Source organism: Pan paniscus, chromosome X (assembly GCF_029289425.2).
Source record: "Pan paniscus chromosome X, NHGRI_mPanPan1-v2.0_pri, whole genome shotgun sequence".
Classification (NCBI taxonomy): domain Eukaryota; kingdom Metazoa; phylum Chordata; class Mammalia; order Primates; family Hominidae; genus Pan; species Pan paniscus.
Window position 1 is genome coordinate 73,841,046 of NC_073272.2, and position 72,089 is coordinate 73,913,134.

A 72,089-nucleotide genomic window follows, 5' to 3' on the forward strand; every position below is an offset into this window, starting at 1 on the left:
TTTATTAACCCATTAAGTAGATAGAACAAAACTTTCATTAATTGAAACCCAACCAAATTGAACCCATTTTTTTTTGTGCTGCATTTTACTTTCAATGAAAAAAAAAAAAAGACTCAAAGGCAAGAAAACAAGATGTTGTCAGGAACTTATCCTAAAATCAACTTTTAATGTGGTAGGTATTTAGGGTCCATTAGATATGTAAACATAAAATAATTTATACCTAGGTGAGTTGAAGAAAAAATAAAATAATAAAATAAACTGAGACAATATGACTAGGGAATATCATCATCAACAATAAAACATACATGGAAGCCTCTATAATTAAAAGAGCGACATACTGGTAGATGGAAGCGCAAATAGATAAGTATAACAGAATAGAAAGTCCAAAAACAGGTCTAAGTAGATGTGAATATTTAGTAGATAATAACAGTCACATATCAAATCACTAAAGAAAATCAAATCACTAGAAAAAAATGGATTTTTATTGTTTCACTGGGACAACTGCATAGAAACTTGGAAAAAGAAAAAATAGTTCTATATCTTATAATATAAACAACACTTTATGCCAAATGATTTAGAGGTCTAACTGAAAAAAAATGACAACATACTAAAAGAAAACATAGGTCATATCCTCTTTAAGTTTCATGTACACAAAGACATTCTAAATATGAATGAAAATTTGGAGGTCATAGCAGAAAATATTGATAAAATTGAGTAAATAAAAGAGAAACTGTTTGTATGAAAATGAAGATAAGTCAAAGGAAAACTGATAATGGAGAAAACATATTTGTAACATATCCCAAAGACAAAGGGCTAATATACATTTTATATATATATATATGTGTATACATATGTGTGACTATACATACATATGTATATATATGTGTGTGACTATACATATATACACACACACATATACTTACATATGTACATACACACACACACAAACACACAATTGAGGGGCAAAGTACCAAATACTTGAGAGAAAAATAGGGGAAAGTTTATAGATAATTCACATAAATATGTAAAAATTGACCTACAACATACAAAAAATATTCAAACTTTCTTCATTCCTCACCTATCAAGCTGGAAAAATTTTAAAATACAAAAAGACATTCTGTTGGTGAGGCCAGGGGAGAAAGCCACTCTTACCCTTTGCTAGCAGGAATGCAAATTGTCAAAATTTTTCTAGAGATAAATTTAACAATAATACCTAATGAAGCTACATATACCCTTACATTTTAAACTAAAAATTTCATTTTAGAAATCTATCCAGAAATTAAATTTCCAACAATGTAAAAATGCAAATGATCAAGGTTATTCACTGTGGAATAGTTTCAATTGCAAAGCATTAGAAACAACCTAAATGCACACATAGGAAAGTGATTAGACATAGATTATACATATATACAGTGGAATACTATGTGGTCATAAAAGAGAATGGGTAATTTCCAGCTTCTGTTTGGCATGTAAGGAGCTTGGAGGTTGTCACTTCACCTTAACAACAAGTTACAGGCTGATCAAACTGAAAAGTAAGCAACTCTTTTTAACTGTCAGAAAAGTGAAATCAAAGGGAAAATTACTGTCCCCCAAATCAGAGAGACAGACAGATGAATACAGAGAATCATAATTTACTGGAGCAAAAACCTCAAAGCAGAACCTCAACATGTACCAGTACCAGGGTAGAAAAACCTGAACTGTAATTGACAAATTACTGGAGGCTTCGAGTGGACAAGTCTGGGAGTAAAAAACTCTGGAGATACGTCTAATAATGGGGAAACACAGTTACGAGTTTTACCTGACAGATTCTCACAGTGAATATTGGGAAAAAATCATCCCATGCTTCTGAAAAGGAGAGGAAAAAGGAAACCATTTTTTAATATGCCAGAGCATTTTATTTTTCTTAATAAGGCCTGCCCTAAAGAGAAACTATCTTACCAGAGCCTAAACTTTTAGCATTTTATCAGAGTCTAACTGACCTGGGAGAAGAAAATACCCAAATCTAGCCCCTTGGAGGCTTCCACATAAGGAAAGAAAAAAAATCGAACTCAGTATTACTCTAGCCATCCTATCTCAGGGGAGAAAGGATTGAGAAGCATTGGTGAGGTTCACATTTTAGAAGCACAGGCTAAGACCTAATTTATAGAACCATGGACCACTTCCCTTCCCCCCACGCTTTACCATCAAATCACTGAAAAAACACTTACCAGGGTTCTTTTTATCTAGTACCTTCTGTCTAGCTGTTAAAAAAAGTTACATGGTATAATAAAGGTCAAAATACATAATTTAAAGAGACAGAGCAAGCATCAAAACCACACTCAGATATGGAAGTGATGTCGGAATTGTATGATCAGAAATTTAAAACAATTATTATTAATAATCTATACACCAACAATCTCCAAGCTGAGAGCCATATCAAGAAAACAATCCCATTCACAACAGCTACAAAAGAATAAAATGGCTAGGAATACAGCTAACCAGGGAGGTTAAAGATCTCTACAGGGAGAACTACAAAATACTGCTGAAGCAAATAAGAGATGACACAAAGAAATGGTAAAACATTCCATGCTTGGGATATGAAATGGTAAAACATTCCACGTTTGACACCCGTCAGAAGGGCTATTAAAAAAAAACACAGATGCTTGTGAGGTTGCAGAGAAATGAGGATGCTTATACACTGCTGGTGGGAATGTAAATTAGTTCAGTTATTGTAGAAAGCAGTCTAGAAATTTATCAAATACCTTAAAATGGAACTATCATTTGGCCCAGCAATCCCATTATTGGGCATATACACAAAGGAATATAAACTGTTCTACCATAAAGACACATGAATGTGTATGTTCCTCATAGCACTATTCACAACCACAAAGACATGAATTCAACCTAGATGCCTAACAATGTTGACAGGATAAAAAAAATGTGGTACATATACACCATGGCATACCACACAGCCATAAAAAAGAACAAGAGCATGCCCTTTGCAGCAACATGAATGGAACTGGAGCTCATTATCCTAAGCAAACTAATGCAGGAGCAAAAAATCAAATAGCACATGTTCTCAATTATAAGTGGGAGCTAAACATTGAGTACATACGAATACAAAGAAGAGAACAAGAGACACCAGCACCTACTTGAGAGTGGAGGGTGGGAGAAGGCTGTGGATTAAAAACTGCCTATCAGGTACTATGCGTATTACTTGGGTAATGAAACAATGTGTACTCTCAACCTCCATGATGTGCAATTTACCTATATAACAATCCTGCACATGTATCCCTGTACCTAAAATACAATTTTTTTAGAAAAGCCTTTGAGAAATATGGGATTATGCAGGGTGATCTAACCTTCAATTCATTAGCATTCCTGAGAGAGAAGAGGAGAAAGTAAACAACTTGGAAAACATATTTGAGAATATAACCCAGGAAAATTTCCCCAGTCTTACTAGAGAGGTCCACATGCAGATAAAAGAAACACAGAGAACTCCTGCGAGATACTATACAAGATGACTATCCCTAAGGCACATAGTCATCAGTTTCCAAGGTCAGCACAAAATAAAAAATCTTAAAGGCAGCTAAAGAGTCATATTACCTGTAAAGGGAATCCCAACAGACTAACAGTGGACTTCTCAGCAGAAACCATATAAGCCAGAAGAGATTAGGGGCCTGTTTTCAACTTTCTTGAAGAAAAGAAATTCCAGCCAAGAATTTCATACCCTGCTAAACTAAGCTTCATAAACAAAGGAGAAATAAAATCTTTGCCAGATGAGCAATCACTAAGAGAATTCATCACAACAAGACTGGCCCTACAAGAGATGCTTAAGGGAATTCTAAACATGGTAACAAAAGAATAATACTTGTTACCACAAAAGCACACATAAGAACATAGCCCACAAACCCCATAAAGCAACTACACAATCAAGACCACAAAGCAACTAGCTAAGAATACCACAACAGGAAAAAAACCTTACATATCAATATGAAGCTTGAGTGTAAATGACCTAAATCCTCCACTTAAAAGTCATAAAGTGGCAAATTAGATAAGAAAACAAGACTCAAACTTCTGCTGTGTTCAAGAGACATATGTCACATGTAATGACACCTAGAGGCACAGTTTAAAGGGATAGAGAAAGATCTATCATGCAAATAGAAATTAAAAAAACAGCAGGGGTTATTATTTTTGTATCACATAAAACAGACTTTAAATCAACAACAGTAAAAAAGGACAAAGAACAGCATTACATAATGATAAAGTGTGTGATTCAAGATTTAACTTCCTGAGACCAGCTCAGTTGGGGAGACCCTAACCCAGCAGCGCTAGAGGAATTAAAGCACACACACAGAAATATAGAAGTTGGAGTGGGAAATCAGGGGTCTCACAGCCTTCAGAGCTGAGAGCCTCAAACAGAGATTTACCCATGTATTTATTAACAGTAAGCCAGTGATAAGCATTGTTTCTATAGATTATAGATTAACTAAAAGTATTTCTTATGGGAAACAATGGGATGAGCCAAAATAAAGGGATGGGTCTGGCTAGTTACCTGCAGCAGGAGCATGTCCTTAAAGCACAGATCGCTCATGCTATTGTTTGTGGTTTAAGAACACCTTTAAGCGGTTTTCCACCCTGGGTGGGCCAGGTGTTTCTCACCCTCATTCCGGTAAACCCACAACCTTCCAGCGTGGGCATCACGGCCATCATGAACATGTCACAGTGCTGCAGAGATTTTGTTTATGGCCAGTTTTGGGGCCAGTTTATGGCCAGATTTTGGGGGGCCTGTTCCCAACATAACTATCCTAAATATATACGCGCCCAACATTGGAGCACCCAGATTTATAAAACAATCACTACTAATCTTAGGAAAAGACTTAGACAGCCACACAGTAACAATGGGGGACTTCCATACCCCACCGAAAGCATTACAGAGATCATCAAGACAGAAAACTAACAAATTCTGGACTTAAATTTGACACTTGACCAGTTGGGCCTAATATACATTTACAGAATATTCCACCCAACAACCAGAGAATACACATTCTTCTCATTTCCACATGTAACATACTCTAAGACTGACCACATATGCAGTCAAAAGGCAAGTCTCAGCAAATTTAAAAATATCAAAATCATAGCAAGCATCTTCTCAGATCACAGTGGAATAAAAATATAAATCAATACTGACGGGAACTGTCAAAACCATACAGATACATGAAAACTAAATAACTTGCTCCTGAATGACTGTAGGATAAATAACAAAATTAAGGCAGAAATCAAAAAATATCTTTGAAACAAATGATAATAGAGACACAACACACCAAAACCCCAAGGATGTGGCAAAAGTATAGTGCTTACTGTCTACATCAAGAAGATAGAAAGATCTCAAATTAACAACCTAATGTAACACCTAAAGGGACGAGAAACTCAGAAAAGCACTAAACTCAAAGCTAGCAGGAGAAAAGAAATAACTAAAATCAGAGCAGAACTAAATAAAATGGATAGCAAAATAAATAAATAAATAAAATCAACAAAATAAAAATTTTGTTATTTGAAAGGATAGAAAAGATTAATAGGCTGCTAGCTAGATTTCTTTTTAATTGTTTCATTTGGGAAAAGCACTTCTTACAAAAGGGCAGCTCCAAAATACAGAGACCTCTGCAACAATTATTTGTTTTTCGTAAAGTGAAAGAATGGGTGGGATCCAAGGAATCAAAGCAGTAGATGGAGAAACCAGAAGCATCCCTGAATCATTTTCAGGAAACAGAGTGACAAAACATAGAAGTAAAATTTCCAATCAACGAATTACTCCAACAACTTAACTTTAGCTGGTCTTACGGATTCCCAAGTCCTCCCCTTCAATGGAAAAGTATGACTTATTACTGCAAACCCATTACTCCACTACAATAAACACCTTAGAACAGAGTTTAGAATCACATCTGTCTACCTGAAAGTTCAGGGGTGGAATAAGGCAAATACCCACAAAAGCAAACACAAAAATACGACAACCAAATGCCCCAAATGAGGACAAAGGTTTTTCAGAAAATGCCTGTACTGGAAAGGCTAGATCGTAAAACATTAAATACAACTGTGTATCCAAGACCCAGTTTTTGTTAATATATAGGATAAACAGGTAGTTTTAACCTTTATGGCTAACCCCATTTATCTATATGTAGACAGAGCTAGCACTGCTATACTGACAACTACCAATATACTGCTTTGTCCTTTAAGATCTATCTGCCACACAAGGCTTAAACCACTAAACCAAGTTTTTCTACTAAGGCTAAGAATACTGCATCTATGCAGGGATGAGAAGCTTATCACACACCCACACTCACACACACCGTGTCAGCCCTTGGGAGTCAACTTCCAACTTTCCATTGACATTATGCCTCTATACCTTATATATGTATTCTTTCTCAATTTTCCTATCATGCAAAACAGTAGAAATCTCAACACATTCACACCTGGTTCTGGTTACCCAGTAGTATTACTTGTGTGCAATTAAACAAGAGACCAAAACCACAGAACAAGTGCATGTGGTAGGGATTACAGGGTAGGGAACAGATACAAAAACACGGATGTGCAGATTTCACCAGAAACCTCAAGGATCTATGTCCCATGTCTGGAGCAAAAGGCTATTGGCCACTTAGGTCCCTTCACCCATCCCTCCTATTCTTGGATCCCAAAGTAGGGCCACTGCTTTTACTTTTGAACCTGGGGTCCTCAAAATGAGTGTGTGAAAAGTCCGTAAACACAATCTGGTTGAAAACATATGATGCAACACATCTACACTGTCTGACAGCTAAATTTGTGTTACAAAAAACTAAGAATTATTTTTGTAACTTTTTTTCAACAGGGAAAACAACACACTCCTCGGGGAAAGGTGAGGGGTTGAGAAGACAGACAGGCCCTGGGTAGAAATTCTTATGACAGCACCTGCAGTTGACAGGCTTGCCTCAGAGAGAAGACAGGCACTGCCACACCACCACAGGGGACAGCTGCTGTCTGGGGTTAGCAGACCAGATCACATGCCACACAAGGTTGCTATAGATTCAAGTTATAAAAAATCTTCCAGCTCATCATGAAACAATTCCCACTGATCTTCAGTCTGTCAGTTTGCCGTCCCCACCTGAAGCCAAAAGCATAAGCAACATCTTACCCAGCTCAAAGATGACAACCTCTTCTTTGCTGTCAAAGGGGTTGCTGTTCTCTCTTTCTTCAATTAGTTCCCAGAAGTGGTTCCTTTGTTGGGCCCCATATCTGCTTAATGTTCCCACTTTCTGTCTCCATGGCTCCTCTCTCCTCCTCTTTACGCATGCTTGTAAAAACAGTTCCCTCCAAATGGGCAGCTCCCATGTCCTTCATCAAAATACGTGCACGCCTTGTTGCTCATTGTCTCTTTTTTTTCTGAACGAGTTTCTGCTTCTCTTCTTTCTCCTCCACCCAGTACTCACTTGGAATGACTAAGTTAGATGTGATCTGGCATTCTGGGCAGGACTTTATGATCTTGCTCTCAAATTGCTTAGCCCTCCTCCACGTGCAAATGCACTTGAGACAGTAGGTGTGGTTGCAGATGAAGAAGACCACAAAGCAGCGCTAGCTGGGGTTGGCTTTCTCATAGACCACCTCCATGCAGATCCCACACACCATGTCCTTGCTGCGCTGCACAGCAAATGAGAGCTCTATGTCCTTCTCATGGGACTCAATGCACGATTTTATACGCTGTGATCTCTGGGCAGTATCCATCGGATGCAGGACCTGTGGCCCATACATGTCACATGAATCTCCGTGGAGATACACACAGTTCTCCCCATATCAGCACTCTCCCACTGCAGCAAAGGGGCACAGCTGCTTCTTTGTTTCCATGGCAATTTGCTTTTTCTCTGATTCTTCCTTGGTCACTGGGCCCTGCAAGGGTGCTTCAGTGAAGGAAGGTACCGTAGGACCACAGTAGGGCTGCCCAGGAACAAACTCAATAGCATTCACCCAGTCCCCTGAACCTGCTCCTACAGTTGCAAAGTTTGAATTTCTTGACTCAGCTTCGCTTGTATTCATTTCAACTATCGATGAGAGACTTGAGGAAGCAGCAATGGATGACTTTGTAGTTACCTCTGCAGCAGTTCCTTCTTCCTGGTTCAATGGCTTGCTATGTTCATATTTGCAGCGGTCACCATAAACACAGTACCCTTGCTGAAAATACTTGCACACTACACCATACGGACTGTCAGAGAGGTCATGCGAGAATCCACAGTTACCTCTGTCCTTACAAACCCCACGCATAAAATACCTGCAGGTGACCTGTTTAGTCCAGCTGCGCCGCCACTGCCATGGCTGCCCAGCCGTCACTGCCGTGGCTGCCGTGGCTGCCGTGGCTGCCGCTGCTGCCGTCGCTGCCGCTGCTGCCGTCGCTGCCACCGCCCCCTCCGTCTGCCCCAGGGGATGGGGTGGTGACTGTGGGGACCAGGGTTGGGGAGGCCGCTGCTGCTGCCGCCGCAACTGCCGCTCCTACTCCTAATGTTGTGGCTGTTGTTCCGGGAGCTGCAGCCTCGCCATTGCTGGTTATCCCACACAGCAAAGCCCCGGAACTTCCGGGATTATATAGTTCCTGTCTGGCTGCTGGGAGAAGACCACGAGGCCAGGCGAGGGGAGGGGAAGGAGACTGAGGCACCCGCTCGGTTCCTGCCACCTCCGCCCTAGCTAGAAGTTTTTGTTGTTGATGTTGTTTTGTTTTTTGGGGTTTTTTGTTTTTTGTTTGTTTGTTTTTGGTGCAGAGTCTCGCACTGTCGCCAAGTCTGGAGTACAGTGGTGCGATCTCGGCTCACTGCAACCTCCGCCTACAGAGTTCAAGCAGTTCTTCCTGCCTCAGCCTCCCGAGTAGCTGGGATTACAAGCGCCTGCCACCACACCCAGCTAATTTTTGTATTTTTTAGTAGAGACGGGTTTCGCCATGTTGGCCAGGCTGGTCTCGAACTCCTGACCTCGGGTGATCCACCAGCCTCCGCCTCCCAAAGTGCTGGGATTAAGGCGTGAGCCACTGTGCCTGGCCCACCCTAGTTAGATTTTCAAAAAAGAGAGAGAAGTTCTGGCATGGTGGCTCACGCCTGTAATCCCAACACTTTGGGAGGTCGAGGCTGGCGGATCACTTGAGGTCAGGAGTTCGAGACCAGCCTGGCCAACATGGTAAAACCCTGTCTCTACTAAAAATACAAAAATTAGCTGGGCATGGTAGCATGGGCCTGTAATCCTAGCTGCTCCGGAGGCTGAGGCAGGAGAATCACTTGAACCCAGGAGGTGGAGGTTGCAGTGAGCCGAGATCGCACCACTGCACTCCAGGCTGGGCAACAGAGTGAGACTCCGTCTCAAAAATGAAATAAAATAAGAGAAAAGATGCAAGTAAGTATAATCAGAAATGACAAAGGTGACATTACGACTAATCCTGCAGAAATACAGAAAAGCCTCAGAGACTACTGTGAATATTTCTATACACGCAAACTAGAAAATCTAAGGGAAATGCCAAAATTCCTAGAAAGACAAAACCTCCCAAGATTGAAGCAGGAAGAAATAGAATTCCTGAACAGACTAACAGTTACTTACAAAATTGAATCAGTAATAAAAAACCTACCATCAAAAAAAAAAAAAAAATCTCTGGACCAGATGCTTTCACAGCTGAGTTCTACCACATACAAAGAAGAGCTGGTACTAATCCTACTGAAACTGTTTTAAAAATTTGAGGAGGGATTCCTTCCTAACTCATTCTGTGAAACCAATATCATTCTGATAAGAAAATCTGACAAAGACATACACAAAAAGAAAATGATAGAACAATATCCCTGATGAAAAATCAAGAAGGGAAGCAGAAAGAAAGAAAAGGCATCCAAATAGGAAGAGATGAAGACAAATAATCTCTCTTCTCTGATGATATGTATCTATACCTAGAAAACCTTAAAGATTCCTCCAAGCCTCCTAGACTTGACAAACAATTAAGTTTCAGGATACAAAATAAATGTACAAATGTTAATAGCATTTCTATACAACAATAACATTCAAGCTGAAAACCAAATCAAAAATGCAAAAAGCCTCAGAAAATACTTACAAACTGAATTGAGCAGCACATCAAAGAGATAACCTGCCATAATCAAGTAGGATTTATTCCTGAGATGAAAAGATGGTTCAACATATGCAGATCAGTAAATATGATTCACCACAAAGAAAATTCAAAACAAAAACTAAATTATCATCTCAATAGATATAGGAAAAGCATTCAATGAAATCCAATTTTCTTTCATTTAAAAAAACAAAAAACAAAAAACTCTCAACAAGCTAGGCATCAAAGGAACATACCTCAAAACAATAAGAGCCATCTATGAAAAAGTCAAAGCCTACATCATACTGGATGGACAAAAGCTGGAATCATTCCCCTCAAGAGGTGAAACAATACAAGAATGTCTCACCACTCCTTTTCAACATAGTGCTGGAAGTCCTAGCCAGAGAAATCGGGCAAGAGAAAGACATAAAAAGCATCCAAAGAGGGAGTCAAATTTTCTCTCTTCACTGATGACATAATTTTATACCTAGAAAACCTTAAAGGTTTCTCCAAAGGACTCATATACCTGATAAACGACTTTAGCCAAGTTTAAGTGTATAAAATCAATGTACAAAAATTAGCAGCATTCCTACACACAATGACATTCAAGCTGAAAACCAAATAAAAATGCAATCCCATTTAAAACGGCCACAAAAATATCTAAACATATATCTAACCGATAAGATGAAAAATCTCTAAGGAGAACTACCAAATACTGCTGAATGAAATCAGAGATGATACAAATGGAAAAATATTCCATGCTCATGAATCGGAAGAATCAATATCATTAAAATGTCCATACTGACCAAAGCAATCTAGAGAGTCAATGCAAATCCTATCAAGCTACCAAGTCTTTTTTCACAGAATCAGAAAAAAAAGACTATTCTAAAACTCATACGAATTTAAAAAGAACCCAAATAACCAAAGCAGTCCTAAGCAAAAAGAACAAAGCTGGAGGCATCACATTACCTGACTTCAAACTATACTACAAGGCTACAGTAAGCAAAATATCATGGGACTGGTACAAAAATAGATGCATGGACCAATGGAATGAATAGAGAATGCAGAAATAAGGCCACACACATACAACCAAATGATGTTTGACAAAGCTGACAAAAACAAGCAATGGGGAAAGGACATCCTGTTTAATAAATGGTGCTGGGAAACATAACTAGTCATATGCAGAAGAATGAAAGTTGATTCCTACTTCTCACCATATACAAAAATTAACTCAACATGGATTAAAGACTTGAATGTAAGACCTCAAACTAAGACAGTTCTAGAATAAAACTTAGGAAATACTCTTCCAGATATTGACGTAGGCAAAGAATTTATTACTAAGTCCTCAAAAGCAAATGTAACACAAACAAAAACTGACAATTAAGACCAAATTAAACTAGAGAGCTTCTGCAAAGCAAGAGAAACTCTCAACAGAGTAAACAAACACCCTACTGAATGGGAAGAAAATGTTTGAAAACTTTGTAATTGACAAAGGACTGAAACCCAGAACCTATAAGAAACAGAAACAAGTCAACAAGCAAAAACAACCCCATTAAAAAGTAGGCAAAAGTCATGAACAGACATTTCTTAAAGGAAGGCATACATGCAGCCATCAAATGTATTTTTAAAAATGCTCAACATCACTAATACCAGAGAAATGTAAATCAAAACCACAATGAGATACTATTTCATATAGGTCAGATTGGCTATTAATAAAAAGTCAAAAAGTAAAAGATGTTGGCAAAGTTGCAGAGAAAAGGGAATGCTTATACACTGTTAGTGGGATGGTAAATTGGTTTAGCTCCTGTGGAAAACAGTTTTGAGATTTCTCAAAGAAATAAAAATAGAATTACCATTCTACCCAGCAATCTCATTACTAGGTATATACATGATATCATTTGGATATTTGTCCCTTCCAAATTTTGTACTGAAATACGACCACCACCCCCCACCCAATGTTGGAGGTAAGGGCTGGTGGGAGGTGTGTTGGTCATGATGGCAGATCTCTCATATGAATGTCTACGTGTCCCCCTCATGGTTGTGGGTAAATGCTTGCTCTGTTGGTTCATATGAGAGCTGGTGGTTGAAAAAAGCCTAGCATTTCCTTGGCTCTCTCTCTTGCTTCCTCTCTCACCATGTGATGCACCTTTTTCCCCTTCACCTTTTGCCATGATTTTAAGCTTCCTGAGGCCCTCACCAGAGCAGATCATGGCTCCATTCTTCTTGTAGTCTGTAGAATTATTAGCCAAAATAAAACTATTTTCTTTATAAGTTACCCAGGCTCAGGTATTCCTTTACAGCAATGCAAAATGAAATAATACATATCCAAATGAAATAAATTGTTCTACCAATAAGACACATGCACTTGTGTGTTTATCGCAGCACTGTTCACAATAGCAGAGATATGGAATCAACCTAGGTGCCCATCAGTGGTGGATTGGATAAAGAAAGTATGGTACATATATATCATGGAATCCTATGCAGTCATAAAAAAGAATGAAATTATGTCCTTTGCAGCAACATGGATGCAGTTAGAGGTCATTATCCTAACTGAATTAATACAAAAATAGGAAACCAAATATTGTATGTTCTTTCTCTCTCTTTTTTTTTTTTTTTTTTTGAGACAGAGTCTCACTCTGTCACCAGGCTGGAGTGCAGTGGCATGATCTCGGCTCACTGCAACCTCTGCCTCATGGGTTTAAGTGATTCTTCTGCCTCAGCCTCCCGAGTAGCTGGGGTTAGAGGCAAGCGCCACCACACCCAGCTAATTTTTGTATTTTTAGTAGAGATGGCTTTTCACCATGTTGGCCAGGATGGCCTCAATCTCTTGACCTTGTGATCTGCCCACCTTGGCCTCCCAAAGTGCTGGGATTACAGGCTTGAGCCACCATGCCCAGCCTTATGTTCTCTCTTATAAGTGGGAATTAACCACTGGGTACACATAGATATAAAGGTGGGACCAATAGGCACTGGAGACTCCAAAAGAGGGGAAGGAGGGTTGAAAAACTATTTATTGGGTTCTATATTTACTATCTGGGTGATAGGATCAATTGAAGCCTAAACCTCAGCATCATACAATATATCCATGTTAACAAACTGCATATGTATCCCCTGAATCTAAAATTTTATTTTTAAAATGAAGCTCCTTCCAGGTGTGGTGTCATGTGCCTGTAGTCCCAGCTAAGGCTTAAATGAGAAGATCACTTGAGCATAGGAGTTTGAGGCCAGCCTAGGCAACACATCAAGACTCCATGTCAGAAAATAAAATGCAACTCCTTGTTTCTCCCTGGAAGACGTTTGTGCCACTAATCAAGTGTCACAACTTTTACAGCGCCCTCCCAAAGAACCCAATCCTAAACTTCTTAGCTCTGGGAGGAGAAAGCACTAGGCATACATGAGTCTCCTCAGATGACAGAACAAAGACGTGGTCTTAACAGGTATGCAAACATGTTTACAAATGATGCCCCCTTTGAGTAGTGTGAAAAAGGGGCAGGAATATGCAGCTCCCATTTTCTCTCCAGAAGGGGTGTATGGCACACACTCCCAGTGGCTACTTGACAGCTTGAGTTCTAATAAACTTGCACTGGGGAGCCAATGGGGCAAACAAACAATAGCCCACTGGCAGCTGCAGCCAGAGCTTGGCAGTTCCTGAGCCTTTTCTCTGGCTCACCCCAGGCCTACCATTCTTCCTGGAAGAAGTTTGGCCATGCACTGTGTGCCACAACTTCTATACTCACACCCAAGAGGCTACCTTCTTAACAAACTCTCTCTGAGAGTTAATGAAGCTTTGCATTCCTTAGTGACCCTAGACAACAAAAAACAAACAGATGGACATACGATGGGTTCACATCCAGCAGCTATCTCCTTAGGATCAGAGGGTGCAGCCTGAACATGAATACGAATTTTGCCACATATCCACTACCTGGCTTAGTGCAGACAGAGTGGGAGATTAACATCCATGCTCAGCTTCACCGTAAAGATACAAGTAACTGAAACATAGAGCCAATACTCACACCATTTTATCGACATCTAGAGACTCTGGCTCCTACCTTTCTGGACTTAAAGTACTGACAGGGTATGGCATATCCTAAGCTCCAGGTGGGCACCAAAAACAAAGACAGCAGCCTGGATAAACACAAAGATTTAAGAAGCACCTTAAAATCTTTGGCTGGATGGATTGGCAATGCCCTTCTCCTATATGGAGCCAGTCCGACAAGACTGGGAGACTTAGTGGTATTAGCTAATGCACAGCAACCAACATGGAAAGTCAAGAAATATTTTAAAACAGGGGAATATGGTCCAAACAAAGGAACTAAATAAATCTCCAGAAACCAACCTGAGTAAAGTAATGTTATTTACTTGACAGAGAACTCAAAATAATGGCCATAAAGATGCTCACCAAAGTCAACAGAGCAATACAAGAACAAATTAAGAACTTCCACAAATAGAAAGCAGAGAAGAGTACCAAACAGAAATCATAAATCTGGAGGAATATTATGAATAAATTGAAAACTGCAGTAGAAGGGGCTCAACAGCAGACTACATCAATAAGAAGAAAGGATCAGTGAACTCAAAGACAGGTCACTGAAAATCATCCAATCTGAGGGAAAAAAGGAAAAAGAGTGAAAAACAGTGAAGAAAACTTAAGGGACTTATGGGAAACCATCAAGCCGAACAACTTATGCATCACTGATATGCCAGAAGGAGAGGCGAGAAAGGGATGGAAAACATATTCAAAGAAATAATGGCAGAAAACATCACAAGCCTGGAAAAGGAAATAGAAAACCAGAATCTGAAATCTCAAAGGACACCAAATAAGATGAATCTAAGGACACTCACACCAAAACACTGCATAATGAAATTATCAAAAGTTAAAGACAAAGAGAGAGTGCTGAAAACAGCAAAGGAAAAGTGAATCATTACATGTAAGCAAACAACTATAAGACTATCAGTGAATTTCTTAGCAGAAACATTGCAGGCCAGAAAGGAGTGGGATGATATATTTAAAAAGCTTAAAGAAAAAAAAAACTGTCAACGAAGAATACTATTACCAGCAATCTTGTCTTTTAAAAACCAAGAGGTGATAAAGACTTTCTCAATCAAAATCTGAGAGAGTTTATCACTACTAGACCTGCCTTACAAGAAATGTTAAAGGGGGTTCTTAAGGCTGAAGGAAGAAGACCCTAATTATTAATGTGAAAACATATGAAAGCATAAGACCCACTGGTAAAAGTAAATACATCGTCAAATTCAAAACACTCTAACAGATTAATTGGAGTGCCTAAATCAATGATATCTAGTATAAATATTGAAAGGTGAAGCTATTAAAACAATTAAAGCTACAAGAATTTGTTAAGGGATACAAATTATAAAAAGATGTTAAGTTTGCCATCAGAAACATAAAACATGAGAGGAGGGGGAGTAAAATTGTAGAATCTGTGTATGTAATCAAAATTGTTGTTATTATTCTTCACTACTCTCAGCTCATACCTATAACTTTTTTTATCAAATTAAAATAGCCTGTTATAAGTATAAGATGATTTTTTTTGTTTGCTTTTTTTTTTTTTTTTTTTTTTTGAGATGGAGTCTTGCTCTGTCACCCAGGCTGGAGTGCAGTGGTGCAGTCTTGGCTCACTGCAACCTCAGTCTCCTGTGTTCAAGTGATTATCCTGCCTCAGCCTCCCAAGTAGCTGGGACTACAGGTGTGCACCACCACACCTGGTTAATTTTTGTATTTTTGGTAGAGACAAAGTTTTGATAGAGACGGGGCCAACCTGTTGGCCTGGTTGGTCTCAAACTTCTGACCTCAGGTGATCCACCTGCCTCAGGCTCCCAAAGTTCTGGGATTACAAGTGTGAGTCACCATGCCTGGCCAGTATAAGATGTTCTATGTAAACCTCATGGTAACCACAAAAGTCTATAATAGATACACAAAACATAAAAAGAAAATATCCAAAGAATATTACTACAGACAGCCATCAAATCACAAAAAGAGAGAAAAAAAGGAACAAAGGATTTATTTACAAAACAATCAAAAATAATTAACAAAATGGCACTAGTAAGTCCTTATTAATAATTACTTTAAATGTAAATCGATTAAATTTTCCAATAAAAAAAGAACAGCAGAATGGATTAAAAACAAGACCCAAGTATATGCTACCTCCAAGAGACTCACTTCACTTTAAAGGAAACTCAGACTTAATGTGAAGAAATGGAAAATGATAGTCTAACAAAAAGAGAATAGGGTTAGCTACAATTATTTGAGACAAAATAGACTTTAAGGGCCAGGTGCGGTGGCTCATGCCTGTAATCCTAACATATTGGGAGGCTGAGGTGGGTGGATCACCTGAAGTCAGGAGTTAGAGACCAGACTGGCCAACATGGTGAAATCTCATCTCCACTAAACAAAAAAATTATCCAGTTGTGGTGGCGGGCACCTATAATCCCAGCTAGTCGGGAGGCTGAGGCAGGAGAGAATCGCTTGAACCCAGGAGGCAGAGGTAGCAGTTAGTTGAGATCATGCCACTGCACTCCAGCCTGGGTGACAGAGTGAGACTCTGCCTCCAAAAAAAAAAAATAGACTTTAGGGAAAAAAAACTATAAAAAGAGATGAAAAATGTCATTATATAGTAATAAAGGAGTAAATACATCAAGAGGATGTAGCAATTGTAAATTTATATGTACCCAACATTATAGCACTTAAAATAAATGTACAGCAATAATTAAGACATTCAAAGGGAGACAAAGACTGCAGTGCAATAATAGGAGGAAACTTCAATATTCCACTTTCAACATTGAACAGATCATCCGGGGAGAAAATCAATAAGGATACATTGAACTTGACCTACTTTAGACCAAATGAACCTAACAGACATATGAAACATTTAACCCAACAGCAACAGAATACACATTGTTCTCAATGCACATGATACATTCTTCTGGATAGATTATATAATAGGCCACAGGCCAGGCACAATGGCTCATGCCTGTAATAACAGCACTTTGGAAGGCTGAGGTGGGAGGATCATTTGAGCCCAGCCCAGAAGTTCAAGGCCAGCCTGGGCAACATACTGAGACCCTATCTCTAAAAACATGTATGTGTGTGTGTGTGCGTATATGTGTGTGTGTGTGTGTGTGTGTGTGTGTAATAGGTCACAGAACAAGTCTTAACAAATTTAAGAAGACTGAAATTATATCAAGTATGTTTTCCAAACACAATATTATAAAACTAGAAATCTGTAACATAAAGAACCATGGAAAATTGGTGGAATTTGCGGCTTTGGCAGATTGAAATAATGGCAGGTCCAGAAAGTGATGCGCAATACCAGTTCACTGGTATTAAAAAATATTTCAACTCTTATACTCTCACAGGTAGAATGAATTGTGTACTGGTCACATACAGAAGCATTGCTTTGATTGTCTTATATTTCAAGTTAAGGTCCAAAAAAACTCCAGCTATGAAAGCAACATAAATGGATTTTAAACTGCCTACAGTTCTTAATCTCATCTGTTAAGTTCCCATGCCTGGAGAAGCTAATGCCAACTCATCATGTGATAATTCAATTTGTACAATATATTATGAACCTGGAAAAAAAAGAACATGGAAAATTAACAAATATGTGAAAATTAAACAATATGCTCCTGAGAAAATATTAATATTAGAGCAAAGAAGAAATTAAAGAAGAAATTTTAAAATATCTTGAGACTAACAAAAATGGAGACGCAACATACCAAAACTTAAGAGATGCAGCAAAAGCAGTTCTAAGAGGGAATTTTATAGCAATAAATACTAAACCAAAAAAAAAAAAAAAAAGGATCTCAACAAAATAACCTAATGCTACACCTCAAGGAACTAGAAAAAGAAGAACAAACTAAGCCCAATGTTAGAAGAAGAAATGACAAAACAAAAATCAGAGCAGAAATAAATGGATTAGAGTCTAGAAAAACAATAGAAAAGATCAATGAAACAGTATTTTTGCACGCATTAACCAAATTCTCTTTATCCCCTCCTTCCCCACTCCCACTCTTCCCAGCTTCTGGTAACCATTAATTTACTCACTATCCCCATGAGATCACATTTTTTAGCTCCCACATATGAATGTGATCATGTGATATTTGTCTTTCTGTGCCTGGATTATTTCCCTTAACATAATGTGACTATAGTTTCAAGCATGTATTGTATATTTCAAAACAGCTAGACTAGAAGATTTGGAATGTTTCCAACACAAAAAATGTTAAATGTTTCAGGCAATAATTATCTGAATTACCCTGATTTGATCATTATATATTGTATGCATGTATCAAAATATCATATATACACTATACATTTGTACAATATTATGTATCAATTTTAAAAATGTAAGAAAAGATCAATGAAACTAAAAGCTAGTATTTGGTAGAGCTAAATGAAATTGACAAACTTTAGCTAGACTAACAAAAAGAAAGAAGGCTCAAATAAATAAACTCATGAATGAAAGAAGGGACATTAAAACTCAAAACACAAAAATACGAAGGATAATCAGAAAAAACTATAAATAATTACACGTCAACAAAGAGGAAAACCTAGAAAAAATGGATAAATTTCTAGAAACATAAAACCTACCAAGACTGAACTAAGAAGAAATTGATTATCTGAACAGACCAATAATGAGTAGGGAGATTGAATCAGTAATAAAGTCTCCTGTCAAGAAAAAGGTCAGGACCAGATGGCTTCATGACTGAATTCCACCAAACATTTAAATAAGAACTAATACTAATCCTTCTCAAACTCTTCCAAAAAGTTGAATAGGAGAAAATACTTCCACACTCATTCTATGAGGCCAGCATCACCTTGAAACCAAAGCCAGACGGACACTACAAAAAAGAAAAACTCTACAATGCAGTATCACTGATAAACATAAATGCCAAATTCCTCAACAAATACTAGCAAACCATATTCAACAGTACATTAAAAGGGTAATTCACTGTGATCAAGTGAGATTTATCTCAGGGATGCAAGGTTGGTTCAACATATTCAAATCAGTAAATGTGATTCACCATATTAACAGAATAAAGGACAAAAACCATATGATCATCTCCATAAATGCAGAAAAAGAATTTGACAAAGTTCAACATTCTTTCATGATAAAAGCTCTCAACAAATTAGGTATAGAAAGACTGTTCCTCAACACATAAAGGAAAGCCATATATGACCAGCCCACACCTAACATCATACTCAATGGTGAAAAGTTAAAGGCTTTTCCTCTAAGAGAAGGAAAAGAGACAGATGCCCACTCTCACCACTTCTTTTCAACATAGTAATAGAAGCCCTAACCAGAGCAATTAGACAGAATAAATAAAAGGCACCCAAATAGAAAATGATAACGTGAAATTGTCTCTGTTTGCTGACGACATGAATTTATATATAGAAAATCCTGAAGATTTTGCCAAAACTGCTAGAATTGATAAATGAATTCAGTATAATCGCAGGATACAAAATCAAGTTACAAAAATTAGTAGCATTTCTATACACTAACAATGAACGTAAAAAGAAATTAAGAAAACAATCCCATTTATAATAGTATCAAAAAATACTTAGGAGTAAATTTAACCAAGGAAGTGAAATATCTATATACTGAAAACTATAAAACTTTGATGGGAAAAAATTAAAGAGGATGCAAACAAATGGAAAGATACCTTGTGTTCATGAATTATAAAAATTAATATTGTTAAGACATCCATAATACTCAAGGTGATGTACAGATTCAATGAAATCTCTATTAAAATTCTAATATCTTAACCGGGTATGGTGGCTCATGTCTGTAATGCCAGCACTTTGGGAGGCCGAGGTGGGCGGATCACTTAAGGTCAGGAGTCTGAGAACAGCCTGGCCAACATGGTGAAACCCCGTCTCTACTAAAAATGTAAAAATTAGCCAGGCATGGTGGCGGGAGCCTGTAATCCAAGCTACTTGGGAGACTGAGGCAGGAGAATTGCTCGAACCCATGAGGCGAAGGTTGCAGTGAACTGAGATCATGCCACTGCACTCCAGCCTGGGTGACAGAGTGAGACTCTGTCTCAAAAAATATATAGATATATATAATATCAGTCTTAACATAAATAGAAAAAACAATCCCTTAATTTGTATAGAACCATAAAAAAAAACTAAATAGCCAAAACGCTGTTGACCAAAAACAACAAAGCTAGCTAGAGGCATCACACTACCAGATTTCAAAATATATTATAAATCTATAGTAATTAAAACAACATGCTACTGGCATAAAAACAGACACATCAGGCCGGACATGGTGGCTCATGCCTGCAATCCCAGCACTTTGAGAGGCCGAGGCGGGTGGATCACGAGGTCAGGAGATGGAGACCATCCTGGCTAACATGGTGAAACCCCGTCTTTACTAAAAATACAAAAAAAAAAAAAAAAAACTTGCCAGGCATGGTGGCACGTGCCTGTAGTCCCAGCCACTTGGGAGGCTGAGGCAGGAGAATCGCTTGAACCCAGGAGGCGGAGGTTGCAGTGAGCCGAGATCGCACCATTGCACTCCAGCCTGGGTGACAGAGCGAGACTCTGTTAAAAAAAAAAAAAAAAAAAAAAAACCAGACATATCAATCAGTGGAATAAGAAAGATAGACATCCCAGAAATAAACCTATGCATCTATGGTCAATTGGTTTTGAACAAAAGTACCAAGAACATGCAATGGGTAAAGGACAGTTGCTTCAATAAATGCCACTGAAAAAACTAGACATCCACATAAAAAAGAATGAAAATGAGCCACTATCTCACTCCTTATACAAGAATCAACTCAAAATGGATTAGACTTAAACATAAAACCTGAAACTATATAACTACTAGAAGAAAACATAGGAGAAAACTTCCATGACATTGACGTGAGCAGAGATTTCTTGGATATGACTCCAAAAGCACAAGTAACAAAAGCAAAATTAGACAAACAAGATTGCATCAAGCTAAAAAGCTTCTGTACTGCAAAGGAAACAATTGAGTGAGGGAAAAATCCAGGGACTGGGAGAAAATATCTGCAAATTATACATTCAATAAGAAAGTAATATCCAAAACCTACAAGGAACTCAAACTACTCAATAACAAGAAAACAAATAACCCTTTTAGAAAATGGGTAAAGGACTTGAATAAACATTTCTCAAAAGAAGACATAAAAATGGACATCAGATATATTTTAAAATGCTCAACATTTCTAATCATCAGAAAAGTACAAATCAAAACCACAAGATATCACCTCACACCTGTTAGACTATTATCAAAAAGATGAAAGATAAATGTCAGTGAGGATGTGGAGAAAAGGGAACACTAGCACACCAATGGTGATACTGTAAATTAGTACAGTCATTTTAGGAAATAGTATGAAGGTACATCAAAAAACTAAAAATAGTATTACCCACCCACAGCTCCAATAGAAAATAAAAAACAGAAGAGGGAGGATAAAATTGGCCTATACCGCCTCCTCTAATTGCAGAAACATCTGTACCACCTCCTTCAGTGGCAGAAATAGAGACCCTAATACAAAGAATTTTACACTCTGCTGCCATAGCTGGAGAGCCCTTAGGACCTTGCGCTTTTCCTATTTCTGTAAGGCCTGATCCAAATAATCCACAGCAGCTTATTCATGAACACACTCCACTAGAGTTTAAAGTTGTTGAAGGAATTAAAAGCAAGTGTGGCAAATAATGGTGTAAAGAGCCCATTCACCTTAGGATTGTTAGAATTTGTGTTTGGTGCTTTGCGTCTTTTACCCTTTGATGTGAAACACTTGGCGCAAACTTGCTTGTCCACTAGTGCATATCTGACATGGAATTTAAATTGGCAAGAAATGTGTGCAGACCAGGCTAAACAGAACCGTGTTGCTGGACACGCAGACATTACAGAGGATACGCTACAGCTATCAGTCCCTGTCTTAAGCAGGCAGCATTAGAAGGAGAGCTCTTAACATGCTCAGTAATGCAAAATCAGCAAGGCAATCAGGTGTATGTTTATAAAAAGATAAGAAAAAGACATTAGAAGTCGAAACCACTTGGCCAAGCAGGCGGTGGGCAGAAAAAAAGGCTCAGCGGCAGAAAAGTTTGCAGCAACCAAGCCGACAAGGTCCGCCCAGGCCGGCAGCATCCCCCACCCCACCGGCAAAGGAGGGAGTGGAGCAGACACAGGCAAAGCCTAAGCAAGTACAACGCGGCTGCCGCCCAAGACCTGCAACCGCTGCCCTCTGGCTCTGAGGGCAGCCCATAGCAAAATTTCATGTGTTACATCCCAGGCTATGATTGTTTGCTAATATTTTAGTAAAATGTAAGAAATTGAAAAACCTCTTTTCTAATAATGGCCACTATTGTTATCGCTCTCCTACCCCTGACGTAGCTTTCCAAATTCAATTTAATTAAAACAGTAACCTCTAAAGGGAGAGAGATTACAGAGGGCCCATGAATTAGTTAAAGAGTAATTAAAAGCTAAGCATGTAAAACCACACATTACCCTTTAAAAGAGAACTGTAAACCTAATTAAATGATATTTGTTAAATTAGAAGGTAAAAATGTCGTGTCCTTCTCAGAAAGTGAAGAAAAGTTGTATGTAAGTGTACTGAAAATTCATGCATGAATGACTGTCTTAACTCACTGATTACAGATAGTCTTTGATTTGTACTTGCTAAGAGAGTCCTAAATTGAGTTCCCCAGCTAGTGAGTCACTGTTTTCAAGACTGTTTGCCAGATTAAAGTCCATAAACTTGGTCAGCCTGAAAACCCAATTACAAGATTTAAGCTATTCTGCCTGTGGCTTTAAGCACATGGTTAAAGTATATTATTTCAGTCTCTGCTTCTAGAGATGCTTTCAGATTTTCTTTTTAAACTTCTTGTTACTTATTTCAGGTTGCCATCTTAATAATTAATGCAGTCATTTGCTAAGTTATGACCCTGATATCATCAGGATTCCTTTAAGTAAAAGGCAATTCAAAGCGGTATTGCACTCCCCCATACCTAATGTTTTAACACTGTTTACTGATGGGTCTGGTAAATATGGAAAAGCGGCAGTCTAGTAGAGACCACATAATTCAATCACTCAATCTGAGTTTACTAGCACTCACAGAGCTAAGGTTACTCTGTTTATTTATCAAAGAACTTTTACAACCTTAAGCTCGCTCTGGACTTTCCAGCCTTATGTTGCAAATATAACCGTCAATTAATGGGGTCAAGACTTACAGCATGGGATATGAGACTTACAAATGAAAACTTTGATAATCCAGTATTTAAAATGTTGAAGAACATGTGATATCACAGTGGGAAAGGTTTGGGGAGGTTTCTACAGTGAAATCCTAACCCGATATCAGTAACTGGAAAAACAGATAGAAAAGCGCTAGGAGGTCAGGATTTCTGATGGGGGTCATTGATATTTCTCCTCCGCCCACTGCCTTACCATTAGAATGGCTTAGTGACAAACCTGTATGGGTGGATCAATGGCCCCTAACACAGGAGAAGCTAGATCAGCTTCATCTGTTGGCAAAAGAGCAACTGAATGCAGGAAATATAGAAAAGTCAGTTAGCTCCTGGAATTCACCGGTATTTGTTGTCCCAAAAAGGTCCAAAAACAATAATGATCTCTGGGGTTTCAGCTCAACGCTCAGAGCTAATTGCAGTCATTCAGGTTTTATAGCTCACAGATTCAGATCCTATCAACATTGTCTATGATTCAGCTTATGTTGTGAATGTAGCCAGTCACATAGAAATTGCTACAGTTAAAAGTACACTAGACCCAGAACTGCTTAATTTTTTTCACTTATTCTCATATGCTGCATGCTACATGTTAAACAGGTGAGACAGTTGGTCATGTACAGCAACACTGTCTGTCATCATTTGCTCATATGGGGATACCTAAATAATTAAAAACTGACAATGGACCTGCTTACACTAGTCATGCTTTTCAAAATTTCTTGCGCTTTGGGCTATAACCCATAAAACAGGAATTCTTTATAATCCTAGAGGACAAGGCATTATAGAACGGGCACAACGAATATTAAAACGGATGTTGAAAAGACAAAAAGGGGGTAAAGGAGGCCAACTACCACCTCAATCAAAACTACATTTAGCCTTATTTACTTTGACTCCTGGTACGGATGGTAAGACTCCAGCAGAAAGACATTGCCAAGTGTTAGAGGAAAAGAGGAAAGTTTATTAGAAAGTGTTATGGAAATCCCCGGAAGAAGGACAATGGAAAGGTCCAGTGGATTTACTGACGTGGGGAAGAGGGTATGCTTGTGTTTTTACAGGAGATGAACAAGCCATGTGGGTGCCCTCACGGTGCATGCAACCATGGAATGGGAAACTGGAGGAACCGAGGGTGGCCCACTATAGGCCCGGTCCCTCCGGTACGAGCCATGAGTCAGCTGAGCCTGAGTGCAAAGATGGACAGAAGGCCGACTGGAGTCATGACACAGTTCTAATATTACACTTGTAAAGAATATCACCACTTAATTTACAGTTTGTGTTTTTAATTCTTATGTCTTTTTAGCAGCTAAGAAGGACCAGCTCCAGTTAAACACTACCCGATTGACCTGTAAATCTTGTCAGTTATATCACTGCATTAATCATAGCACATTGCAAACACATAATATCTCTACTTTGATGATTTTAGGTAGCATCCCTGGGCTATGGATTCCTGTTAATCTATCTGAGCCTTGAGCTGCCACACCTGCTTTGCATTTTATGAAACTTCTTCTAACTCTGCTTACTTATTGTGTCCGTAGAGCCTTAGGCATGATAATTTTTGCTATTGTTTCCTTGGTCACACTAATAACTTCTATTGTGATATCTTCTGTAGCTTTGCATAGTTCTGTTCAAACAGCTCAGTACATGGAGAACTGGACATGTACAGCTAACCAAGCATGGCTACTTCAGAATAAAATTAACACTGAGTTACAAACTGCAGTGCCAATGTTGAAATCCACGGTTCTATGGTTAGGGGAACAAGTACAAACCTTGCAATTGCAGCAGTAATTGCGTTGTCATTTTAATCACACTCATATTTGTGTAATCAACTTAGAATACAACCAAAGTGAGTATCCGTGGGACCTTGTGAAAGCCCATTTGCAGGGAGCTTTCACATCCAACATCACCTTTGATATTGGTGAATTACAAAACAAAATTCTTGATTTAAATAGGCAAACTCAAGAGTTTCAGCCTTCTTTAGAAGACTGGACCGAATTCCAGCAGGGCCTGGAGAGCCCCAACCCTTGGACCTATCTAAAGCACCACATTAACATCTTATATGTAGTTCTTGGAATAATGTTGTTTTGTCTCTTCTTTTTATAGTCTGTAAAATCAGATGGACCACCAATCAGAGAATGAGAGCTGCCCAGCCTGGCCTTACATTCTTCCAATTAATTCATAAACAGAAAGGGGGAATATGTAGGGAGCCGAAGGCCTGTGGGACATGACCAACTCAGCATTCCACTGGAGGCTATATGATCAAACAGCAAACTGTTTATCATGAATGCAGGATGTGAGCAAACTCAGGACTGCTCCTGCTGACAGAAGGTTTGCTGGAGGCAATCACTCCCTGGCGCCAAAGTTATCTACTGTGACATCTAGAGCCTGTTGATTGAGGAATGCAGTCTTGCAAGCCTACTCCGGACTGAGCAGCTGACCCTTTCTTCCACCCCCTTTCTCACTATCTCTTTTGCCTAATAAATACAGAGGGCTGTGTAAAGCTCAGGGCCCTTGTCCAGTAGAGGCAAGGCGCCCCCCGATCCCTCCTTCCAAATATACTCTTTTGTCTCATGTCTTTTATTCCCACATTTGCCCCGCTTTGTTCAGTCCCCCTAAGTCCATGCGGGTTATATAGTGGCACCCCGAGCAGCGACAGAATCGGGTGCTCAACATTACTTGACTAGACTTCTCAGGTATATCTCTTTTCCGTTCAGAAAACTAGAGTTTTGATTTGTTTATCAACTGTGATTTTGTTTTATAATATGCTAATTTCTCATTTTAGACTTATTATTTTGTTTTCTCTAGATTTTTTCCCCTAACTCTTTGAGACTGATGCTTATTTTTTGTTTGTATACAAAGGAATGCATTGAAGGATTTTGAACTATCTCTTAAGTTCAAATATGTTCAATCTCATCCATTTTGATGTGTGGCAGTCTTGTTTTCTAAGTAGTTTACAAATGTGTTTTAAATTTCTGGTTCAATAATTAAGAGTCTTTAAAAAAAAAACCACAATAAGATACCATCTCACATCAGTCAGAATGGCGATTATTAAAAAGTCAAGAAAAAACAGATGCTGGTGAGGCTGCGGAGAAACAGGAACACTTTTACACTGTTGGTGGAAATGTAAATTAGTTCAGCCATTGTGGTAGACAGTGTGGTGATTCCTCAAAGACCAGAACCAGAAATACCATTTGACTCAGCAATCCCATTACTGGGTATATACCCAAAGGAATATAAATAATTATATTATAAAGATACATACATGTATATGATCATTGCAGCACTATTTACAATAGCAAATACATGGAATCAACCCAAACGCCCATCAACGATAGACTGGATAAAGAAAATGTAGTACATATACACCATGGAATACTATGCAGCCATAAAAAGGAACACGATCATGTCATTTGCAGGGACATGGATGGAGCTGGAAGCCATTATTCTCAGCAAACTAATGCAGGAACAGAAAACCAAACACTGCATATTCTCACTTATAAGTGGGAGCCGAACAATGAGAATACATAGACACAGGGTAGGGAAAAACGCACACTGGGACCTGTTTGTGGGGGTCGAGGGAGGGAAAAATAGCTAATGCATGCTGGGCTTAATACCTAGGTGATGGGTTGATAGGTGCAGTAAATCACCACGGGACACATTTACCTATGTAACAAACCTGCATATCCTGAATGTGTATCCCAGAACTTAAAATAAAAATTTAAAAACTTAAAAACAACAAAAGTAATGAAATCAGTATGCTGAAGAGATATCTGCACTACCATGTTCAATGCAGCATTCTTCACAATACCCAAGATATGGAAACAACCTAAGTGTCTACCAACAGAAGAATTAATTTTTAACAGTGATATATATGCACAATGGAATACCATTCAGCTCTTTAAAAACAGGAAATTCTGTCATTTGCAACAACATGGATGAATCTAGAGGACATTATGTGAAATAAGCAAGGCACAGAGAGACAAATACTGTATGATCTCACTTATATAAGGAATCTAAAAAGTCAAACTCATAGAAGTAGAGAATAGAGTGGTGTTTGCCAGAGGCTGGGGAAGAAAGAGGTGAATGGGGAAAGAGGAGACATTGGTCAATTGGTACAAAGGCACAATTAGGAGAAAAATTCTGGTGTTATATTGAACGGCAAGGTGACTATAATTAATATTGTAATGTATATTTCAAAATATCTAAAAGAGAGGATTTTAAATGTTCTCACACAAAGAAATGATAAATATTTAAGATTATAGATACACTAATTACCTGATTTGATCATTTCACAATGTATACAAGTATTGAAACATCACCTTGTACCCCACAAATATATATAATTACTATTCATCAATTAAAAATAAAATAAAACTTAAAAAAACAAATTAACATCACCAGCAATAAGACAAATCAACATCATATATTTTCTGATATGATGCATTGAGAAGATACAACATGTCCTCTGTAGTATTATCATCAAAAATGCATAACTTTAATCTAATCATAAGATTCAATCAATCCAAACTGAGGAACACTCAACAATAAAAGTAGTAAGTGGAATTCAAAGATGGCTCCCAAGTTTCCCTTTCTCTAGTGTCAACCCCTCTTTTTTAGTGTGGTTGTAACCTTTAAATATGATGAGATAATCAATGTCTTGATTAGGTTACATTTTACGGCAAAGGTGATGAAATAGTAACTATTATAATAATGTTACATTATATAAGAATCTCCCATAGCAGACTAGAGATTTATCTGCTGGCTTCCAAGAAGTAAGCTGCTATATTGTGAGAGGTACACATGACTAGGACCTGATGGAAGCATCTAAAAACAGAGCAAACCCTTGACAATAGCAAAAAAAAAAAAAAAAAAAAAAAAAAGTAAGACTGCAGTCCTCAAACTGTTAGAACTATATTCTGCCAACAACCAGCGAATCTGGAAGGGGATCCCAAGCCTCAGGTAAGATCACAGCCTCAGGTGACATTTTGATTTCAGCCCACTGGTACCTGGAGCAGAGAACTCAGCTAATGCATACCTGGACTTTTGAGCCATGAAAGCTGTGAGGTAATAAATTTGTGTTGTTTGCAGCCTCTAAATTTTTGGTAGTTTTATGCAGCAATAGAAAATAATACAATAACTGACACACACTCTCCAAAACTTTCAAGGTCATGAAAGACAAGGAAAGATTGAAGGCCTGTCACAGATTAAAAGAGAACAAAGAGAAGTGACAACTAAAGGCAATGTGAGATCCTGAGTTACACCTTGGGACAGAAAAATACATTAGTTGTATAACTGGTGAAATGTAAATAAAGTGTGTAGTTTAATTTAACATATTGTACCATGTTAATTTCCAATTTTTTATAATTATACTATGGTTATGTAAGTTATTAACATTAGGGAAAAAAGGGTGAGGGGAAATGAAAATTTTTATCTCCTTTTTAAAATTTCTCTGGACTATAACATTATTTTAGTAATAAAGAGTTTAAAAATAAAACCTGGATGGTGGGAGGCCAAGGAGGGCAGATCACCTGAGGTCAGGAGTTCAAGACCAGCCTGGCCAAGATAGTGAAACCCCATCTCTACTAAAAATACAAAAATTAGCTGGGTGTGGTGGCGGACGCCTGTAATCCCAGCTACTAGGGTGGCTGAGGCAGACGAATCGCTTGCACCCGAGAAAGAGAGGTTGCAGTGAGCCCGGATCGCACCACTACACTCCCGCCTGGGCAACAGAGCAAGACTCCATCTCAGAAAAAAAAGAAAAAAGAAAACCTGAATGGATGATCAGGAGGCTGAGGGCCAGTGGCCTCAATAAAAAGACATAGTTTCCTGGTCCAGTTTCTCGTCCTGAACCAACGTTCAGAGCCACCATAAACTGAAACGGGACTGGGTCCCCAGGAGGAGAGATTTGTAACATCATGGCAAGTATACATGGTAATGATTTTTTCAGTCCTTCTCCAAAGGGTCCTACATCCATTTACTTGAGTAATTGTGCACTGAAGAAAGAAGAATACTCAAACAAGTCAAGGACTTTTAGTCACAGTGTCTGTGTTAATATTGATACTCAGATACCCAACTGGCTTCCTGGCTTTCCTATCTAGTATGATTGCCCCTTCTCCTAAGAGCAGTGAAGAGGAAGAGCAAAAGGATGAAGAAGTTCTTCAGGGAGAACAAGGAGATTTTAATGATAATGATACCGAACCAGAAAATCTGGGTCACAGGCCTCTCCTCATGGATTCTGAAGATGAGGAAGAAGAGGAGAAACGTAGCTCTGATTCTGATTATGAGCAGGCTAAAGCAAAGTACAGTGATATGAGCCCTGTCTACAGAGACAAATCTGGCAGTGGACCAACCCAAGATATTAATACAATACTCCTCACCTCAGCCCAATTGTCCTCTGATGTTGGAGTGGAGACTCCTAAACAGGAGTTCGATATATTTGGCGCCGTCCCCTTCTTTGCAGTGTGTGCTCAACAGCCCCAGCAAGAAAAGAATGAAAAGAGCCTCCCTCAACACAGGTTTCCTGCTGCGGGACTCCAGCAGGAGGAATTTGATGTATTCACAAAGGCGCCTTTTAGCAAGAAGGTGAATGTACAAGAATGCCATGCGGTGGGGCCTGAGACACATCCCAAAAGCATAGATATATTTGACTTCACTCCATTTCAGCCCTTCCTCACATCAACAAGTAAAAGTGAAAGCAACGAGGACCTTTTTGGGCTTGTGCCCTTTGAGGAAATAACGGGGAGCCAGCAGCAAAAAGTCAAACAGCGCAGCTTACAGAAACTGTCCTCTCGCCAAAGGCGCACAAAGCAGGATATGTCCAAAAGTAATGGGAAGCGGCATCATGGCACGCCAACTAGCAAAAAGAAGACTTTGAAGCCTACCTACCGCACTCCAGAGAGGGCTCGCAGGCACAAAAAAGTGGGTCGCCGAGTCTCTCAAACCAGCAATGAATTTTTAACCATCTCAGACTCCAAGGAGAACATTGGTGCCGCAGTGACTGATGGGAACGATAGGGGGAACGTCTTACAACTCGAGGAGAGTCTGTTGGACCCCTTTGGTGCCAAGCCCTTCCATCCTCCAGACCTGTCATGGCACCCTCTACATCAGGGCCTGAATGACATCCGTGCTGATCACAATACTGTCCTGCCTAAGCAGCCAAGGCAAAATTCACTACATGGGTCATTCCATAGTGCAGATGTATTGACAATGGATGATTTTGGTGCCATGCCCTTTACAGAACTTGTGGTGCAAAGCATCACTCCACAGCAGTCCCAACAGTCCCAACCAGTCGAATTAGACCCATTTGGTGCTGCCCCATTTCCTTCTAAACAGTAGATACTTCTGATGGATTACTGGCATTAACTCCTGTTTCAAAAAAGTATGAATAATTTTATGAATTTGAAAAAAAATTGAATGGCTGTTTATGTCGTTCGTTCTTAAAGATCAATCAGAACAGGTGATTTTTAAAAAACCAAATAGAAAAATGAAGTATCTCTACAGGGTAGTAACTTGATGCCTCTTCCAAGCAGGAGAAAAGGGAGCTAAATTGCCAGCTCTAACTAAGGGTTTCTGCTACTGACCTCACAACACAGAAATGCAAGTGTGGTACTTCCAGTGAAAGCACATGGCATCCTTCCAGGTGTGTAACCACTCAGGAGGGACAGTAAAACTGTTATTTTTAATATCAGAATGTCATTTTTGTGTGCATATCCCTAAAATTAGGGTTATTTGTACATACACTAGTTACGTTTGTGAATTTTTTAAAGATCTCTTCTAATTTCCATGCAGTTAAAAACAATCTAGTTCTCTTAAAGCATTAGAAAGTTATTATCTGGAGAGTGCAGAGATTTCACTCCATACACCTTTCTCCACAAAGCAGAACCAGAAGTAACTGGCTATTGTGCCTAAAACTATTTCATTTTAAAAACAAGTGCCATTAATATGGAATATCTAATGATAAGTACATGAAATAACGTGTATATTAATTAGCTCAATTTAGCTATTCCACAATTTACATATTTCAAAACAATGTTATACATGATAAATATATATAATTTTTGTCAATTAAAACATAAATTTTAAAAATGGACTATCGCATAGAAGCCTAGAACAAAAATATAAAGAGAAATATCTGACATTCAAAAAGAAATGATAAGCAGAAAAAATGATATAGAAGAAAAAATTCACTACTTTAGAAACACTTTATATTGTTTATGAATGGCTTCTTGCCCCAAACTTTTATTAACATGGCCCTAATAAAGCAGATTATTGGAAAAAATTGGGAGTGAGGACAAGGGTTATATAAAAATTTTATTTTAGGAAGAAAATATGTAGGAGAAACTGAATTTTCAGGACATTTACAGTGTGAAATCACATTGCATTTAATAATGTACTTTATTAGCAACTTCACCAAATATTCCCCAAGTCATAAGCAACAATTATTTTTATTAGGTTTGGGGGGTGGAGTAGTTTTAATAAAGTGCACAGAACGGTGACATCCACAAAGCCTTATAGGCAGGATTCATGCATCCTGCTGCAAGTACCTCTGCACTAATAAATTAGATCCTAAAATGCATATAAGGTGGACTAGCATCTTAACTCTGCTAGTTGATCGTATCTTCACTGAAAAGAACCCAGCTACCAATTGCCTTTTTTTAACACCACAAATGCTAATTAGAAACTTGAGATTTTATAGAAATTATTTAATGATAGAGATTACATATGTGAATTAATGTGAATATAGTATCTGTGCTTCCTGTGTCTATAAATATTTTAAGTTATAATTAACTGTCCTGCACTATCAGATTAACATTTGGAAGTTTCTAGAACAGTTAATGCTATTTACAGAAAGGAGTGGAAACTCATCAACTGGCACTCTCTTTGATTTTTATATTTTAAATTAACTCTCTTTGAACCCAATTAAAGTATATTTTATGAGTAATTTTGTTAGGCATCTCTTAATTATAGTGCCTCAATGGGATAAGATATTTGCCTATTTTCACAGTTCTGAACTTGGAAAGAAGCAAAGTATATGTAAATAAACCACATATTTGTCTTTTTATTGCTTTTTTCCCTCTTTTATATGTTAAATCAAATATAAATTTGTGGATAGGGAAGCAATATGTGAATCACAATGTAGCAGAGGCAGACCAAGCATTACATTATTACTTACAGTTGTACTTTTAGAGCTGGACTGCACCAATTACTTGTCCTCATGCCAAAGGCAAATATATTTGCAACTTTTTTTTTTCATTTCTCAGGTTGATTAATACTGCTAATGCAAATGCTCAAGTAGATGTTTAAAAACTTTACAAAATAGATTCAAGGAATACTTTCTTTTAAAAGTGAAGACTTGATGATTACACATAGTAAATTCATGAACTACAGTAGGTTTGTATCAAACAGAATAACTTTTTAAATGAAAATCTTTTGAGGTGTGCACAATATGCTTCTTATTTTAGTCCTTGCTCTTTGCTAGATCTCATGAGTTTCATCATTTAGAAAAGGGGTAGGGGATGAACTAGTGTGGTCTCCTTCAGATGTAAACATGAAATACCTAGCGTTTTACTCGCTTCTCAATACACTGAATAATTTTAAATGATTCAGACACTGATGTAGACCCTTTGGCTTATAATGTTGGATAAATTCTGAGGAAACAACTCTGACAGCTTAAAATATTTACATTCTTATGTCATAACACAGCACAGTAACTTTCTTCTTTCAAGATTGTAGCTCAGAGAAAAGACACAGGATTCCATTGGGGGTTCAAAGGGATAGAAATGGAGAGATTCCTTTGTGTTGAAGTAGAGGCATTTTCCTAAAAAGTATATATTTATACTTTGCATTTTCATTCATCATCCCCCAGAATCATGGTCAAAGTGTAGGTCACTCCACACAGCTGATGCTCAGGTCATTGCATTATGAGAATTATGAGAATAAAGCTCTCAAGGTATGTGAAAGTGCTTAACACAGTACCTGGCATACAGCACTCAATAAAAGTTTGGCTCTACTATGGGATGTTCAAATTCTGGTTTAAGAATGTAAGAAAGGTTATATATATATACCACTAAGCAAATATAAATATATATGTATATATATAGCAAAGACCATATATATATATATGGGTTTTTTTCCCTAATAATATTTGGGTGTCCCCTGTGCTTCTTTAGGATGTAGTTATAACTCTCAATGAGAACACATGGACACAGGGAGGGAACATTACACACTGGGGCCTGTCAGAAGGTGGGGGGCAAGGGAAGGGATAGCACTAGGAGAAATACCTAACGTAGATGACGGGTTGATGGCTGCAGCAAACCACCATGGCACATGTATACCTATGTAACAAACCTGCACGTTCTGCACATGTATCCCAGAACTTAAAGTATAATTTAAAAAAAAAGATAAAAACAAACAAAACAAACAAACAAACAAACAAAATGTCTGCTGGGTTTGATAAGGATTGAATCTGCAAATGAGTTTAAGGGGTATTGCCATTTTAACAATATAAAGTCTTTATGGAATGTCATTCTATTTATTTAAGACTTCTTTAATGTTTTAACAATGTTTGTTTGTTGTTTTCAGAGTATATGTTTTGCACTTGTTTTGTTACATTTATTCCTAAGGATTTTGTTCTTTTTCATGATATTGCAAATTAAATCATTCTTTTCATTTCATTTTTGTTTTGTTCATTGCTGCTATAGAGAAATACAATTGATTTTGTATATTGATCTGTTCTCCTGCCACTGTGTTGAAATTGTTAATTATTTCCAATAGTTTGTAGTAGATTCCTTAGGATATTCATGCATACATTTATGTCATCTACAAATACAGATTGTCTTACTTCCTTCCAAATCGGGTTGATTTTTATTTCTTTTTCTTGCCTGATTGCCCTGATTGGAATCTTCAGTACAATGTGGAATAAAAGTGGTGAAGGCAAACATCCGTGTCTTGTTCTGGATCTTAGGGAGAAAGCTTTTATCATTAACTATTATGTTAGCTGTGGCTTTTCCATAGATGCCCTTTGTCAGCTTTGAGGAAGTTTCCTTCTGTTCCTAGTTTGTTGAGTGTTTTTATCATGAAAGAGTGCTAGATTTTGTCAAACAGTTTTTACTTCTATTGAGATGATCATTTGGTTTTTGTTTTCATTCTTTTGACATGGTGTATTACATTAACTGATTTTCAAATGTAAAACAACCTTGCATTCCTAGGATAAATCTTACTAGGTCATGCCGTACAATTCTTTTTATATGTTGTTGAATTCGGTTTGTTAATACTTTGCTGAGGATTTTTGTGTCTATACTCATAAGCAATATCAGTATGTAGTTTTCTTTCCTTGTAATATTGTCTGGTTTTGGTATCTTGATAGTAATGTACTCACAGGATGTGTAGGGAAGTGTGCCCTCCTCTTCTAGTTTTAGAAATTTGGTATATGTTATTAAGTGTTGGATAGAATTAACCAGTGAAGTCTACTGTTTCTGGCCTTTTCTTTGTATGAAATTGAACGATTGCTTATTTACATCTCCTTACTCTCTATAGGTCCATTCAGATTTTACATTTTTTTCTTGAGTTAGTTTCAGTAGTTTGTGTTCTTCTATGAACTTATCCATTTCACACGTTATCTATTTTGTTGTCATATAATTGTAGACAGTATTTCCTTACATTTCTCTTGTTTTTGTAATATTGGTAGTAATGGCAACTCTTTCATTGTTATTTTAGTAAATTGAGTATTCTCCTTTTTTCTTGATTTGTGTAGCTCGTTTCATCAATTTTGTTAATCTTTTAAAAGAACCAAGTTTTTGATTACCTCATTTTCTCTGTTGTTTTTCTCTTTTACATAATATTAACTTCTGACCTAATCTTCATGATTCCATTCTTCTGCTTAATTTGTGTTTATTATTATTGAATTACAAATAAAAATTATATGTATTTATGGTGTACAACATGATTTCTTAAAGTATGTATACATTGTGAAGTGGCTAAATCAAGCTAATTCACATATGCTTTACCTTGGATATTTATTTTTGTGGTGAAAACACTTAAAATCTACTCTAAGCAAATTTCCAGTACAAAATATATCATTAATGCATTGTTGTAAGTATAGTCACCATGTTAGACAATATTCTTGAACTTATTCCTCTTGTCTAACTAACTAAAATTTTCTATCCTTTAACCAATATCTCCTCTATCTCCCATTTCCCCAACAGGGCTCCTGTCTACACTCTGCTTCTGTGAATCTATCATTTTTAGATTCCACATATAAGTGAGATCACGGAGTTTTTGTCTTTCGGTGCTCGGCTTATTTCACATAACACATTATCCTCTGGGTTCACCCATGTTTCCCCAAATGACAGGATATCCTTTTAGAAGACTAAAGAGTATTCCATGTGTGTATATACCACAGTTTCTTTATCCATTCATTTGTCAATGGACATTTAGGTTGCATCCATATTTTAGCTGTGGTGAATAATGTAAATAATATGGGAGTGCAGATATCTCTTGAAATACTGATTACATTTTCTTTGGATATTTACCTAGAAGTCGAATTGCTGGACCATATGGTAATTTTTTTGAAGAACCTCTGTATTGTTTTTGATAATAGTGGTATTGATTTACTTTCCCACCAACAGTGTACAATGGTTCCCTTTTCTTTTCATTCTGCCCAACACTGACCATCTTTCCCCTTTTTGATACTAGCTCACTCTACGGGCGTGATGTGATATGGTGGTTTTTAATTTTCATTTCCCTGATGATTAGTAACGTTGAGCAATTTTTTTCATATATCTAATGGCCATTTGTATGTCTTCTTTTGAAAATAACAACTTAGGTCTTTTTGTCCATTGTTTAATTGGGTTACTTGTTTTCTTGCTATTGAGTTATTTGAGTTCCTTATATATTTTGTATATTAACTTTTTATCAGATGTGTGGATTACAAATATTTTCTCCCATTTTATGGGTTGTCTCTTCACTTTGATTGTTTCCTTTGCTGTGCATAAGCTTTTTAATTTGTTGTAATAGCATTTGTCCATTTTTGGTTTTGTTACCTGTGCTTTTGGGGTTATAGCCAAGAAATCATTGCCCACACCAGTGACATGGAACTTTTGCCTTATGTTTTCTCATAGTTTTACAGTTTCAGGTTTTACATTTAAGTCTTTTATCCATTTTGAATTGATATTTTGTATATAGTGTGAAATAAGGATCTAATTTTATTCTTCTTTATTCTTCTGTGTATGTATATCCAGTTGTCCCAACACCATTTATCAAAGAGACTGTCCTTTCCCCATTGTGTGTTCTTGGCACCTTTGTCAAACATCAATTGACTGTAAATGTGTGGATTTATTTCTGGGCTTTCTGTTCTGTTCCATTAGTCTATTTGTCTGTTTTTATGCTAGTATAAAGTTGTTTTGACTACTATAACTTTATAGTAGATTTTAAAATCAGGCAATGTGATGCCTCCAGTTTTATTCTTTTTGCTCAAGATTACTTTGGCTATTCAGCATCTTCTATAGTTCCATACAAATTGTCGGGTTGTTCTATTTCTGTGAAAAATGTCATTGAAGTTTTGATATGGATGGCATAAAATCTGTAGATTGCTTTGATTAATATGGGCATTTTAACAATATTAATTCTTACAGCTTATAGACACAAGATACATTTCTAGTTATTCGCATTTTCTTTAGTTTCTTTCATCAGTGTTTTATACTTTTTACTGTACAGATCTCTCACCTTCATGGTTAAATTTATTCCTCAGAGTTTTAGTTTTATAGCTATTGTAAATGAGATTGGTTTGTTGATTTCTTTTTCAGAAATTTATTGTTAGTGTATAGAAACACTTCAGATTTTGTATACTGTAAATTTTCAGAAGACGTTTATTAGGTACAATTGTTCTTTTGTGGAGCCTTTATAGTTTTCTAATAAGATCATGTTATCAGCAAACAGAAATAACTTCACTTGTTCCTTTCTGAAATAAAAGCCTTTTATTTCATCTTCACTAACTGCTCTTGCTAGGAATTCCAGTATTCTATTGAATAGAAGTGAGTGGGCATCTTTGTCTAGTTCCTGATCACAGAGAAAAAGATTTTAGCTTTTTCCCATTGAGTATGATGTCAGCTGTGGGCTGTTATATATAAATGGCTTTTATTTTGTTGACATACATTCCTTCTATACATAATTTGTTGAGGCTTTTTATTATAAAAGTATGTTTTGTCAAGTGCTTCTGCACCTATTAAGACGATCAATTGGCTTTTGTCTTTTATCCTATTAATGTGATGTACCATATTTATTAATCTGCATATGTTGAACCATTCTTTCCTCCCTGGGATAAATACCATTTGGTCACGGTGAATGACCCATTAATGCGTTGTTGAATTGAGTTTGCTAGCATTTTGTTGAGGATTTTGCATCTATGTTCATCGGGAATACTGGTCTGCTGTTTTCTTTCCTTGTAGTGTTTTGTCTGGCTTTGGTATCCGAGTAAAGCTGGCCTCAAAATGAGTTGGAATGTATTCCCTCCTCCTCAATTTTGTGGAATGTTTTGAGAAGGATTGGTATTAGTTCTTCCTTAAATGTTTGGTATAATTCAGCAGTGAGGTCATCAGGTCCTGGGCTTTTCTATGTTGGGAGTTTTGGATTAATCATTTAATATACTTGTTATTGGTCTATACAGATTTTCTGTTTCTTCATGATTCAGTCTCGGTAGGCTGTATGTTTTTAGGAATGTATCCATTTTTCTAGGTTATCAATTTTTGGGGGAATATAATTGCTCATAGTTTCTTATGACTTTATATTTCTGTAGTATCAGTTGTAATGTCTTCTCTTTCATTTATGATTTTATTCATTTCAGTCTTCTCTCTTTTTCTTAGTCAAGCTAAAAGTTTGTCAATTTTGCTTATCTTTTCAAAATACTAACTCTTAGTTCTGTTTATCCTTTCTGTTGTTTTTCTAGTCTCTATTCATTTTTATTCCTGTTCTGACCTTTATTCCCTTTCTGCCAGCTTTCAGTTTAGGCTGGTCTTTTTTAGAGTTCCTTGAGGTATAATGTTAGTTTGGATTTTTAAGTCTTTTTTCTTTTTTGATGTAGGCATTTATTGCTATAAAGTCCCCTCTTAGAACTGCTTTTGCTGCATCCCATAAATTTGGCGTGTTGTTTCCACTTTCTGTTGTCCCAAGATATTTTTCAATTCCTTTTCATTTCTTCTTGACTCTTTGTTCAGGAGCATGGTGTTTAATTTCTACATATTTGTGAATTCTCCAATTTTTCTTGTTATTGATTTCTAGATTCATACCGTTATGGTTACTGAGATTCCTGGGGCAGGCCTGGATCCTGATTCTGCTGGACTGTCAGGGGTGGCCTCAAGCTTGGGTCTATGCATGCCAACCTGGTGCTGGAGTGAGACTGGAGGCTAGGTCCACAAGTGTTGGCCTGGAGTCTGGGGCTGAAGAGGCAGACCAGGCAATGGTATGGGGCGGGGGGCGCCTGAAGCCTGGGCCCATGTGGTACTGGGCCAATCCCAGTCTGGTACTGGGCCAATCTGGAGTCTGGGTTGGGCCTGAAGCTTGAGTCTCCAGGGGCCAGCCTGGACCCTGAGGCTGCAGGAGCAGGCTTGGTGCAGGTGCCTGTTGGTGCCACCCTAGCACTACAGTGAGCCTGAATCCTGGGGCTTCAGGGGCCAGCCTGGTGCTAGAGCAGGCCTGGAGCCTGGGTCTGCAGATGCTGGCTTGGAGTCTGGAGATGTGGTGGCTAGCCTGGCACTGTGGTGGACTGGTTGCTAGGTTAGTAAAGGCTAGCCTGGAGCTAGGGTCTAGTGGTGTTGGTCTGGTGCAGAGGAGGGCCTGGAAACTAGGTCAATGGGTATCTGCCTGGAGTCTGGGGCTATGGGGCCTGGCCTGGCAGTGGGGCAGGCCTAGAAGCTGGGTACTTAAGGTCATGGCTGGGTCCTAGGGCTGTGGGTGCTGGCCTGGTGCCTGAGACTGCCAAGGTTATCCTGGAGCTGGGTCCTGGGTGTACTGGCCTGGAGGTTCCATCCACAAGTGCTGGCCTGAAGCCTGGAGGCATGACTCTTGGCTACACTCACCAGGAATTTAGTCAATTCAAGTTGGAATTGGAGGGGACAAGAAATGCAGGCAGGCTGACACTCCAGGTGAGATATAGTAAGCCTTAAATGGGAGCTAGACACAGACCTTACACCCTTCATAAAAATGTTCTTAAAATGGACCACAGACCTAAGTATAAAATGAAAAACTATAAAACTCCTGTAAAATAGCATAGGAGAAAATCTGGTTGACCTAGGGTTTAGCAATGACTTTTTAGAAGCAATACCAAAAGTACAACCAATGCAAGAAAGAATAGATTAACTGAACTTCATTAAAATTAAAAATTTCTATCCTGTGACAATGTAAAAAGAATGAGAAGATAAGCCACAGACTGAGATAAAATATTAGCAAAGGACATTCTGATAGAGAACTTTTATCCAAAATATACAAAGAACTCTTTAAACTCAACAATAAGAAAATAAACCTGATTTTTTTTGTTTTAAATAAATTTTATTGTCTATATTAAGGTATACAACACAATGTTAAATGAAACATATATATATATATATATATATATATATATATATATATATATATAGTAAAACTATAGTGGAACAATGAACATACCCATCATCTCACATAGTTACTGATTATTCCCCCATTGGCAAGAGCAGGTATAATCTACTCATTTAGCAAAAAATCCTGAACACAATATACAATATGTATTAACTATAGTCCTCATGTTGTACATTTGATCTTTGATCTTTTCACTTGTTCATCCTGCATATTTACTACTTTGCATCCTTTGACCTACATCTCATTTCCTCCACCTTATCCTGACCTTAGTAATTACTGTTTTATTCTCTATCTCTATATATTTAACCTTTTTTTTTCTTGATTCCACATATAAGTGAGATCACGCAATATTTTTCTTTCTGTGTCTGGCTTATTTCATTTAGCATAATGCCTTCTAGGTCTATCCATGTTTTGGCAAATGACAGGACTGCCTTCTTTTTAAAGGCTAAATAATATTCTAATTATCTATCTATTGATCTCTCTATATCACAGTTTCTTTATCCATTTGCCCATTGATGAACACCTAGGTTGTGTCTGTATCTTGACTATTGTGAATTGTGCTGCAATAAACTTGGGAGTGCAGAGATAATCTCATTCCCTTTGGGGATATACCCAGAAGAGGGATTGCTGGGTCATATGGTAGTTCTATTTTTAATTTACTTAGGAACCTCCATACTGTCTTCCATAATGGCTGCACCAATCTATAATACATTCCCACTAACAGTGTACAAGTGCTCCCTCTTCTCCACACCCTCACCAACACTTGTTAGCTCTTGTCTTTTTGATAATAGCTACCCTAACACGTATGAGGTGGTATCTCAAAGTAGTTTTGATTTGCATTTTCCTGATGATTGGTGATATTGAGCACCATTTCATATACCTGTTGGTCATTTTCTGTCATCTTTGAAGAAATGTCTATTCAAGTCCTTTCTCCATTTTTTTTAAATCAGGTTATATGTTGTCTTGCTATTGAGTTGTATGAGTTCTTCCTAAATCCTGAATATTAAAACCTTGCGTGATATATGGTTTGCAAATATTTTCTCCTTATCTGTACATTGTCTTTTCATTTTGTTGATTGTTTTCGTTCTGTGTAGAAGTTTTTTAGATTGATATAATTTCATTTATTTATTGTTGCTTTTGTAGCCTGAGGTTTTGGTGTGATATCCAAGGAAACATTGCCAAAGCCAGTGTCAAGGAGCTTTTCCCTTATGTTTTCTTCTAGATTTATGGCTTCAGGTCTTACATTCAGATCTTTTATCCATTTTGGATTGATTTTTGTGTATGGTGTAATGTAAGAGTCTAATTTCATTCTTTTGCATGTGGAAATTCCAGCACCTATTTATTGAAGAGACTACCCTTTTCTCATTTTGTCTTTTTGGTGCTCTTGTCAAAAATTCATTAACCATATATGTTTGGATTTATTTCTGGCTATTTCACTGTCCTGTGTATCTCTTATGCCAATACTGTATTGTTTTGATTACTCTCGTTTTGTAATATAAATTTAAATCGGGCAGTATGATGCCTCCAGGATTTTTTTTTCTCAGAATTGCTTTGGTTATTTGGGATCTTTTGTGGATCCACAGAAATTGTATGATTTTTTTCTATTTCTGTGAAGAATGCTGATGAGATTTTGATAGGGATTGCATTGAATCTATATATTGCTTTGGGTAGTATAGACACTTCAACAACATTAATTCTTCCAATCTATGAGCATGGAATATCGTTTTATTTATTTGTGTCCTCTTCAATGTATTTCATCAATGTTTTGTGGTTTTCAGTGTGCAGGCTATACTGATGCACTTTCATCTTCTTGGTCAAATGTATTCTTAAGTGTTTTATGTTATCATAAATGGGATTGTTTTCTTGATTTCTCAGCTAGGTTCTTATTTGTGAATAAAATGGCCATGGATTTTTGTATATTAATTTTATATCCTGCAACTTTACTGAATTCATTTATTAGATCTAATAGGTTTTTTTGGTGGAGTCTTTGGAGTTTTCTACACATAGGATCATATCATGTGCAAAGAGAGATCATTTTACTTCTTCCTTTCCAATTTAGATATCTTTAATTTCTTTTTCTTGTCTAATTGCTCTCTCTTGATAGTACTTCCAGTACTATGTTGAATAGAAGTGGTGGGAGTGGGTAATAACTGATTTTTAAATGTACAAACATCTGAAAAGGACACCTCACCAAAGAAGATATACATATGGAAAACAGGCATATGAAAAGAAGCTCAAGGTGATATGAGTTGTCTTCCAAAAGGTAATGAAAAATGCATATTATGAAAAAATTATGGAGTCCAAATTTTTTATACCAAAATAAGCTCATACTAACTTGTTATAACATGCCTGAACAGGATGTAGTTTGAGGCACTAAAAAGGTAAGACGTAAGTTTGAAAAGAGCACCTGTCAGAGCAACATAAATTCTACTAAAATTGAAGCAAAAACAAACATCAAATTTAGTGTGAAGCTTGGGTGGAAGAATGGTAAAATCATTGATGCTTTATGAGAAGTTTATGGGGATGATTCTCCAAAAGAAATCAGCAGTTTGCAAACAGATAACTCATTTTAAGAAGGGATGAGATGATGCTGAAGATGAAGCACATAGCAGCAAGCCTTCCACATCGTTTGAAAAAAAATTGAAAAAAATTATGTCCATGCCTTAATTGAAGAAGAACAAGAATTAACAGCACAAACAACAGTCAACACCATAGATATCTAAATTGGCTTAGCTTACACTATTCTGACTGAAAAATTAAAGTTGAGCAAACTTTCCACTCAATGGGTACCAAAACTGTTGTGCCCAGATCAGCTGCAGACAAGAGCTGAGCTTTCAATGGAAATTTTAACAAGTAGGATCAAGATCCTGTAGCAATTTCTTGAAGAATTTTAACAGGAGACAAAACATGGCTTTACCAGTATGATCCTAAAGATAAAGCACAATCAAAGCAATGGCTACCAAGAAGTGGAAGTGGTCTAGTCAAAGCAAAAGTGGACTGGTCAAGAACAAAGCTCATGGCAATAGTCTTTTGGAATGTTAAAGGAATTTTTCTAGTTGGTTTTCTGGAGGGCCAAAGAACAACAACATCTGCTTATTATGAAAGTGTTTTGAGAAAGCCAAAGCTTTAGCAGAAAAACACCTGGGAAAGCTTCATTAGAGAGTCCTTCCCCATCACAATGCTTCTGCTTATTCCTCTCATCAAACAAGGGCAATTTTGTGAGAGCTTTGATGGGAAATCATTAGGCATTCATCCACCTTACAGTCCTGATTTGGCTCCTTCTGACTTCTTTTTGTTTCAAAGTCTTAACAAACCTTTAAATTGCACACATTTTTCTTCAGTTCATAACGTAAAAAAGACTTCATTGACCTGATTAAATTCTCAGAACCCTCAGTTCCTTAGGGATGAACCAAATGGCTGGTATCATTGCTTACAAAGTATCTTGAACTCGATGGAGCTTATGTTAAGAAGTTTATATTTTTTACTTTTCCCTTTTAGTTCAATTTTTCCATGAATTTTTGAAGTCCCCTCATACATCATCAGGGAATTGCAAATTAAAACAACAATAAGATGCCACTATGCACCTGAAAGAATAGCCAAAATCTGTAACACTGACCACACCAAATACTGTAGAGGATGTTTAGCATAAGGAACTCCCAGTCACTGTTAGTGGAAATGCAAAATGATACAGCCACTTTGGAAGACAGTTTGCAGTTTCCTACAAAACTAAACAGAATTGCTATACTATCTAGCAATTATATTCCTAGTTATTTAACCAAATGAGTGGAAATTCATGATAACACAAAAACCTGCAAATGAATGTTTATAACAGCTTTATTAATATTGGCCAAAACTTGGAAGCAACCAAGATGTCCCTCTATAGGTGCATAGATAAACATTTTATGGCCCATCCATAAAATGAAACATTATTCAGCAATAAAAGGAAATGAGGTATAAAGCCATGAAGAGATATGGGGGAAATTTAAATTCATATTGCTAAGTGAGAGAAGCCAGTTTGTTAGTTTATTTTATAAATCAGGATATGGTTTATTTTGGTGAATATTCCATGTGTACTTGCAAAAATTGTGAATTCTACCACTTTTGGTTATAGTGGTCTATAAATGTCCATTAGGACAAGTTTATTCTAGTGTTGTTCAGATCTATCCTTATTAACTTTTTAGCTAATTTATTTAGCTAAAATTAATTTTTTAGCTAATTTTTATTAATTATTAAGAGTAAAGCATTTAAATCCCAAATATAATTGTGGATTTGTCAATTTCCCCTTGCAGTTATGTCAATTTTTACTTCCGGTATTGCTATGTCTTTATCAGAGGGCAATTCACCAAGCAGTGCCCTCTTTCTCTCTGATAATATTGCTTCTTTTGAAGTCCACTTTTGTTTATATTAATATTGTCATTCCAACTTTTTTTTGACTAGAGTTTGCACAATGAATTATCCCTTTCTTTTTATTTACAGTGAGTTACTGGTAGAAAGCATATATTTGGGTCTCTAGGAAGAATTGAATATTTAATACCTTGTGACTATATAAGATTTCTATTTTTTCTTGAGTAGGTTTTGATAATTTATATTTTGCTAGGAATTTGTCTATTTTCTCTAAACTTTCAAACCCTATTGGCATAAATTGTTAACACTGTCCCTTAATCTTTTTAATCTTTATGGTGTTTTTCAATACGCTCCCCCTTTTCTTTCATAATATTATTTCTATATACTTTTCTTTTTGTCTTGATTAATCTGCCAAATGTTTGTCTATTTTATTACAAAACTAAAATAACCAAAACAGGCTGGTACTGGCATAAAGATAAACATTTAGACCAATAGAATAGAATTGAGACTGCAGAAGTAAACTCATACATGTATCTTCAATTGAATTTCTACAAGGGTGTCAGGACCATACCATCAGAAAATAATATTTTTCAACAAATCACTTTGGGTCAATTGCATAGATACATGCAAAACAATGAAGCTGGACTCCTAACACATACTATATTAAAAATTAACTTCAATTGATTACAGACATGAATACAAGAGCTAAAACTAAAAATTATAGAAGAAAAAGTAAGAGTAACTCTTCATGACCTTTAATTTAACAATGAATTATCAATAATGATACCAAAACACAAGCAATAAAAAATAAAAAAGACAAGACAACCCACAAAATGGGAGAAAATATGTGCAAATTACATATCTAATAAGGATCTGTTATCCAGATTATAACTCTTACAACCTAACAACAAAAAGACAATAACTCATTTAGAAACTGCCAAAGACTTGAATAGACATTTCTTCAAAGAAGATATACTAATGGCCAAGAAGCACATGAAAAGATGCTCAATATCATTAATCATTTAGGGAAATGCAAAATAAAATCACAATGAGATACCACTTTACACCTACTAGGATGGCTATAATCAAAAAGAAAAACAGAAAATAATAAAGGGGTTCTCAGGATGTGGAGAAATTTGTAACTTCATACACTGCTGGTAGGAATATACAATGGCACAGCCACCATGGAGAACAGTTGGGAAGTTCTTCAAAAAGTTGAATAGAATTACAATATGATGCAGCAATTCCACTCCTAGATATATACCCAAGAAAAATAAAAACTTGTGTCCACTAAAACCTTGTACACAAATGTTCACAGCAATATTATTCATAATAGCTAAAAAAAAAAGTAGAAACAACCAATCAATGGATAAATGGATAAACAAAATGTGGTATACTCATACAATGAAATATTTTTCTCCATGAAAATGAATGAAGGCTGACTATGGTGGCTCACGCCTGTAATCCCAGCACGTTGGGAGGCTGAGGCAGGCGGATCACCTGAGGTCAGGAGTTTGAGACCAGCCCGGCCAACATGGTGAAACCCTGTCTCTACTAAAAATACAAAAAAATTAGCTGGGCATGGTGCCAGGCGCCTGTAATCCTGGCTACTTGGGAAGCCAAGACAGGAGAATCGCTTGAACCTAGAAGGCAGAGGTTGAAGTGAGCCGAGACTGCACCACTGCACTCCAGCCTGGGCAAGAAGAATGAAACTCCATCTCAAAAAAAAAAAAAAAAAATGAAGTCCTGATACATGCTATATGGATTACCCTACAAAACATCCTAAGTGAAAGAAACCCATGATAAAAGGCATCTATTGTATTATTCCATTTACGTGAATTATCCGGAACAGGGGAATCCATAGAGACAGAACATAAATCAGTGGTTGACAGGGATGGGGGAAAATAGGGGTGACTGCTTAATGAATGCAAGATTTATTTTGGGGGTGATGGCAATGTTCTGGAACTAGGTAGTGGTAACGCCTGCACAACATTATGAATTTTCTGTTGGTAGGACAGCAGTAGAGGCCATGGGTCATGACAATCTTCTCACGTCAGTCAGCCGAGGCATCACCATCCTGTCCTTAATGGCCTTAGCAGGTCCGGGGGCTATGTGGTTCCCAATCCACGTGCAGGTGACAGTGTTGCAGGCATAGGGCCAAGGGCCAAGAACCAAGAGCCTGAGGGTACAAGCAACATGTACTCGGTGATTCAGGTGGGTAAGGAGAAGTATGCCACCTCAGTGTCAGAGGAGGAGGCCACCTTTGAGCTGCTGCTGCTACTGTACTTGGGCTTCGCCGAGGTGTACCTGCAGGACCTGCACCCAGACTAGGGGAGCAGGAAGATGCAGTGGTATGCCTTGAAATCCAAACCAGGAGAGAAGGATAAAGAGGAGAAATTGAGGTTGACATCCAGCTTATGAGAAACAACATGACTGCCAGTATGTTTGACCTTTTCATCAAAGACAAGCCTCGGAATCCATTTGGAAAACTTGAAGACAAGATCAAGGGGAAGAATATGGATAGTGCATCAGGTGCTGCCTCCAACATAGTCTCCAGCACTACACCTTCAGTCAAAAGTGATGATTAGTCTTCGTCCAAAGACAAGAAGGATCAAGACCTTGTTTTCCAAGTCTAATTTGCATAAATTTCCTGATCCATGATTGCCCTGCAGACATCAAAGCTAAAATGCTGCCTCAACTGGGAGACTTTCAGTCCCGGTGGGACAATGACAACAATGAGAGGGACTCCTCTTCAGCTTCAGATGTCATGTCTCACAAGACAACAGCAAGTACATATCTTAAGCAGCTAAACGAAATCAATGTCACCCTTCCCAAAATGGAAGGACTTTCCTTTCTTGGGGGTCTTCGGTCTATGAACGAAGTCCTTTCCCACTCTAATGTCTGTATCAATGGGAACCATGTTTAACTGGAGCAGCCAGAAGCCAAGGGTGAGAACAAGTATAGCAGTCCTTCTTCCTACCTGAAGCCCCAGGGCTTCAGGAAGAAACATTTGTTCTCATCTACCAAAAACCTGGCTGCTCAGTCTTGGAAGTAACCTGGGGAAGGAAGTGGGATGTCTCATGACAGGTGGCTCTTTGAGTCTTCTACCAAGAACTCTCTGAAGTCCATGTCTCTGCCATCCTACCAACCACTGTTCTGTGGGGCCATTAGAGAAAACATGGCTCCAGCAAACTTGGAAGCTGCAAAAGAAACCAAAGAGAGCGAGAAGCAGAATAACGAGAGTCTTCTTTGCTTTCTCGGGTGATGGGGAAGAAGGACATGGCTAAGAACAGTGAAGGTGAAAACCCTCTTACCATCCTGGAGAAGAAGGAAGGCATGCTTATGGAGGTCAAGCTGGGTAGCATGCTTCAGGGCCTGTTAAAGACCTTACGAGAAGATTGGAGAAAGATATTGCAGCTATTGTCTCCAGAAGGGGTAACTCCCTGAACCCCTTTGAAGATGTGCAGATCACAGAACCAAAAACTGACCCAGAATCCAAGTCTGAACAGAATCACCAATTCTCTCTGTGATGGCTCCAAAAACCAGAGCTGTCAAACCTTGACTTCATCCTGTGAAGCCAATGAACACAATGGCCACCAAGATTGCTATCTCTAGCTTGGGAACTGCCACCATCATCAGTGAGAACTTGAACAACAAGACCACGATCAAGAAAACCCCTCAGATTCTGCTTTTGCCTATGCACAGCTAACCCAGAATGAGCTTATCCAGCTGCTCCTCAAACAGAAGAAAACAATAATAATAATAATAAGAGGGATTTCCAGGATCCTGAGCTGGAAGACTATACTGACAACCTGCCAATCAGTCATGGAAGAAACCCCCACGCTCCACAGTCTGGCTCAGGTTAGCAAAAAATGCGGGAAAGATGTAAATCACCAGAATTAAACACGGGCATGTTTCCGTGAGTTTGTTTCCACCTGTTCTTGAGGTAAAGGACTCGCTATGCCTCATAACCAGCTAGCAGGTTCCGAATCACCATCTCCCTCGCATGTTATCTGGCAAGAGTCAATTCTACCAATTGAAGCCAGGTTAATAATTACAGTGAATCTTTTACCATGGGTCCCCAAGACTTTATTTTTAAATGCCACTGTGCCTTTAACTAGATTGTAAATATTTTATGGCCACCAGAGACGTGATCCTAAGTTCTGATCCTGAGCCAGAGGTCAGATGTCACAGGAGGTATTAATGTATTTCAACACTGAAGTTTTCTTTCTTTCATATTGAGATTTTTTTCAATATGTATCCTCCAGCTATTAAAACTTACCTGAGAAAGCTTTAAATAAGAAAAGGACCATGCAATAGTTGCTGTGTTACATACATGTACTTTCTCAGCTTTTGAGTAGCACAGGTGTGGCTTTTGGCTGCAGATGCTAAATTTTTGATACCATGTAAATGTACTCAACTTCTCAGACTTGGGTCCTGTTTTTAATTTTTTTTTTTTTTTTTATGGGAGCCAAAATGTTTAGAGAAAGCTTCTGGGTGTGCCTTTCAGATTTTGAACAAGCTGCCTTGTCTAAACATCAATTTCTACTACTCTCTAGCCTTAAAATGTGCTCTATTTAGATCCACAGGACCCTTCTACTGGTGATATGAAAAACAGAATACAGAAATTAAGAGAATCACTTTTTACTCAATTAGGGGAAGTAAGTCAAAGCCCTCCTCTTGCGACAGCAGATTTCCTGCGGGCCACCTGTTCAGCGCCTTGATAGGGGATAGGGTGATCAAAGCACTCACGAAAACAGTTCATTGAGGTATGGAATGTCAGAATTCCTTTGGCCATTTTCTCCTGACTCTTTGCTAGGTCCCCTGGTTTCCTTGGCAGCACTTCTTGGATGGAGGACAGGGTCCACCAACTTCTCAAGACATTGAGTCTTGAGACACAAGAAACCACAGACTTCAACCCTGAAGGGCCTAACTCTGTCCATATGTCTGTCCTTTGAATACTTCCTGTCCCTGCCTAAAAGGAAACCCAAATTGTTTCTAGGATACTGGTGAAGTTGTAGTGAGGGGCTTAATGCAGTTAATAATCTAAAAGCCAGCAGAAAACCAAAATGCCTCAGCCTTAAATGGTTGTTTCTTTTTTATTTTCCATAATGAATAGACTCACAGGCATTTTACCCCCTTATTATAAAATTGTGAAGAGAAAGAAGATGACACACTTTTGGACGCTGTATTTTATGTATTTATTTTTGAGACAGAGTCTTGCTCTCCTCGCCCAGGCTGGAGTGCAGTGGCACAATCACAGCTCACTGTAGCTTTGGCCTCCTGGGCTCAGGCAATCCTCCTACGTCAGCCCTCCAGGTACCTGGAACCACAGGTATATGCCACCATGCCCAGCTTTTTAAAATTATTTTTGTAGAGATGGGGGTCTCCCTATTTTGTTCAGGCTGGTCTTGAACTCCTGGGTTTAAGCAGTCCTCTCACCTCGGCCTCTCAAAATGCTGAGATTATAGGCATGAGCCACCACATGCAGCCAATTGCTATGTTTTTAAAACTAGATTTATAGACATATTTTTTAAAAGCTAGGGCACTTTTCCCCTTAACTAAAAGCACTAGTTCAGTTCTCATTTCATTGGAACTCACCTAAGACTGGAATTGGAATGTTTCCATGTTGCTCATTTTTTCTACAGGTTATGATAGAATCTCATTAAATCTTGACATCTCTCCCAGGGGAAGAATATCACAGGCCAGTGGTGTGAATGGGGTATGAGACGATAGCATTTACTAAATCAGTAATCTCTTTTATGTATGTTCTTGTTATATTGAGGTTAAGAGGCAAGATGATTGGCAGCAGAATTCTTCAGGATTTTGTTTGCTGTGGTATGGATTATATTGGAGCACCTTAATCTGAAGGATGAAACTGTGACTTGATTTATCTAATTAGCTTTTAATTACCTATAGCTATTTTATTTTATTCTCTCCTATAGTTTTGGGGACCACTGTAAACGTCTCTCAGATGACTTGTATTTTTGTAGTGCTATGAAATTTATTTACACACTTGAAAACTGTATATTCACTTGAACTCTAACAATGTACATGTATATGTATATATTTGCTCCACATTATGTTTTTTACTTTATATAAATGTATTTTTATTGTGATAACCCAAGTGTGCCATGGGGGCATGTGTACTCTTAATGGTTGGAGAGCTGGTGTGGAAAACTGGTGTGGAAACCCGCATTTTTCATTAGGGTGGTTGGCTTCGAGATATCTGCTGCTAGAAACTGGGGTGCGTGACTCAGTGTGAGAGGAATATCTGGGTGGAAGAGTGAATTCCTGTGCTCTGAAATGCCACTTGGGAACTCTGGAGAATGAAGGACAATTGACTTCAAGGTGTCTGGCTTCTGCCACTGCTGGAAAAAAATTCAGTTTATAGCATTTCTGCATTTCCCAAAGTAGATAACCTGGAGGTTATTCAATAAATAACTGTCCCCGAGGACTCAATTTTGGGGGAGGGATTATCTAGGAGAAGCTTTACCCTGCTCTGAGCCATCAGCAGAATTTGGTGAATTGGAGCACAGGAGAATCCTACAAATGGAGTATGTCTCAGGGCATACATCAGCTATACGAGAGAGCTGGGACTTGCCTCTAGCTTCTGCAGGCACTTACCTGATGGGCCCTGGGGGAGGGGGAGGGGTGGCCTGGAGGAGCCAGAACAACTCTTGGCCTCACCTCTCTGCTTCCAGAAAGAGTATTCGGGACTTGAGGGAAGCATCAGATTAAATACCAGTGAACAGTTCGAGGTCAACTTCGAGGTCAGCTTCCTGAAGTGTCAATCCTTTTCCCAATTGTTTCAATAACTCTTATTCCTTGCACTTTGGCAGATGTCCTGCCCTCCTCTTTCATTCCAGTATGTTAACCTCATCAAGGCAGCAAAGTGGAAGAGAAAGCAAGTCTGCCCTTTGCCATACTGAACAGCTATGGACCCTGAGGGGTAGTACACATGCCTGTAAGAATGAGATACAAGTGTGTGCTTTCCAGCTTTGCTAACAGTGGGAGTTCAAAGGCGCAGAGAGGGAGGAAGGTCCATGACACTCAGCCACATAGTGTAGGGAGGCAATTTAATATTAAGTGATGCACCATCCTCCCTCCCTAGGTGCCTTCTCCCAATCAAACTTTTTCCTTTTTTCAAGAATGACTAATTATCCCTCAAGAACAATTAATTATCCCTCAATTGCCTTAGGTGGAGAACTTAACTCCTAGAAGCCACATCAACCAACCTCAACTCTGGTTTGTCCATATCTACTGTGTGAGCTACTTAACTGACTCCTCCTCTCTCCAACTGAAGGATCACCCAGTGTTTTTTGGATTATAGAATTATTATTTCCTGCTTTGTTACTTTGGGAATTTTTTATTTCTTTTGTTTGTTTTTATTTGTATGTGTTTTTTTTTCATTTTTTCTTTTTGGAGACAGGGTCTCCCTCTGCACCCAGGCTGGAGTGCAGTGGTGCAATCATGGCTCACTACAGCCTCAACCTCCCAGGCTCAAACAATCTACTCACCTCAGCCACCCCAATAGCTGGAGTCTTGCTGTGTTAGCCAGGCTGGTCTTGAACTCCCAAACTCAAGCAATCCTTCTGCCTCAGCCTCCCAAAGTGCTGGGATTATGGGTGTGAGCTGCCGCACCTGGCCACGTTTTAAGAAGTAACCTGGGCTCAGTGCAGTGGCTTGCGCCTGTAGACGCAGCACTTTGGGAGGCCTAGGTGGGTGGATCTCTTGAGCCCAGGAGTTTGAGACCAGCTTGGGCAACATGGCAAAACCCTGTCTCTACAAAAAGTAAAAAATTAGCCAGGCATGGTAGTGCATGCCTGTTGTCCCAACTACTCAGGAGGCTGAGGCAGGAGGATCACTTGAGCCAAGGAAGTTAAGGCTGCAGTGGGCCATGATCACACCACTGTACTCCACTCCCATCCAGGTTGGGTGACAGAGTGAGAGAAAAAGGAAAGGAAAAAGGAAAAAGGGGGGAAAAAAAAGGAAAGGAAAAAGGGGAAAGAACCTACAACCTCACAGGTTTTTCTTTTTGTTATTGTTGTTTTTGAGGCAGAGTCTCACTCTATCGCTCAGACGAGAGTGCAGTGGTGCGATCTCGGCTCACTGGTACCTCTGCCACCGAGTTCAAGGGATCCTCCTGCCTCAGCCTCCCAAGTAGCTGGGATTACAGGCATGCACCACCACACCTGGCAAATTGTCATAATTTTTTGTGAAGATGCGGTTTCACCATGTTGGCCAGGCTGCCTAGGTTTTGTTTTTAAGAAGTAACCTGAAATTTCCTACAACACTGAATAAAGTGGTACTACTTCCCCCCACCACCCCTCCCCCAAAAAACAAACAAACAACAACAAAAAAAGCCATGAATTTTCTATGGGAATGAATATACCTTAATAAAGAAAATCAAGCAATACAATGGGCTACAATGACTGACTAAGAAAAACACATGATTATCTTAATGGATACAGAAAAAGTATTTAACAAAATTGAAATATCAACTCATGATCTTAAAACAATTCTGAACAATCTAGTAATCGTAGGAAATTTTCTTAAACTGATAAAGAATATCTACAAAAAACCTATAGCTAACATCATACTTAATGAAATACTAAACGCTTCCCCCCAGCCACACTAAGATCAGAGACTTGGCAAATACGTGTGCTCCAAACACTCCCCTTTAACTTCTTACTGCAAGTCTTAGCCAATGCAGTATTTCAAGAAGACATAAAAGGCAAGCAAATTGGAAAGGAAGAAATTAAACTATCCATATTCACATGTAAATAGTAAACTATACAGACACCACTGTATGTAGAAAATGCCAAGAAATATACATAAAAGTTCATATAATAAATGAGTTTAGCAAAGTTGCAGGATACAAGATCAACATACCAAAAGTGACTTTCAGATGCATATACCCCTATTTGGTGTTCAATCACATCAGTGTGTTCTCTCTATAAAAGATGATGCTATTAATATTCCCACTCTGCCCTTCCTACAGACTTCCTCTTCTGTCCCCATATACTTTATATTATCAAGGTAAAAATTGTTACCTTTACCTTTACATTTACATCGTCCCAATTGTCAACATTTTTAATCATTGTGTTGTCTAAATGTGGTTTATTAAATTGAAAAACAATAAACGCCATTACATTTTTAAAAAGTGATTTTATTTCTATATACTAGTAATGAATGTTTGAAAATTTAAAAACCACTACCATTGACAACAGTAGAAAATATATAAAATATTTGGTATAAATATAAAATATGTCCAGGATCTGTATGCTGAAAGTGGAAAAAAAAGCAAGACCAAAATAAATATACAGCTATATCATGTTTGTGGCCTAAAGACAAAATATTGTGAGGATGTAAATTTTCTTCAAATTCATCTATAGTTCTAACTCAACAGATATACTAGCAGAATTTTTTATAGGAAGCAACAATTCTAAAATTTCTGGAAAAGCAAAGTAGTAATCAACACGATTTTTGAGATGGACGAAGTTGTACACACTATCTAATTTTAAGACTTCCTATAATTAGGAAAGTGTGGTATTTGTGAATGGATAACAATGGAACAGAATAGGCAGCCCAGAATTAGACCCAAACAAATATAATCAATTGACTTTTTGACAGAAGTGCAAAAGCAATGCAATAAAAAAGAAACAATCTTTTCAACAAATGGTACTAGAACAATTAGATAGCCATATTTTAAAAACTGAACCTTGACCCATAGCTAAACTTTATACAAACCTTTATTCAAAAAGTATCATAGATATAAATGTAAAATTTAAAACTATAAAATTCCTGGATGAAAATAATATATAATCTTCATGACATTGGGTTAGACAAGTGTTCTTACATTGCACATCAAAAGTAAAAAAATTGATAAAGTGAATTGTATCAAAATTAAAATTTTTGCTCTAAAAAAGTCAGTGTTCAAAGAATGAAAAGACAAGTCACAGACTAGGAAAATCTATTTCCAAATAATGTATCTGACAAGGGATTTGTATCAATATATTAAAAAACATATAAAAACAGTAAGAAAAGGAATAATCCAATAAAAAGGGGAGCAAAAGATCTGAACAGACACTTTGCAAGAATATATCATCTTTAACTGTAAGATCATCATAAGGTTTGAGGTGATATCCTGATTTGATCATTATACAATGTACACATGTACTGAAACATCACAATGTATCCCATAAATAATTATGTGTCAATTATAAACAAATAAAAGATAATACCATATATCATTGGGGAATTACAAATTCTAACAATGATTAAAATTTAAATGAATATATATATATTTACATACATATATATGTATAATACAAAATTACTAAATACTGGTAAAGATACAAAGCTACTGGAACTCTCACATATTTGTAATTGGAATGCAAAATGCTAGGGAAACTTTAGAAAACAGTCTGGCACTCATTCCCACTCCAAAGCATTTACCCTATAAAAATGAGCATTTATCACACAAAACTTATACCTGAAAGTTTATAGCAAATTTGTTCATATTTACCAAAACTAGAAACATCTTACAAGTTCATCAGTTAGTGAATGGATGATAAAACTGTGGTACATCCACACAATGAAGTACTACTCAGTGATAAAAAGGAATGAAATAATTATCCACAAAACATGGGAGAATCTTGACTGCGTTTTACTAAGTGAAAGAAGCCAGACCAAAAGGGCTACATATTGCTTGATTCCACTTATATGACCTTCTGGAAAAGGCAAAACCATAGGGATGAAGAATAAATTGATGGTTTCCAGAGATTGAGTATGGGGTAAGGGGTTGAATACAAAAAGAGCCACCAAGAGAAATTATTAAAGTGACAGAACTTCTCTGTATGGTACTAGTGTAGAAGATACATGACTGTGCATTTGTCAAAACCCATAGAACCATATACTAAAAAGAGTGAATTTTACTGTGTGTAAATTAGAAATAAAAATTTTAAAGCAATAAAGGTATATTTTTACCTATTAAATTAGCAGAGATTTACAAAATTAGAAAGGCCATGTTTTGATGAATATATGGAGGGATATTCACATTTATACACTACTGGTGGGAATGTAATTTGCACAACTGTATTGAGGAAAATTCAGCATCACCTGTCAGATGCTCTAATAAATGCTCTCATCATCCAAACTAAATAATTTTAATTCTGGAACCTTATTCTAAAGAAATAATTACAGATGTGCATAAAGGTTAATGTACAATGATGTTCATTACATTTAAATTTTATATGCAAACTTGATAATAATCAAAATGTCCAATAACATGACATCATCTAAATAAACTTTGTTAAATCCATAAGATATTATGGAGCACTTAATATTGTATTTTTCAAAGAACAATAACATGGAAATATGCTTGTGAATTTTCAAATGAAAAAATTAGATAATAAAATGATATATACAATATGATGTCAATTTTGTTATAAAACTGTGTTATATACATAATTTTTAAAAAGAATGAAAGGACATACACCTGAATATTACAAATTATTGTTTTCTGGCTTATAAAATTATACATATTATTTACTTTTTAATTCATACTTTACACTTTATTTTTTAACAATGATCACCTGTTACTTTTATCATGAAGGAAAACTTTTTTTTTATTTTTAAAAAACAAGCCCAGCCCAATCTAGCCAAGCCCATGACCTTTTCAGTTGCTATCTTCACTCAAAATGCCACACTGTTGTCCACTGGGTGCTTATTGTCCTTTTGCTCCTTTAGGGACTGCACTCACTGGTGATAAACACCCGCCAAAGTGAGAGTGCAGGTGGCAGCATCCCTCCAAGCTCATTAAATCTTTCAGTTAAACTGGCCTAGTAAGCCATAGGCTGATACTGGGATCAATCTTCATGACCCATATAGGGAACCAATGTTTTGAGAAGCTATAATGCCCACCTTATGTAATTGGGAGTTTCCCCTCTTCTAAATCTCTTCTATGAAATAATATTTTGCAATCCTTCTCCAAAGCAACTCTTTTTATTTTAGATATTCCATCATGCCATGGGGAATGACAAATAGTAGGTCCAAGGATAGACTTTCCATTGTACTATTTCCTTATCCCAGATGTGGTGTTTGGGGATGCCTAGAGCCATTCTGTCCACTGTTCCTGTCTCATCTCACCTATCCAATTTTTTAAGCTGGCTATTTAGTACTACTTGTACTATCTCCTGTGTACTTGATCCCTTTAAGGGGGTCACAGACCCCTTGTCACAGAATCAAAGAATTCCTCTAAGTTACAAATCTTGTTTTGGGTTGTTTCTAAATTGGGTCAAGAGAAACCTCCTCAAGGGCAGCTTGACATGAGAATAGTGGCTGGCAATGACTCTCACAGTAGCAACAGAGGTATTACAGCGCAACAACTTCTCTCCAATCCACATTAAAAAGGTATGGATTTATGAAGTAAGACTCACTGCCTGCTTCAAAGGATTACTTCAAATCCATTGAAGTAATAGATTTTATGGCATCTCTCATTTTCTCCCTTCCTTCCCTCCCTCCACTCCTAAGGGCAGTAAGTTCACTCCAATCTTCATTTACAAATATCACAGATCTCAGATTTGCCTCATTCATGTAAGCTTCTAAATCCAATATCCACTAAATTATGTCAAGCATCTGTAACTCCATTATGGAATTTCATAGCCTCCTTCTCTTTCCTCTCTATTTTTTAAAATCTTTAAAAATACTTATTTCAGTAACTTTTGGGGTAAAAGTGGTTTTTGGTTACATGGATGAATTGTATAGTGGTGAAGTCTGAGATTTTAGTGTACCCGTGGTACTGGTATAAAAGTAGACACATAGACCAATGGAACAGAATAGAGAACCCAGAAATACAGCCAACTATTTACAACCAACTGATCATTAACTAAGCACACAAAAATATAAACTGGGGAAACAACATCCTACTTAATAAATGGTGCTGGGAAAAGTAGATAGCCCACATGTAGAAGAATGAAACTGAATCCATCTCTCTTACCTTATACAAAAATCAACTCAAGATAGAACAATGACTTAAATCTAAGACCCGAAACCATGACATTTCTACAGTATAACCAGGAAAAACTTTTCTGGACATTGGCCTAGGCAAAGGATTCACGACTAAGACCCCAAAAGCAAATGCATCTGCCTCTCTTTTTATATCCAAGGGCAACATGAATGTAACTCGCAACACTCTCTAAGGTTTCACTCACTCATTCACAATAAAACTTTCAGATGGGGACTTGTTAGAGACAAATGGCTTAGGATGAGAGAAAGCAAAAAAGACCTACTGAAACTCATCAAGGTGGGGAAAGAAATGGAGGAAGGTCAGTGAGGGCAAGAAATTCCCTAGGATGACTCTAGAAAAGAAAAATGAGGCAAGAGCCAGGATAAGGTGACAGAAGATGTGAGCAAAGGTCTCCTGGGGATTCATTAGGAATGTATTTGACTCAGGCACAGTGGCTAACGCCTGTAATCCCAGCACTTTGGGAGGCCGAAGGCAGGCAGATCACTTGAGGTCAGGAGTTCAAGACCAGCCTGGCCAACATGGTGAAACCCCATCTCTACTAAAAATACAAAAATTAGCTGGGTGTGGTGCCATGTGCTTATAGTCCCAGCTACTCGAGAGACTGAGGCAGTAGAATCGCTTGAACTCAGGAGGCAGAGGTTGCAGTGAGCCAAGATGACAAGATGGCGCCACTACACTCCAGCTTGGGCGACAGAGCAAGACTCCATCTCCCCGCCACAAAGAAGGAATGTATTTGAAACACACAAGAATTTCCACTTCCCTTATAACCTATCCTGCCCATCCTCGAGAGACAAAAACTAACCAGGACTCCTGATATTGTTTCTGTTCATATCTGTATGTCCTAAAACAAGGACATATCTGATGACCAAATCAGAAGGGGGACCTGGGATGGGGAAAGCCGTCCTACCAGTATTTCATGATCAGTTGAGACATCAGGCATAAATCCTGGGGCTGGAGTTCGCAGAGTTGCTGGCCTTGACTACATCTCCAATGGCTGATATGAGATCAGGTAAGGCGTGGGCATCAGAGTAATCAATTTGAGTATTTTTCAACTCCAGCCATAACTATGACAAATTCAACCTCAACCTTAGCATTCATGCCTCTCTGGGTCTTAAGTGATGGGATGAAAGTGCAAATGAAAGAAGAGGGTGGCTCCCAAACGCATATACGTGGGAAAGAAAAGTGCCAGTGGAAGGAGAAAGTTATGGCTTTTGTTTGATCTCATCAGTGATATGTCTTACTTATAAGGCTTAAGGAAAAAGTAAACAAATATGAGCACAAGGATTGGGGTTACTTTCAAATCAGCTGACTACTCTCCTTCTATGAAGCTGGGTCATTTATTGCTGAAATCCAAACCCATCTCTGGTGGCCTATATTCCAGCAGTGGGGATCCACAACATTATTGAAGGCCTAACAGAGCAAGTACTCTACCATGTTTTAAGAATTTTTTTTCCCATAAACATGGGGAGCTGTATGGGAAGTAACTATTCATATACACATATCGGTGAGTATAGTAACTTCTGAAATGCGACAAGAGAAAAGAGAAATCTAAGCATGCATTTGAAAATAGCAACCTGTGATCTGGAGAGGATCTTAATAGTGATCCATTTGTTGAATGATGCTTTGTGAAGCTGAGATGAAGAGAGGTTGTAGTCATCCCCCACTACTTCTTTCCTTTTCTTCTCCCTCACATTAAGTCTTCTACCAGCTCCTCCTGAGGAATAAATATAAAGCAGCCCCTACAAGAGGGGATGGGTTGTCTGAGGGCCTGATCACTTTAACACAGTAGTTCTTAAACTTCTTTTGGAATATTGAGTCATTTGGAGAATATAAAAGACATGGATCCTCTCCCCAGTAAAATGTACTCAAAAGAAAAATGTCTGCATGCCATGTCAGAGGTTTTATAGACTCTCTTCTCCTAAGCTTTACCTTCCTTGTCCTTAAGGCCATCTCTGTGCCTCAATTGCCAGCCCTCTTCCCTAACAGCACAGGGAAATTCTACAATATGGACCACTAAACTGGATGTATTCTGACCCTAGAGTGGCTTTTACAAAGTAGTTGTTACTCACCTATTGATGTGAGCTTTCTTTTGTCTACCCTTTATCCTAAAAAGCTGAATTAATAGGATTGTGTCTTGCTCTGGTTAATCAACATGTGTGTACTATGACTGGTTTTTTGTTTTTGTTGTTGTTTTTTAAGAGCAGCACTAGCTCACTCTTCAACTCAGAGGCTCAGAAGCCAAAGTACATTATGGAACATGGCCAACAAATGCTTGTAACACGTAACTAACTTAGGTCAAGATCAAGGAAAAATTTAGATCCTAAATAAATCTTTTTATGCCACTTCAAGCTGACCAGCCTGCAGCTCTTTGAAAGAGTTAGGAGACGGCCACAGGATTCCAGCAGTGCTAAAGGCCAACAGCTCCCCTAGCTGTTCTCACCAGGAATTCTTGCGCATTCTCCCACTCCTGAAGTGTGACAGACCCAAAAGAGGGAACAGATGGCATATAGCAAGGTGTCAGGCATACAGCAAATACTCAATAAAAGAAGGAATCACCTGGATCCCCCCACTCTTCTAAGGCTCATCTACTATCCCACTACAGCCTTTCTTCTCTAGTATTTGCAGTTAACATGTGCCAACCTCCAAGTCATTCCTCACAGTCACTGAAGCCTTTTGTACCTGGCCCAGTGTTCATTCTAAGCCTAGCTTCTACTATAATCCTGGGTTACTATAATAGTCATGTAAATGATCATCTGTCATCCTAGCTTCACAGGTATCTTAACCACTCCAGTTTTGAAATCTAACACTCCAAAGTCTACTCTGATTACAGGTCCTATCACTCCAGTTTTCCAATTACTCAGCACTCACCTTGTTCACATTAAAGCCTCTTTTTGGCCCAGACTGAGGCCACTCCTGACCTTACTTCCTTCCATGTCCAGGTTGGATTTTTTTTTTTAAATGAAGTCTCACTCTGTTACCCAGGCTGGAGTACAGTGGGTGGGATCTCGGCTCACTGCAACCTCCGCCTCTTGGGTTCAAGTGATTCTCCTGCCTCAGCCTCCTGAGTAGCTGGGATTACAGGCATGTGCCACCACACCTGGCTAATTTTTGCATTTTTAGTAGAGACAGGGTTTCACCATGTTGGTCAGGCTGGTCTCGAACTCCTGACCTCAGGTGACCTGCCCACCTTGGCCTTCCAAAGTGCTGTGATTACAGGTGTGGGCCACCGCGCCCGGCCTTAGTTTGGATTCTTAAATCCATTTCTGTGTAACTCCTCTCTTGCTAGCTGTCCACCCCTCAATCAATCAAGGCAACCAAATACTGCTAGTGACAATGCCCCAAAACCACTTCATATTTTCCTGAGCTTCTAACCCAGTTTCAAACTCATTTCTTACTTTGATATACCATAAGCTCTCCTGTTAATGGTCTCACTCCAGCGTTTTGGCCTGAATATTCCTTAGGGACTCTGGTTCATATTTAGCCCTCTAGTATTTCTGTTCCAGCAGCTTTTGTCTCCATGTTCCTGTTCCTGGTCAGCTTCCTCCCCATCATCCACCTCTACAATTACAAATCTTCACCACCCTTGCCAAGTCCTCTTCCTTACTCCTATCCCTATCTCTGTGCTCCAGCAAAGAGGTAGTTCCACTTACCTAAGGCTAACCCTCCACCTGCACGTGTTCTAGAGCCATAAATTTCACCCTTTCAGCTTCACCTGCATCATCTTTCAAGATCATCTTCCATCTATTATCATCTCTCTCTTTCTCACATCTACAATGACTCCCTTCTCAATTCCTTCTGCCCCATGGTCTGCAAACACACTCAATTTTTTTCTCATGTTAAATGATTCACTGTAAGGCGCTGGATAAGTGGTTTTAACTTGTATTCTGGTTGTCACATCTACAATCAGAAAAGCTTCTCACAAAATAATGATTAAGTACAATAAATAAGATAAAGAAAATATGAACCTGGTGAGAGGTGAACAGGACGGTGGAGGATTACCTGTCAGTGCAGGTAAGGGGATAGCTGGAGTAAAGTTCAAAGGGGAAAACTTTAAATATCAGCCACAGGAGCAAACCTCAGACTGTGAGGATGAGGTTTCTGTTCAGACAATGAGCACTCTGGTCCAACCCGGGGAGCAATTAGCAGCAATTACAGTAGCAGCAACAGCCATGCAACATCAGCAAGTAGCTAAGACTAAAATGCAGGCATAGAAATGAAGTATTTCATAGAAAACAGAGTAGCAAATATGACATATGAGGCACTTGTGCTGCTACTCCCCCTTCTCCGACCCTCAGCAGACATCACTAAATAGTTATAAATGTCTTTCACACTGAGATAAGACCTGGTTTCAGAATCTTGTTATAAAACATAATCAGGGCAGGCATTATCAATCAATTGGAGATGGTACTTGAGATGAAGTGTATTTGCTATCATTGCACTACACAGAAAAGTCCTCAACAAAAGAATTAGAAGACAGGAATAAGCTTCAGGAGTAAGCATTCTGAAGAGAGCTTGGACGTTGTTGGCAACTGGCGGGGACAAGCTGAGCCCATGGAGATCACAGAGCAGGCGCCCAATTAATGTCTGTTGATGATTCATTTTTTCATTCAACAAACATTTAATGAGGCCTACAATGTGCACCGGATTAGGCACTGTGAATACAAAGATGAGTAAGGCACTGTCCTTGCCCTTAAGGAATTTAAAGTCTGGTAGACGACAGCCATAGACACGGACAATGATAATACAACCTGCTAAGTGCTAGGACACTTAGCAGGTTGTATTATATCCATCCGAGTAGGATTTCTTCAGAGGAGCACCACTCCAGGTTGCTGCTGGATCCATGAAGTCCTCCCAGGCACGAGGGTCTGCTGTTGTTTTTGTCACGTGCTGGGTGTCCCAAGATCTAACAATAATAGCTGTAATTAATGTATAGAGTGCCTATGACAAACACTTTACAAATGTCTTCATGGAAACTCTGAAAATTAATAGTTATATTAGAGGAAGAAACTGAAGTTCAACGAGTTTAAGTCACACAGCCAGCAAGCAGTTGAATTAGTTTTCAAATCCAGTTTTGACAAAGTCTAATGCATTTTTCTGTTTTCAGGATAACCTTTATGCAGGTGTAATACAACAACTTTTCAACAGCTTTCTATTTGGAACTAAAAGCAAAGGCAATAGATTAGTCACTAGATCATGGAGTGATTAATTTGGTTTCCCACTCTACCTGGCAGAGAAATAAAAGGTGAAATGACCTCACACTTACATACCATTGAAAACCTTCAAGTCAGTTACTGTTTTTCTTTCTCAACCCTAACATCGTCACTGATCATTCAAAATATAAGTACCTCTAGTCAAATCTCTTCTTTTAATACTTGTCATAGTCAACACCATTATCAGCAACAATAGTTGACACAGCATTTAGCTGTATATTCCAGGCCTGTTCTAAGCAATTTACATAATTAGTCCCTTTAAGTACTTTTTACCCCCATCATTGAAAATAAATATTATTCCTATTTTACATAAGAGAAAACAGAGTCCTGGGGAAGTGAAGAATCATGCTCAAGACCACATTGGTAAGTGTGAGAGCAGATTTGAGCCCAGGCTACCTGGTCCCAAGACCCAAACTCTCACTTTACATAGCTCTGCTGCACTGCTCAGGGCCTCCTTTCCCAACTCTTGATGGCAAGTTACACAAGGCCCCCTGAAAAACCCAGTCCTACTTACATAAAATCTCCTCACTAACCATTCTGGTCATAGAAAGCCATTCTCTAAATCCCAAATATCAATACTCAGAGCCTTAATTGGAAAATTTCCCGAAGAACATTGAGTTTAGAATATACCTTTGAAAAAAGAGAAAATAAACACTCGATATGTTTAGGTTTTTAATTATTGAATTTTTTTTTACTTGCAGATATAGTCATAAACGTTTTAAGATCCATAAGCAAACTAAAGCAATTATGCCAATAATGACTAAGGCCACTGCTTCCTCAATTGAGTCTTTGATATAAAAGCCTTCACTTTTGGTTAATTACAAAAAAACAAAAACAAAAAAAAACCGTGGGAGATATGTGACAGTGAGAGTAGGCCTGCTACTGAAGAGAAGGACCAGCAACTTAGCAACACCATAAAATGTCTGCTGCAATTCAGGTGTCTAGGTGTCTCCCTGAGAATCAACATTTCATATACAGCTGTTCCCAGAAAACAATCTTGCACAATCTGTACAGTCAAGTTATGATCTAAAAGGAGTTAATTGCAACATTCATCCAAAGAATATGACAGTATTTTTCATCAAGGTCTTTTTCTATAAGTTTTTCTATAACTTTTCCTGTAAGTTCTATTATGTCTATACAGTCATGTGCTGCCTAACAATGTTTAGGTCAATGATGAACCTCATATATGACAGTTGTCCCACAGTTGTCCCACCGCAAAATCATATCATATTTTTACTGTAGCTTTTCTATGTTTATATATGTTTAGGTACACAAATACTTACCATTCTGTTATAATTGCCTACAGTATTCAGTACAGTCATATGCTGTACAGGTTTGTAGCCTAGGTGTGTAATAGGCTATACCATTTAGAGAGGTTTGTGTTAATATACTCTATGAAGTTCACATGACAAAATCGCCTAACAATACACTTCTCAGAACATATCCCCATTGCTAAGCAATGCATGACTAAATTTTTATAACTTCCTAAGAGGTTATCCCCTCTTCGCCACTCCCACTCCTTTCAGCCCTACATCATTTCTCATCTTAGCCACCACAGTATCCTTCTAACTCATCTCCCTGTCCAGATTTGAAAACATTCCTGAACACACCCCACACTACTGCCAGTGATCATCTAAAAGCATCCCTTTCTGAAAACACTTATAATGAAATCCAAATCCCATGGCATACCATATAAAGTTCTATTCCTGGCCTACATTTCCAACCTAATTTAGAGAACTATTTGTAGTTCCCCAAACTCATCATACTACTTCCAATGTCCATGCTTTTGCTTGGAAAGCCTTTCCCTGTTTTTCACCTAGTCAAAAGGTGACTTTACTTCTTTAAAGACTCAACTCATATACAGGTACTCTGAGCTCTGTCATCTCCAGACTCTGTAAAATGATTTCTCTTTGAACTCCAGAGTATCTTGTACATACCTCCATTGTAGAGCATACCATATTGTTGTAATTATATGTGTACATAGATGTTGATCTCTCTCACTAGACTGAGAACTCCTTGAGGATGGGGATGGTATCTAATTCATCTCCATATCCCCACTACCCAGCACAGTGCCTGGCAGCTCAAATGACAGTAGAGAGGAGAGATGCTGAATATGCAGGAGTGAGAATAAAGCAATGTTCTTGAGTAGTGGTACAATACAAATATGCTGAATGAATTGAAGCTATAGAAAAACATTTTGGGGCTCAATGTTGTAAAGAGGTCTCAAAAGAAGGGACAAGCTAACTCAAGGAGGAGTCCCCAGTTACCAAGTAAACTTACTCAGAAGTTAAAAGACCATTTGTTGGGTATGTTATCCAGGGACTTGAACTGGGGTTGGTTTAAAATAATCTATTTGGGATAGGAGACTTTTAAGGTCCTCCCATACTGGAGCTTCTAAATCTATGATCAGTGCCACAGTCAAGAGAGCCATCATTCTGAGAGCCTATGTCACAGAGTGAATGGTGACTCCCACAGTTGTGGACAAAGGCTAAAAAGAGATCACAAACTTATAACTCATTTGGTTGGGTGTGGCGGTTGACACCTATAATCCCAGCACTTTGGGTGGCTGAGGTGGGCAGATCACTTGAGCCCAGGAGTTTAAGACCAGCCTGGACAACATGGCAAAACCCCATCTCTACGAAAAATACAAAAATTAGCCAGGCATGGTGACATGTGCCTGTAGTCCCAGCTACCCAGGAGGCAGAGGTGGAAGGATCATCTGAGCTCAGGGAGGCGGAGGCTGCAGTGAGCTGGGATTGTACCACCGCACTCCAGCCTGAGCAACAGAGTGAGACCTTGTCTTAAAATGATACAAAAACAAACAAACAAAAACCCTCATCCTCTGTTGATCCTGTTCCCAATTGACCCTTGAACCTGGTGCAGGAAGTGTTTTTAAGGCCAACAAGGACATCATGACCCTAAATATATCCTCTACAAGCTGCTACCTAATGTTTTAAATTCCCCCTTAAACCTTTGGTGCCTTTCATTCATGTTTGCTAAAATGCCACTTAATCTAATATGTTGAGCTAGTATCAATTAACTTTACACTACACAGTAGATACAAGGAACACACCATCCATTCCCATACCCTGTGAGATCATCTAATCCAACCCTCTTGCATTAACACAAATCTAGGAACATCCACCAAATGTCCAGATTTTTAACTCTGGTACTCAGTTTCTTGAAGTGCAAAATACAGAAGTTGTATTGAATAATTCCCCACATCCCTTCTTCTCATGATATTCTAAAGAGCTTCTGAGCCTGTTTTCCGCCTATAAATTAGACACATTGGTGAATCTGTTCTTATTCCTAACCAAACTGTTATAAGGGTCAAATAAAACCATGTTTGTAAAAAGCTTCTAGAAACAATAAAGTACAAAAATAAATTAATTAACTAAAAATAAAAATAAAAAGGTTGGGCTCGGTGGCTCACCCCTACAATCCCAGGACGTTAGGAGGCTTAGGTGGAATGACTGCTTGAGCCCAGGAGTTCAAGACCAACCTGGCCAACACAGCCAGATGCAGAAAGAAAGAAAGAAAGAAAGAAAGAAAGAAAGGAAGAAAGGAAGGAAGGAAGGAAGGAAGGAAGGAAGGAAGGAAGGAAGGAAGGGCTATACAAATGTAGGAGAATTAAGCTATATGTGTGGGGGAGTGTGCTCTGCCATTAATTAGACATTACCTTAGAAAACCTACTCTACCTCTCTAACATGCCTCAGAGGGTTGGTGTGATGATTAAATGGGAACAAGTAAAGTAGCACACTCATTTGCCAATCGAGACCTTCACAGAATCTCAGGAATAAAAGTGACCTTCGAGTGCATGTAATCCAACTCATTCCACCCAAGGAGATTCTGAAGTTCAATTCCCAGTGTTCATACAAGCCTCTAGGTGTCACTTCCAAGAATCATCTTTGGAGAGTCCTTAAAACTGCTTCTCTATTAATTAGAACTGCCTTCAAAAGCAGCAAAAGACAACTGTCCCTGACCCAATAAGAGATCTGAAAACAGACAGAAGACAACAAAGCAAAGACAAATTCTTCTTTTTGGAGTTCTCCTACAATATAAACAGCTCTACTTCCTATGATGCTTCTCATAACATCTACATTCAGATCCCTCTCCGTATCATGGATGTTCTCCTCCAGCTTCCTCTCAAAGAGTTGCTCTTAGAATTAAAATAAACTACCAAATGGAACAGAATTCTTATCTTCTTTGGTTCCAAATACTTTTTTCTTTTCTTTTCTTTTTTTACCTTTCTTTTTTTTTTTTTTTTTTGTGAAATGGAGTCTCACTCAGGCTGGAGTGGCACGATCTTGGCCCACTGCAATCTCCGCCTCCGAGGTTCCAGCCTCCCCAGTAGTTGGGATTACAAGTGGCACTACCACGCCCAGCTAATTCTTGTATTTTTAGTAGTGACAGGGTTTCACCATGTTGGCCAGGCTGGTCTCAAACTCCTGACCTCAAGTGATTCACCCACCTCAGCCTCCAAGTGCTGGGATTACAGGCCAGCTGGCCCCAAATACCTACCTACCTGCCTACCTTCCTTCTTTCTTTCTTTTTTTTTTTTTGACAGAGTCTCTCTCTGTCTCCCAGGCTGGAGTGCAGTGGCGTAATCTCGGCTCACTGCAACCTCCACCTCCCAGGTTCAAGCGATTCTCCTGCCTCAGCCTCCTGAGTAGCTGGGACTACAGGCGCGCACCACCCCGACTGGCTAATTTTTGTACTTTTGGTAGAGACAGTGTTTCACCATGTTAGCCAGGCTGATCTCGAACTCCTGACCTCAAGTGATCCACTTGCCTCGGCCTCCCAAGGTGCTGGGATTGCAGGCATGAGCCACCGCGCCTGGCCCTAAATACTTTTCTAGTAAGAACATAACCAGTTACACTGAAGGCTTTGAAAGTCTTCAACTGGTACGAATCCTAAAAAAAAAAAAAAGCACCAAGTCTACAGGAGCTTTCAGGATGGAGAAAGCCCTTCCAAATGGGAAAGGAGGTCAAACGGATGCTGCCATTACTGAAAACAAATGCCTTACTATGTCATTTTCCTAATACCAGCTCTCACCTCTGGACTTACCTAAACCAGGAATACAGAACATTATAAAGAATGCAGGCTGCTAGGAACATTTGAAAGAAATGGTAAGATCAAACACAAAACACATTTTGAATGACATTCCCTACTGATTGGCCCTAGTCTATGCAGATGACATCTACACTTTTCCCACCAGAATTGCAGTTCCAAAGACATCTTTTTTTTCCAGAAAATGGGGGAGATTAAAAGTAATAAGTAGAATATACATACACAGATACCGAAGACCCGAATAAAAGGAGAAAAATATTACATTAATGTATGGGAAGATTGTAAAAATGACAGCTCTCCCAAAATTAATCTACAAATTCAGGGCCATTCCAATTTAAATTCCAGTGATATTTGTGAACACTCGACAAGCTGTTTCTATAGTTCACATAAAATAACTACATGATAATGAGATAAAATTTTGGAAAAAAGAAGAATGAGGGATGTGTCCTGCAAGATAAGGTTGTTATTAAAAACTAGGCATGTAGGAAATGACAGCACCCACATTGTCTCATTACAATGAAATAAAAACATGATTTTTTTGAGGAAAAAGAAAGCCAGAAATCCTCAACATGAAGCATCACACTAAATAACTATTGAGTAAAAGAATAAATATAAGTTATAATCAAGCATATTTAGCAAACAACAAAACAAGAACATTACTTAGGAAATTCAGCCAATGCTATCATAAGTTCTGTTATTATAAAATAATGAAAAAGAATTACTCTTAGTAAACATAACAAACGTAATGAGAGGAGAGAAAAGGGGCAGAAAAAATATGTGAATGAATAATGGCTCCCAAATCCCAAATCTGATCAAAAATATTAATCAATATGTGCAAGACCAACAAATGCCAGAAAGGATAAACTGGCAGGCTGAGGTGAGCAGATTACTTGAGCCCAAGAGTTCAAGACCAGCCTGGGCAACATGGCAAAACCCTGTCTATACCAAAAAAAAAAAAGAACAAAAATTAGCTGGGCGTGGTGGCATACACCTATAGTCCCAGCTACTCGGAAGGCTGATGTGGGAGGATCGCTTGAGCCTGGGAGGTGGAGGACGCAGTGAGCTGCGATTGTGCCACTGCACTCCGGCCTGGGCAACAGAGCCAAACCCTGTCTTAAAAATAAACTCAAAGACATTCAAATTTACACATAGTAGTAACATCATCAAAGCCAGACGTCAGAAAGAAATCTTGAAAACAGCAAGAGAAAAAAAAAAAACATCACATTTAACTGATCTTCAATAAGATAATCAGCTGACTTCTTATCATAAATCAGAGACCAGAAAACAATGGGAAATAATTTTTTTTCTTTTTTCTTTTTCTTTTCTTTTCTTTTTTTTTTTTTTTTCGGGGATGGAGTCTCACTCAGCCGCCCAGGCTGGAGTGCAGCGGCGCTATCTCGGCTCACCACAGCCATCATCTCCCGGGTTCAAGCGATTCTCCCATCTCAGCCTCCTGAGTAGCTGGGATTAGAGGCACCTGCCATCATGCCCAGCTAATTTTTATATTTTAGTAGAAACAGGGTTTCACCATATTGGCCAGGCTGGTCTTGAACTCCTGACCTCAGATGACCCGCCTGCCTCGGCCTCCCAAAGTGCTAGGATTACAGGTGTTGGCCTGTGCCCGGCCAACAATGGGAAATATTTTCAAACTGCTAAAGTAAAAAGAATGCCAACTGCAAATTCTGTATCTAGCAAAACTATCCTTCACAAACAAAAGAGAAATTATGGCATTTGCAGATTCACAAAAATTAAAAGAATTCAATGCTAGCAGACCTGCCCTACAAGCAATACTAAAGGGAGTGATTCAGAGAGAAATGAATGAATACTAGACAGTAACTCAAATGCATGAAAAATAAACAGCACCACCAAAGGTAATTAAATAATTATAAAAAACAGAATAGATCTATTTGTGTAATACTTTTCTTCACAGATCTATATTAAAAGACAACTGGATAAGGAAATAATTACAAAATGTGTTGATATGCCTATATTGTGTAGAGATCTAATTGGTATAGTAATAATAGCACAAAGGACGGGGAGAAAATGGAAATATAGTGAAGCAAATTTCCTATGCTATTGAAACTAAGTTGATATTAATCTGAAGCCAACTATTTCAAGGTAAAATGTTAATTTTAATATCAGGGCAAACAATAAAAACAAAAGTAAACACAAAAAAAACATTAAAAAATGAGTGGGAGAGGGAATTAGAATGGTACCCAAGAAAATAGTTGTTTAATAAAAAAGTCAGTAATGAAGACATAAGACATGGGGAAACAAATAGCAAAACAGCAGACATTAGTCCCCCCCCATCAGTAATTACAAACATAAATGAAAGAATACTCCAATCAAAAGACAGAGCTTGGCAGAATAAATATTTTTAAAATATGATCCAGCTACATATTATCTACGAAACACATACTTTAGATTAACAGGCACAAAAAAGGCTGACAGTTAAAAAATGGAAAAAAGATATACCAGGCAAGCAGAAATCAAGGGAATTCTGGAGTAGCTTTAATTATGTGACAAAATAAAAGGAAAAATAAAATTTGCCAGGCATAGTGGCTCATGCCTGCAATCCCAGCACCTTGGGAGGCAGAGGCCGGGAATCAAGATCACTTGAGTCCAGGAATTTGAGACCAGCTTGGGCAACACGGTGAAACTCTGTCTCTACAGAAAAATACAAAAAAATTGCTGGGCGTAGTGGCGTATGCCTGTAGTCCCAACTGCTCAGGAGGCTAAGGCACTGAGTTGGAGACCTCAGTATGCTTTCAAAAATAAAACTGGGCAGAAAAAGAAGAAAATAGAAGACTTAAACAACACTATAAAACCATATCACCTAAACATACATAGAAAATCCACCCAACAACCACAGTATACATATTATTCTCAAGTGTACATGGAGCCTTCTTCAACACAGACCATATGCTACGTCATAAAACAAGTCTCAATTAATTTTAAAACATTGAAACCATACAAAGTATGTTCCCCATAACAATGAAATGAAATTAGAAATCAATTTAAAAAAAGCAATTTGGGGAATTCACAAATATGCAAGTCAGGTGCTGTGGTTCATGCCTATATTCCCAACACTTTGGGAGGCCAAAGTAGGAGAATTCCTGGAGCCCAGGAGTTCAAGATCAGTGTGGGAAACATGGAGAGACCCCGTCTCAACCAAAAAAAAAATTCTAAGTGTGGTGGCACATGCCTGTAGTCCCAGCTACTCAGGAGGCTGAGGCAGGAGGATCACTTGAGCCCAGGAGGTCAAGGCTGCAATGAGCCATGATTGTACCACTGCACTCCAGCCTGGGCAACAGAGTGGTACTCTGTCTCAAAATAAACAAACAAATATGTGTAAATTAAACAACAAACTCCTAAACAACCAATGGATTAAAAATGAAATCCCAAAAATGATTAGAAAATACTTTGAGATGAGTGAAAATGTAACAAAACATAAAATTTATGGAATGCAGCAAAAACAGTGCTTATAGGGAAAAGTAAAACTGTGACCATCTACATTAAAAATGAAGATCTCAAATAAATAAGCTAACTTTCCAATTTGAGATATTAGGAAAAGATCAAACTAAAATTGATTAGGGGCCAGGCACAGTGGCTCACACCTGTAATCCTAGCACTTTGGGAAGCTGAGGCAGGTGAACTGACTGAGCTCAGGAGTTCAAGACCAGCCTGGGCAACACAGCGAAACCCCGTCTCTACTAAAATACAAAACATTAGCCAGGCATGGCAGCATGTGCCTGTAGTCCCAGCTACTCAGTAGGCTGAGGCAGGAGAATTGCTTGAACCCAGGAGGCAGCGGTCGCAGTGAGCCAAGATCACGCCACTGCACTCCAGCCTGGGTGACAGCGTGAGACTTGGTCTCAAAAAAAAAATTGATTAGGACAAAGAAAATAATTTAAAAAAAGAGTAAAAATAAATTTAAAAAACAGAGAAACAGAAAATTAAGGAAAGCAAATGTGGTTCTCGAAATAATTTTAAAAATGAACAAATCTGTAGCTAGACCAAAGATGAAAAACAGAGAAAACACATATAAAATCAGAATAAAAAAGACATTATCACCAATGTTATAGGAAAATAAAATTAGAAAGGAATACCATCAAAAGCAGTATGCCAATTAGATACCTTATACAAAATGTTTGTTTTTAGGAAGACACAAACAACCAAATCTGACACAAGAAAAAAAACCTGAATACTTACAAAAACAGAATTGAAGGCCGAGCACGGTGCCTCGAGCCTGTAATCCCAGCACTTTGGGAGGCTGAGGCGGGCAGATTACCTGAGGTCAGGAGGTCGAGACCAGCCTGACCAACATGGGGAAACCCCTGTCTCTGCTAAAAAATACAAAATTAGCTGGGAGTGATGGCGCATGCCTGTAATCCCAGCTACTCGGGAGGCAGAAGCAGGAGAATAGCTTGGACCCGGGAAGCGGAGGTTGCAGTGAGCCGAGATCGCGCCATTGCACTCCAGCTTGGGTAACAAGAGTGAAACTCCGTCTCAAAAAAAAAAACAGATTGAATGGTTAATCTA

The 72,089-nt window shown here is 38.2% G+C and overlaps 2 protein-coding genes, 1 non-coding gene and 2 pseudogenes across 3 annotated transcripts; 3 read left to right on the plus strand and 2 right to left on the minus strand.

Annotated features, from left to right (window-relative positions):
- Positions 1 to 7,042: 7,042 nt before the first annotated feature.
- Positions 7,043 to 8,314, minus strand: LOC100978528 (E3 ubiquitin-protein ligase makorin-1-like; annotated as a pseudogene).
- A 1,011-nt stretch (positions 8,315 to 9,325) lies between these two features.
- LOC112438207 (ATP synthase membrane subunit K, mitochondrial-like) lies at positions 9,326 to 17,668 on the plus strand. Its single transcript, XM_034950087.3, has one exon. The coding sequence runs from the start codon at positions 17,323 to 17,325 to the stop codon at positions 17,539 to 17,541; it is 219 nt and encodes a 72-aa protein (XP_034805978.2). The 5' UTR covers positions 9,326 to 17,322; the 3' UTR covers positions 17,542 to 17,668.
- Positions 17,669 to 17,673: 5 nt separating this feature from the next.
- LOC100978852 (putative BMP-2-inducible kinase-like protein) lies at positions 17,674 to 39,976 on the plus strand. Its single transcript, XM_063601748.1, has one exon. The coding sequence runs from the start codon at positions 29,385 to 29,387 to the stop codon at positions 30,618 to 30,620; it is 1,236 nt and encodes a 411-aa protein (XP_063457818.1). The 5' UTR covers positions 17,674 to 29,384; the 3' UTR covers positions 30,621 to 39,976.
- A 6,341-nt stretch (positions 39,977 to 46,317) lies between these two features.
- LOC134729776 (rab11 family-interacting protein 1-like) lies at positions 46,318 to 48,137 on the plus strand (annotated as a pseudogene).
- Positions 48,138 to 61,837: 13,700 nt separating this feature from the next.
- MIR421 (microRNA mir-421) lies at positions 61,838 to 61,893 on the minus strand. The gene has a single exon (NR_163080.1). It is a non-coding gene; the product is annotated as a microRNA mir-421 (primary transcript).
- Between the last annotated feature and the right edge of the window lie 10,196 nt (positions 61,894 to 72,089).

Excerpts from the sequence above, each read along its gene's own strand:
- LOC100978852 (XM_063601748.1), top strand. The coding sequence starts at position 29,385 with ATGATTGCCCCTTCTCCTAAGAGCAGTGAAGAGGAAGAGCAAAAGGAT.
- LOC112438207 (XM_034950087.3), top strand. The coding sequence starts at position 17,323 with ATGGAAAATTGGTGGAATTTGCGGCTTTGGCAGATTGAAATAATGGCA.